Raw genomic sequence first — 72,089 nt, forward strand, 5'->3', positions numbered from 1 at the left:
GTCTTTTCATTTCTCCCTTCAGGTCCAACTTTTGGCATCAAAATTTTGTTTTTAATTTAAAAATTATAAATTTTAATGAAATATGGCTATTAACAATTGATTAAATTCCAACTTGAAGAAATTCCATCCAATAATAAAAAAGTTGTTGCAATTTGAATAATTTTAGTCGTATACTTTCAGGTCTTTTCAGGTCTTTTCAGGTCCACTTTCAGGTCTTTAGTGTAACCCGCGGCCTAGTAACAATCTAACGAGAACTATAAAGGATTAGAGATTATTTTCAAGATGTCTGCGCCCATGTTGAGTTTTACGGCAAGAATTTGTTCAAATTGGATAACAAGACCGTTAATAAGACGACATGGCTGGTTGTATCAATTGGACAGAAACAAAACTACAATTGAAAAAGGGATATCGAAATCAAAAGAAAATCATGGTTAATTAATTTCTGTATAATGTGTATCTCTTCTCTTTTTGACCTCTCCACAGGTTGGGGACAACATATCAAATGTCATGTTATAGTGCTATTTTTTTGTTATCTGAGTCATTTTAACCATGGAAGGAATAGATTGAAAGGAATAACATTGTCGTCACTTCAAGTTTTCATCTGGGTTTGCGCCCATTTTTCAATAACTCGTTAATTGGTTTTTGTCTCACCTTGACGGAGTCAAAAAGCCAGACATAGATATGTTGTTTCCGGCGACGGCGTCAACAATGTATTAGTTTGTGATTAGCTCAGTTTTATGGGAAACCGCTAGTGGTAGATAAGATAACTTTATTAGCACTAGCACATTGACAATAAATTGTTATGGCAACAAATTAAAGACTATGTCAATGATAATTGGTATGCAGATGTATTACCATTGCCACATCTCATTGCCATGGAGATTATTTGGCTCCGCCCCCTCAGTCATGGTCTATTGACTTTGAATGGTTTGCTTACTTTACATGTATTAGTTTGTGATTAGGTCAGTTTATGGAGATCCACTTGTGGTACGTCAATGATAATTGGTATGCAGATGTATTACCATTGCCACATCTCATTGCCGTGGAGATTATTTGGCTCCGCCCCCTCAGTCATGGTCTATTGACTTTGAATGGTTTGCTTACTTTACATGTATTAGTTTATGATTACAGTACAAATGCAGTACTCTTCAAAAATATCGATTCGATAACTTTTTTCTCCGATTTCCGTGTTTCTCGGAATCACACCGAGTACCACGGATTTCACTCCTAAAATCCTCCAAAGATTCTCTCCCAACACCGCGTGGCTGTTAATTGGTTTATTGCCCATCGGATGTACTTCAAATTAATGACGCGTGACAACAGAATTGAATTACCCAGATAATTTACCTTTGAACATTTAATCGATCTTGGTTGCACAAGTGTGCTTTAAAATCACGTTATTATAAATTGAACAAATGTTTTCCTTTCTTTGACAGATAAAGATGTGACAATATCATTTAGAATAAGATAATTATTATCTTTTATATTCGTGTCTTATGCCGTTATCTTTAAAATAGAACGTACATACGAAAAAGTATGAAGAAAATTGTTATTTTGTGTTTCTATTACAGTCCGGTCAGGTCATACATTGTGTTCTTTCAGCAAGGACGATTTTGCCACAATTAGTTTCTTTTAAAACTTATTCAATAAGCAATATCAGCGCATTAATTGTTCATTATTAAAAAATCAACTGGCTAATAAAATCATGTTTTTTTTCGGTAACCCGATTCATCGGATCATCAAGTAAACTTAATTTATTGAGCTATGTAAAATATGATGTTTCACCACCTCGGTACATTTATATAGACTTGAATAATTCAAATTACGAACAGAAACTGTTAAATGACAACTCTGTTGACAAAGGAAATAATTTCAAGTGATATTGATAGTGCTCGTCATTTTCGCATTTTACGGAACGGTTTTCAAATTGACGAAAGCATTTATATCAATTTCGTCATTTGAATTTGGAAAGTGAAAAATATTTTCACATTAATTATATTATAAATGTACTATAATTCTACCTGTGTTTGACAAGTTTATGATGCTCAATCATTTTAAGTTTACAAAAGATGTTAAAAGTTGTGATGATAAGTAATCCGCTTATCGCTATCCGATAGGTCACTAATCCTTTAATTATTAATAAAATTTATCAAACCTCATAATTGCCCTTCATAATATTCTATTCCAGTTAAATCAGTCTTCATTTTATTTTCAAAATTTCCCAACCGCCTACAATTGGCATTTCTTTATCGTATTATCATGATTATTGTCATTTGAATACAATCAGTCACCCCGGACAATTACCATCATAATTTCAATTAATACATCACCAACTGTAAATCTATATTATTAACCATGGACATATAACTAATGTACTTTCTTTTTTGAAAGATAAAACATTAAAATTCAAATAGTTAAAAATGTGTTCACGTTTATTCGGATAAGAATTATATTTTCCCGATAAATCAATTGTAAAAGGACCTTCTGGAGCCTCAATACGATTGCACAAAAATGTTGTTCTGCAACTTTAGAAACCTTGAATATACCTGAGTTTACTAGTACGCGATATTTTTTCCCGCCCTTTAAAAAACTCGTGCTGTGGATAACATTGATGTTAATTTTTTTTAGCATTTAACATTGTTAAGTAAGTCAAGTTCAAGTTCAACCCAAACTGTTGATAACTGAGATGTGTATCGTGGAATTGTCTTCGCACGGCAAATAATTGTTTTTAAAACCTTTTGTTGAAAATACACAAATTTACATTCATTGTGCGAAAGTTAATATTAAACAAAGACGAATTAATGCAGCTGGAAGTATTCCTGTTGTTACGGAAATGTATTATTATTCTGCTGTACTGCCAACAAATCGTAAAACGAAAATGCCGTAATTGTTAAGCATAACGAATGGTGAATAATATTTTCCTTTTTACTTGAATATACAAAACTTTCAAACACGTAATTTTATTTAACTGCTCAGATTAATTTAGCGAAAGTTTCCGGTTATTTTTACACAAGTATGCTCATTTCGTAAATAAAATATTACATTAATTTACTGGTGAAGACATCGAGGTCAAAATTAAGTAGTTTTCATTTTTTATAAAACTTAAATACAATTGAAAGAATTATTAACAACAACATTTTGCTTTTAAATCTTTTATTCATTCCAGCAATTAGATAATCGTAAAAAGAAAATGCCGTAGATTTACACAATTAATACGGGGCAATCATTTTGTCTAATGAATGGTGAATAAATTTTCCTTTTTACTTGCATATATAAAACTTTTAGACTTATAATTTTTAAATAAAGACTTTAACTTTGAAGTAGAATATTTGTTTTTCACATATTCCGCTATATTTTATAATCGTTTTTTTTTTAAAGCAAGTACAGTACATTAAGGTTAAGATATTTTTAGATGGGCTAACAAAAAATACGAAAATATTTTGACTTTAGTTTTTATTACCACAAATGAAATTTAATTAGTATAAAAGACATTTAAAATTATACACCTGTTTGACACTTAAACTGGTACAGTAGACCGGAAATATAACTCTTTATTACTTCAACCTTTACCTGTCAGGTAATCCAATTACCCATTCAGTCTTGTGCCGGTATAGATCAAAGTAGGATAAGGGCAATTAATTCCTCGGTGTAGAGAGTGAGCTCGTTATCACAATAAACATTTACCTGATTTTGGGAGAGATTACTCCCAAATTCCTCCCAACATTTTGGGAGGAATATCGGAGTTTGTCGGAGTGGCTCCGACATTTTCCTCGGTGTAGGGTGTGGGAGAGTTGGTACTCTTGAACTGTACTGTAGGTCAGTTTATGGAGATCCACTTGTGGTACGTCAATGATAATTGGTATGCAGATGTATTAGCATTGTCACATCTCATTGCCATGGAGATAATTTGGCTCCGCCCCCTCAGTCATGGTCTATTAACTTGTGTAAGATGTTAAGGTATTGCTATTTTGATTTCAACATTTTCATAATCAAAATTACAAAAACGCAAGACATATTTCTTTGATAACAGTTTATTAAAATATCTGACATGTTTTAAATAATAATATCTATGTTTTCTTTATGACAGATCCAGCTACTTTTGTGAATGATTCACTCCCAGATGGAGGTAAAACAGAAAGTATCAACAGTTTACAGAAGGATGAAAGATCCAAAACTGTCCCTCAGGGTGCATGTTCTACTGGTATTATAAATTAAGAAACTAATGTGTTTTTCAAGCTCTCAACTCACACAGCAGGTGCCCCCCTCCCTCCCCCTTTATGAAAAGTTATGGATCCGTCACTGCAAATGTATTTCAAATGTCTTTGTATGTGTAATTTAACATAACATGGATATGTACACATAAGTAATGCACATTTGTTATTTGACTCTCTTTGACATATTCCCCATTTCCATTCTCAATTTTATTAACTGCTTCACCTATCATCCTATCACATGTGGCAAATAAAGATAAATTGTTAATTAGTTTTTATGCCCCACCTACGATAGTAGAGGGGCATTATGTCTTCTGGTCTGTGGCTCCGTTTCCTCCGTCCGTTTGTTCCTCTGTTCTATTGTCCCGCTTCAGGTTAAAGTTTTTGGTCAAGGTAGTTTTTGAAGAAGCTGAAATCCTATCAAATTGAAATTTAGTACACTTGTTGCTTATGATATGATCTTTCTAATTTTAAAGCCAAATTATACTTTTGACCCCAATTTCACTGTCCACTTATATAATTAACATAGAAAATGAAAGTGGGAGTTTCAGGTTAAAGTTTTTTGGTCAAGATAGTTTTTAACAGACTATTATTTGAACTTGGAATTATTTTTAATTATGCAATTTGCATAATTTTTTGTGTCTGAATTCTTTTAATAGATTTCATGTTTATTTGGTATCATTATGTTTTGAGCGTTTCATAACACTTTCCATTCAATGTATTTTGTATAGATTGTGTTGTGCGCGGCACAGTACAGTCTGTTGAAAATTTACTACTTTCTTTGTAATAGAAAGTGTTGTGCACAGCACAGAACAGTAAATTACAGATTAAAAATTGAATTTATTAAAAGTTTCAACATGTTCAAGCACAAGAAATAATGCAAATTCCGTAATTAAAAATAATTCCAAGTTCAAATAATTGCTTGTTTTTTGATGAAATTGAAGTCAAATCAACTTGAAACTTAGTACAAATGTTCTCTATAGTACTGTATAATATTTTAAATTTTAATGCCAAATTAGATTTATACCTTATTTCACGGTCCATGGAACACGGAAAAAGATTGAGTGGGGCATCCGTGTACTTTGAACTCATTCTTGTTAATTCCTTTTTTTAAATATTTTTTGAATGATAAAAAAAACAGACTTTTTTTGTCTGATGAGTTTTTCCGTTTGAACATGTTGAATATAATATAACATTAACCTCTGTCAATTTGATTTAGGATCTGTAAGACTTAAAGTTGGACAATGTTGGATATTCAAATGAAAATTATAATTTTTCTATATTTAAAAATGGTAAAACCAAAATATTTTTAAGTATGGTCATGGGAGCCATTTATGGTTCTCATGAAAATTCCTATAGCATTTGAAGAGATGCATTCTGGTCTTTGGTGGTGTTGTTGTCTCTTTGATACATTCCCCATTTCCATTCTCAATTTGATTGATACATTCCCCATTTCCATTCTCAATTTGATTGATACATTCCTAATTTTCATTCTCAATTTGATTGATACATTCCCCATTTCCATTCTTAATTTGATTGGTAATCAGTATCTGTAAACCTAACGAGTTGTATAGGACATGGATGGTAGATTCAATTTTGAGTCGGATTAAGACTTTTTCAAGCAAAAAAATGCAAAGAAAAAAAGATGAAAAAAAACCTATTACATCAAGAATATTGCTGGGTACCACCTTAATCTTAGAAATAAGGCACAGATACATGTATAAAACTAAGAGATACTTACCATGCTATCATAGATACTGAAAACAAGCTCTGTTGCTATAACAATATCTTAGTACACACTTTGTACATGATGCTTTGTACTTTTAGTTATTATTTATTATTAAAGTTATTGAAAGTACATTTTTTGTTTGCTTTCCCCATGAATGTTTTTCCCATTATCATGATTGTACTGAATTTACTAATATGCATTGAATTCATTTTTTTTAACAGGCACAGCTGAGGTTCAAAAAGTTCTACACATTTGGAGAGTTTTAAATAATGTTTCAAAAGAAAAATTGATGAAGATATTCCCTAGTGCAGCTGATATACATTTTCAGCCATTAGATGTGGAAGGGAAGATGTAAGCAATTGTTTTATGGATTTTAATCAGTCTCTTAATGGAAATATGAATATGATAATGGTGTCAATCTTTTAGCATTTTGAAATTCGGCCTTTAATTTATCATGTTTGATTACTATTATCAAGTAATCAGCTACATGTATGTGACACTTCAATGAAATTCATGTAGAATATTTTCATAACAAAGTTTTTTTTCTAATTTGATACTGTGAAAAACAGCTAGCTTTTTTAATAACAGCTAGGATTGCTTTCAGTCATAATCGTGATTTTCAATTACAATAGTATGTACTTTTTAGAGAACAGGAGGTCATAGACTAGATATCCCAGTATCCCATTTGGTCAAGCATAAGACTTGAAAATTGTTACATTTGTGTATTTATTGCTTCTTTTGTAAGTTTGCGGCATTTAGTTAGTGGAAAAACTGATGTGCTTGGAGTCTGTATTATCGTGTTCAGGTAAAATTGATGTGTCTTTCTGGAGACTGCTACCTTGCACATACAAAAATCTAGCTTCCATTTAGTTTTGTACAAAGCAGGGTTCATATATTTATGCACATCACATTAACTTATTCTTGTCCTGATGTTCATGTAATATTTGCTACTGAAAGTTTAACAACAATATGCATATAATTCATTGAACAAAAATCTTGATCCCAATATTTCTTCGTATTTGTAGGTTAAAAACTGCTTTTGTAAAGTTTGACACAGAATCACAATTACAAGAAGCTCAGAAGATACAAAAAAGACATGGTAAAATCATTATTGATGGTTTTCGATCCAATATAAAAGTTTTAGACTTAAGCCAGCACCAAACAGAATCTCTGATGCAAGCAGGTAGTGTATCTATTGATAATCCTGGATATGTATAGACTTAAAATGTGTAGACTTAATATGTGTAGACTTAAAATGTGTAGACTTAATATGTGTAGACTTAATATGTGTAGACTTAATATGTACTTTTTCATCTGCTTTGTTATTTATAGGAACTAGAAATATTGTTATTGATCGCTAGCAATAGATTGGTGTCAAGTTTTTGCATTATCATATTATAAGACATAAAAAGCCCAGACAATGATAAAATGCAAAACAATTAAAACGAGAAAACCAACAGTTTGATTAATGTACAAAACAGTAAATTTAAATGAAAAACAAATATGATAGCCATAAATAGCAACCACTGACAGCCTCACTTGGTACAAGCAAGGTTTTAGCATTATTCATAATATTATTATGACAAATTCTTTTTATAATAAGATATTTATGGTCCTTGTAGCTTCTTACCAACTATGCAAGGGCTGCTTAACCAGTCAAGGTCGTTAAAAACTTCCATATATGAAGCTTCTTGTTGAATATATTCTGTCTATTGTTATTAATTTATCCACATATTTTCAGTGCAATTAGAGAAGGAAAAGTCAAAGAGAATTGGTGTTGAGAAAACAAATACCAGAAAAGGGAATTTATCAAAGTTTGAACAAATCCAGAAATCCCGGTCTGAAGAAGCTAGTCGTTCGGTTTTGATCAAGGTCAAAGGGAAATCTGATGTCTCTTACCTGTTAGAGGAGTTCAAGGTCAAGAATATTCCAGTCAAGTGTGCATGTTACTCAGTACCAGTAAGTCAAGTGTGCATGTTACTCAGTACCAGTAAGTCAAGTGTGCATGTTACTCAGTACCAGTAAGATTTTAATTTCCTCTATATCATTGTATATATTAAGGTGCTACCTAACACATCAGGGAGATAACTCTGTAAAGTCAGATGAACATTTGAATTATGTTGTGTTGTAAAGGGAATATTAAGCTTCTCAATGATCAAAATTGGTAAGAACACACAAAAGGAAATGAAACATGAAGGAAATAAATACTGCCAATGAAAATCTGGCAACCATTTTACAAATTACTTTCTGAAACATACATCAAACTGCTATATATAACCAGTATAATTTTTCTGATAAAATGGTTAGTTCAAAATTTTTGAAATTTTAATATCGGACATTTTGTTTGAATAATCCAATGATAGTGGTTTAAAGCAAAAAAGAAATTTTATATATTTATGACTTGCTAATACTAGATAGGCGACACAAACCATAATTATGTTTAAGTCAATAAGACTGCCAAACTTCTGTTTGTTGAAGTAAGAACGCACAAAAGGAAATTAAAACATGGATGAAATAAATACTGTCAATGAAAGTCTGACAACCATTTTGCAAATTACTTTCTGAAACATACATTTAATGAATAAATAAAGAGATGGTTAGGTGTATCAATTCGTAAGACACACAAATCACTGCACACACATTAAAAAGATATAACCATGGGAACAGAGATTGCCATTCTTCATCTCAAAATCACAGTGGAGTATATAAATCTCTCACCTCATTGTAATATAATTTTATATTTGTAATATGAAGCAGGCATTACCTGTAAAAGGGGACAAAGTCTGTATGATTTTTTTTTTTTAATTCAAACATATTTTAATTTCAAAATCTGTCAAAAAAGGAACGGAAATTCCGTAACGTTTCTGATTTTGGTTCTGTAACTAGTGATTTTAGTTGTGACGTTATTTCAGTTATGACGTCATATTTAATGTATTATAATATAAAACAAAAAAATGTTCTCATCAGATAACCTTTTTTTCATATCAAAGAGTTATTAAAAGAATGAAATTGGTATTGAGTTCCTTCCTATATTTTACTAGACTGATAAATATATATTTTACTCAAAGTCTCATGCAAACGAGACAGTAAAATGGAAGTTGATTCCTGCAAAAATGCAGGAAACTCAAAAAGTCTGAAAATAAAAAAGTTAACGACTTTGAGTTCATTAGCAGATTGTAAATTTCCTGATTTTTTTCCTGATTTAAAATTTTTTTTTTCCTGATTTTTCTTCCATAATTGGGGTCAATCAATATCTTTGAAATGTTATAAAAACCAATGCTATAGGTGAAAGTTTATAATTTGCCTTGTGATTTTCATTGTTTCATTATTTAATAATAAAACAAATCTTTATTTACGCTCATTTAAGGATCATTTACTAGTAGAATTTAAAGACAGAGATTGCATAGAAAAGTTATTTAGAAATGTTGGACATTTCCGTGGCAATGCATTCAGTAAAATTCCAGTTAGAGTTCGAACAAGATATTTATTCAAAGAAGAACATGGAAAAACTACATTGATGGAAGAAAACAGATTAGACAGTCAATCAGTGAACATTTTTAAACCAAACAAATTTGATTTGGGAGCATTAAAACAAAATACACAGGTGAGAAATGTAATTTGTTGTGATTACTTCATACTTGTGGTGTTTTCTCACAAAAGTTGGGATAACTTTATAATATTAATATATTGTTGTTTTTCAAATTTGAACAGCTTTCTTAGAGGGACTTACAGTGATTCTTAATGAAAAGAAACAGAAAAAAAAGTAAAAAAAGTAAAGTAATACTCATGTTGAGAATCAAGAAAGTTATATAAATGTGTATCCAACTGACTGAGTCTAGTCTAAAGAGTTTTGCTGAAACTTTTATTGAATGAAAGTAAATTGGTCCAAATGTGTTTGCACATGTGCTAAGCAATATAAATTTCTTTCACATTAATTTTCACATTTAAAAAAAATGAGATTGTCAAATACCCTGAATATTTTTTGATTCCCACGCAATACACCTTATCGCTATTTATCCGCCATTGCTGGATTTCACACAGGTTCCCGTAAAATGTTGACGTCATAAAACAAAATATCTGACGCCACAATGGAAAAGTGATTGTTGTTGACGTCAAAAGTTCAAGCGGCAGGGTCAGCCGGGAATAGCGATAAGGTGTATAAAAGTCATGAAATAAATATATAAATCTGTAAAGTTATTGAATAGAGGGAAATATTCATTATGAGTGTATTGTTTGCATAATTACCAATAAAAATAAAACTGTAAAAATATTTCCATTGTCTAAATTTGATTATTTTGGAAAATAGTCAAGAGTAAAAAAACCACCAAAAAAACAAAACAAGGGATTTTACCTGAGAAATCAAACAATTTTATAAATGCCAAGAAATAATGGCAACACTCCTTTTGCGCCAATTACTGTTTTTAAGGGATTTCATTTGCGCCAAATTTTATTTTCCAAATGTATCAACTGCGCCAATATTTGGAACTAATTTGCGCCAATTTACCTGTACACGTATCTTTCATAAATAGTAATGATTTAAAATATATTTATTCTTTTTGGCTTAAAAAAATTTCAATGCATTTGTTCGAAGATATTTCACAATGAAGATTAGCATCTGGAGAGAAATGACTTCAAATTCATTAGACAGTCAATGTACAGAGAGAGGATAAAACTTATTGCTTTGCACATATATTTAATAAAGATATATCAATAGAGAAGAAGAAATGAGCTTTAGCTGGATATGTTATAGCCATATATGTTGATGACACAGTGCTTTGTTCCCACCATTCGTATGGCCTATATTATTATTAGGAATTATTATGAACTGTTTCATGCACTTCAACCTTCAATGTTTGTGTTTTTGGTCAATTGAGTTGAGTTACAAGCTACAGTGTACTACATACATTTCAAAATTGGGAGTACCCATGCAGCAGCAGTAAGAAGAAGATATGTTTTTCAGAAAAGGAAACATTTGACGTGTAAACTGCTGGTTCCAAGTCCAAATAAAGGATAATAGGAAAGTCATTTTCTTCTGTTTGGCGCAATCATTTGTTTAATTTTTGGGGCAAATGATACCATCTAATTTTAAAACATGTGGCGCAAATGTAGCATTTGAGAAAAAAAGTTGTGGCGCAAAAGGACATATTTTTGGCGCAAACGGATTTCTCCTGAAATAATGTACTTTATAGTAATAATTTATTATACATGTTATAAGTAATAAGCTATCTTGTATATTTCCATTGCAGCTATCAGAAGGAATAAATTTATTATGGAATAATGTGAAATTAACAGAATATGATATTAGACTCCAATACTTCATAGCATCTACTTTAAAAGAAATGTTGTCCAATATGTTTCCACATTGTAATGCTTCCTTATTTGGATCTTGTGTAAATGGTTTCGGAAATACAGGCTGTGATTTAGATATTAATTTAGACTTGAAACAGAAGTCAGCTGACAATGTAAGTAAACAACTAATAATATAAATCAACTTATTTTTTGTGTATTCTTTATTTCACGGCTAGCCCTTTCTAGCCCATTTCCCAGCAGTTTAATATTTGGATTCAAAGATTTACTACATTTATTTGAAAAAGGGAAGATAAAAATTACATACTTGCGTTAATTTTCCACTTGTAATAATTATTTTTTTCACCTTCAGTTATTTTTTTTAGAGAATCGAGAGGCTATTTGCATCAATTTTTGGTAGATATTTTCAGAATTTGCCCCTGCCAAAGCAGACTCTCTTCATTAAGAATGTTTTGACACAATCATACATTGTTCATAACATATAAAAGGAATTTGTGTACCCTGTTTGTTAAACTGAGAGGATGTTTACAGAAAATGTAACAACAATGTCTTTTTCATGATCAAATATGGAAAAACACAACTGCTTTGCCAGTGTTAGTGGTTTTCATGTTTACCTCAATACCAATTCACGCAAGCACTAAACTATGGTTGGGAAATCCTCATCAATTGTCATACAGAAAAACTATAGAAGTTAGAACTTAAGAAAAGTGTTTATAATAAAATTGAGAATGGAAATGGGGAATGGGACAAAGAGACGACAACCTGACCAAAGTCAAAGAGCAAATAATAGCCATACATGTTTGGTTTAATTTTTTTATATACATATGTTTACTTTATTGTAACACTGTGAACCCTGTTTGTAACAGCCTTTTATACTTACTTTCCAAAATCCAATAATAAAAATATATTAAGGAATGAGCATATATACATAATAATTGTATCTATTTATATGGGCAATTAATTACTAAGTAAGTTATAAGCTGCCTACCAAAATTATTATCAACAACACATTTACGTAACATTACATGTACCTGTATATCATGTATATGTGAAGTACATGTAAAATAATTCCTGTGGTAATGGATTTTATAGATATGGTATTCACTAAAATCAAGAAATTTTAAATGAAGCATATTTCATTATTGCACTAGTTCTTTATATCATACAGTCTGAAATCCACACATACATGATTTTTCTAGATATGACACAAATGCCATTTATTTTTGATTGTTGTAATTTCAGGAAGAAGCTCATCTATTAAAATTTTTAACTAACCAGCGATTTAACAGTGAACGGGAATGGCAGCAACATCTCCTAGATATAATTGGTAATATGGTATGGGTATTCATACCAAGTAGTGGAAAAATTAATAAAATTCTGAATGCAAGGGTTCCTATTGTAAAATTTCAACATAATAACACCAGCAGAGAATGTGACATCTCACTTAATGGAATGTAAGTATATACAATGAAACGTGTCAAAGTCAATCCTTACTACAATGTACCTACCCTCTAGATCTTATAACTGAAAAAAAAGTCCTAAATTTTAGTTGATGGGGCAATAAGTTTGACCCTTGGCTGTCTGTTAGACACATTTACGTACATTCGGGAATTGGTTTTCGTTAATAAACTTTTAGTTTGCCTCAACTTATACACAATGCCATTTCCACTTGTATTTTTGTCCATCTGATGAGTTGAGCCTTTTTCAACTGATTCTTATAGTTCTTTCTTATTTTGTACTGTTATACCACCGACCCAGGTGGGGGGTGGGTTGGGATCCAGCTAACATCTTTAACCCCGCCACATTCTGTATGTATGTGTCTGTCCCTAGTATTAAGCTTATAATTCAGTGGTTGTCTTATGTTTATGTGTTACATATTTGTTTTTCGTTCATTTTTTGTACATAAATTAGGAGGTTAGTTTTCTCTTTGAATTGTTTTACATTGTCATTTCCAGGCCTTTTATAGCTGACTTGGCAATATGGGCTTTGCTCATTGTTGAAGGCTATGCAGTGACATGTAGTTTTTAATTTCTGTGTCATTTTGGTCTTTTGTGGAGAGTTGTCTCATCAGCAATCATACCACATATTTTTTTATATTATAATCAAAGAACACAGATCAAGTTTCAATTTTTAATGCATCACTTTTACCATTCTAGAGTTATGCCCCTTTACAAATAGAAAAATTCCAGGAATATTTACTTCTGTTCTCTAACGTTAGTTTGCCTTAACCAATTGTTATGAAAAACTCAGATCAAGTATAAATTTGGGTGGCATCACTTTACTGGTATACAGTTCTTGAGTTATATCACTTTAAATTTTTAAAATGTAAATTATGTTATATGCAAGTAGGTTCATCTGTGTCCCATGTACACATTCCCCATTTATTTTTTAATGTATGATGGTTTCATACTCAATAAGATGATTTATGAATATAACATGCTAGGGAAAAATGATAAATCATAGAAATGCCTCGTTCTTCATCTTGAAAACAAAGATATGCAGACGAAACCATTTTCAATTCACAATGCCAAAAAATACAAATGAATACATCTTTAACTTCGTACTTTGTATTGGTCCTTTTTAACTTTTGTAGATTCAAGCGTCTCTGATGAGTTTCTTGTAGACAAAACGAGCATCTAAAGCAAATACAAAATATCAATCATGGTATATATGATGAGTTTATCTACTTATAGGAAAGTAACACATTTTCCCTGAAATAAACTTTTATTCTATTTATAGGAAAGTAATACATTTTCCCTGAAATAAACTTTTATTCTATTTATAGGAAAGTAACACATTTTCCCTGAAATAAACTTTTATTCTATTTATAGGTCTGGTGTAAAAATGGCTGAATTGATGTTCACTTTTGGAGAATTATGTCCAGAAATTCGACAGTTAGTAACAGTGATTAAACAATGGGCCAGTGCAAAGGGTGTAACAAAAGAGTCTCAGCCTGGCCCATGGATGTCAAACTTTATGCTCATCATGATAACAGCGTTTTATCTGCAGAACAGAAAACTGTTACCATCTTTTAAACAGATGCAAGAAGTAGCAGGTTTGTTCTTCAATTCTTGACAAAAGATAAAAGATTACAAGTTTTAAGTGATATATGCTTTTATGTTAGTGTCAAAGTGTCAAGTTTTTATTTTTTTTCAAAGTTGATATTTGCAAAACCTTTTGATATTTTCTCGTTCTGTTTGCAGTGATAAAGTATTTTACTTTTAATCGAGTCTTTTCAAGTTATCATGGTTATTGAAGAGACATAAAGGCACAAAAGGAAATTAAAAAAAAAGTATATTTTGAAGAAAACACTACATTGAATACAAATGATAGAACAAGAGGATGGGAGGAGAAATGAGATACTGTGGATTCTTTTATTTTTCGTGGGTACCAATTTATGAGATTGTCGAAATCATATCACTTGACAACTGTATCAAATGTAAAATTAACCTCTTTTAAACTATATGTTTTAAGGAATTATTGCGATAAATATTAATGCATCCAGTTTAATACATCTTTTATCAGATCTTTACACGTGAAACTTGTGCATTTTTGTCTCACCTTGACAGAGTCAAAAAGCGAGACATAGGTATGCTGTTTCCGGCATCAGCGACGGCTTCAACAATGTATTAGTTTGTGATTAGCTCAGTTTTATGGGGAACCACTAGTGGTATGTCAATGATAATTGGTATGCAGATGTATTACCATTGCAACATCTCATTGCCATGGAGATTATTTGGCTCTGCCCCCTCAGTCATGGTCTATTGACTTTGAAAGGTTTGCTTACTTTACATGTATTAGTTTGTGATTAGGTCAGTTTAGGGAGATCCACTTGTGGTACGTCAATGATAATTGGTATGCAGATGTATTACCATTGCCACATCTCATTGCCATGGAGATTTTTTGGCTCCGTCCCCACAGTCATGGTCCATTGACTTTAAATGGTTTGCTTACTTTACATGTATTACTTTGTGATTAGGTCAGTTTATGGAGATCCACTTGTGGTACATCAATGACAATTGGTATGCAGATGTATTAGCATTGTCACATCTCATTGCCATGGAGATTATTTGGCTCCGCCCCCTCAGTCATGGTCTATTGACTTTGATTTCAACATTTTCATAATCAAAATTACAAAGAGGTGAGACATATCTCTGTGATAACAGTTTATTAAATAAAGAAGACTTTTGCAGACCAGAATTGCATCAAAAACAAAATAAATTTGTATTTTCATTTTATTTTATATTGCAGTTGAGACAGAACGATACATAGAAGATGGACATGATTATTCCTTTTCTACAAATGTTGATCTTTTAAAAAAGAAATACCTATCCCATTTAAGTGTATGTCAAACAAACCTGGAAGGATCTGTTCCCGATGTTGGTAAGCTTTATAAATATTTTGATATGAGCGTCACTGATGAGTCTTATGTAGACGAAACTCGCGTCTGGCGCACTAAATTATAATCCTGGTACCTTTGATAACTTTTATCTAATAACAGACCTGTATCTCATCTAATGTTACATTTTCAAAAACTATATCATAAAACAACTACATCTGTTTGCAAATAATTTGTTCATAGATTTATATACTATAGGCCATACAATGTGTATGGTTATGTATTTGTGCAGTTCCATTGTATCACTATGCGTATTCTGGTGTCCTTCAAGATTTTTTCAGGCTCAATTTTGCATGCTCTTACAGATTTTTTGAAGTTTCCAAAATAAGCACATGAAATGCTTTTATACATTACATTTAAAAATAAAGAGGGATACACGTAAATCAAAGTTAAAAAGTAATAAAAAAAAACATGAATGCTATGAACCAGAAAATAATTTTTATTCACCTATTTAACAATTACAACACAAATGTCATCTTTTTATTGTTCTGATAATTATGATAAGCTACAATGAACTTTTAAGAATAATTTGAGCTAGAAACATAACCAACTTACTTTATTTTTATGCTTAACAACCAAATTCGGGAAAGCAAATACAGTACATAAAACATTGCACAGCAGTAAAGCCTGGAAGGCACTAAACAAAACAACCTTAGGAAAACTTTTTTAAGGGAATTGTATTTAGTAAACCAACAACACAAAAAAACAAACTAAAAGACATCTTGAGATCACCTTAACTCTTTATCTACCACTGACGGATATATACGCGGTAATTAACACCGTTTAGTTCGAAGTGACTGATAAATCTGCTTGCCTGGTCACCTGTGTATTCGCAGTGACTGAGCTATCTGCTGTAAACAATGCATGCGCAGTCGCGTTGACGGATATTCCCATAAAATATACCACTGTTAAAACTCTTTAGATTGGACAATACCTAGGGGGAATCCCGAAATGAACCAATCAAATTCGGTTTTACAAATGAGTAAGCTTTCAATTCGTATATTCCTTTTCATTGAAAGGTAATATGTTTACATTAAAATACATTGTTTTTAACTTGTGTTTTCGTTTGAGAATTGCGATTGAAACAATGGCCGATCATTGGGCTTCATTCTTCGAATTGGAGGAAGAAGATGAAGGTTTTAGTGTTTTAAGCAGTCTGATATAGACGAAAGTGAAGTTTGAAGTGTCGGCAGTGATATCAGTTATCTGAAAATAGCGAAAACGAGGAACTGGAGTTAGATAACGGCATTGGACAAATAATTTGTTTTTCAACATATTTTATTGAATTAATTAGTGAACATAATTGGATCAAAATCAGAAATATAAAAATTCAAACAATTGAGAATTAAATACGTTTTTTTATTTTTTATTTCTATACAGTAATTGCTTAATAATTTCATATTTAATTGCACCCCCGTAAAAAATATCACACTGCAAATTATCTGTGGTAGTTAACCTACAAATCAGCTGCAGTAGCTAACTAATAAGATGTGTGTAGTAGTGAACTGTATGATCGCCTGTGGTAGATAAGAAGTTAAGGTGTCTATTAAAAAAGAAAAGTAAACAATATATAATGAGAAAACGACAAGAATTAAACCAACATTTTATATTATAATTTTGTATTGTATCTTTCAGGTACTTTACTTCAAGATTTCTTCAAATTCTATTCTGATTTTGACTTTGAGAAATATTCTATATCAGTTGTGGAAGGAGTTCCTGTGGAGAAGAAAACTTTCAATGCATTAGTCATAGAAAATCCTCTGGATGTTGAACATAACGTTAGCAGGAATGTAAATGTTCAAAGTGTCAATAAACTTGTTCAAGAAATACAAGAAGCACATGAAATCATTGGTGGTAGCTCACCGATGCTGTATGATTTGTTGGAAAGGAAAATAAAACATGTCAAATCAAATTCATTTAGCATTTCATCACTTTTTAAAGACAGTGACGTTACACAAGAAATAGTAAATCAGGATGATGTGGAAGGGATTGACGTTACACAAGTAACAGTAAATCAGGATGATCTGGAAGGGATTATAGACAATATGCCATCAACAAAGGTGACTTTGCCAACAGAAGCAAGTAGTAAAGATGGACAGTCTAAGGAAGACAAAGATTTATTAAGCTAGCATTCATAATTAAAATCATGTGTTATAATGAATAAGTGTGGACTTTTAATTATTCTATAAAGGATACTACCCATCAAAAACAAACAAAATAAAAAGCAAATAACACAGAAAAAACCTATCAAGATACTTTTATTACATGATCCAAAATGACTTTGAAACGGTCAGTGTAATAAGAATTTCATAGGTAAAAACATATTTCAAAATGTCTTTTTTTTACAAAATAAAAAAATGATGAGATGCAATTGAGTACATCTATATTGAATATAGTTATGGCAGGATAAAACAGGATTTTACTTTTCTCAATATGAAGATATATTTATTTAAGTTTCTATCTCAAGCATAGATTACCTTAGCTGTATTTGGCAAAACTTTTAGGAATTTTGGTCCTCAATGCTCTTCAACCTCGTACTTTATTTGGCCTTTTTAACTTTTTTGGATTCCAGTGTCACTGATGAGTCTTTTGTACACGAAACACATGTCTGGTGTATATACTAAATTTAGTCCTGGTATGGTATCTATGATGAGTTTATTTACAGAAGTATATAGAACAACAGAAGTAAGACAGTAACTCAACTCTATTCACAGGTAAACTTTCATAGAGACATTTGCGCAAGGTGTTGTTGAACTGTTTTTTTATTTAAATGCAAATGTACAGTTGTATCCTATTAAACTGTATAACCATGTTGTTGTGACTTTCAGTCCATCTGGATTTAGATGATGTTTGTCGTAGTTAAACATTAGGTTTGTGTACATGTTCAGATATTGAGTTCATATCATGTTGCACGTATATTTGTTTAAATAGTTTATCATTGTATTTTTGGACACACTGTGGCTGTTTTCAAAGCCCTTTTTTGCAAGTAAAGATGATGAAAGGTATAAATCAGAACTCTTAATCCAGATAAAGTGTTGGTTCAAGCAAGGATGTCGAAAGCTACATTAATTATAACATTATGCTGCATTGTCAGGTGTAGTCGGCTAATAGTTTATCCAGAGACATGTTTTCAGATGATCCGCGGCTTGCATATAATGGTATATAGGAACAACACTGAAGGGTAACAGACTTGAAGAAAAGAGAATATTCAGGTACATGTAGACTTTACAAGCTTTAGAGCAAATCTGTCTGGTAAGAATTATCAGATCAAATTCTATATTCTGCAGAAACCTATTTCGTCATAATTGTAAATAAACTGATAACCAAACTTTGAGTTTTTGAAATATAGAGGCTTTTCTACCTTAGGTATAGATAACCTTAGCTGTGTGTATTTGGCAACACTTTTAGGAATGTTTGGTCCTGAATGCTCTTCAACTTTGTACTATATTTGACCTTTTCAAATTTTTTTTATTCGAGCTTTTCTGATGAGACTTTTGTAGACGAAACTTGCATCTGGCAAAAATAAAATTTTTCTATCCTGGTATATATGATGAGTTTATTTGAATTTAGCTGTCTCACTATTCATACGGGACCTTAGGTTTGCACTCTGTCTTTCTGTTTATCTTTCTGTCCATCCGGCAATCACTTTTCCACACTTTTTCTTTATGCTTGATATTTGGTAATTTGTTTTATCATGCTGTATTTTGTTCTGGTTCGATGATTTTGTGCAGAGTTATGGTCTTTTGATTTACAAAATTTTTACATGCTGCTTTTCGTCATGCTTGAAGATTTGGAAAATTTGAAAATTGGTATATAGTCATGACAAGTTTCAGATTCAGTTCATATTTTGTTCCGTTCTGATGATTTTGTGCAGATTTATGGTCCTTGGGCTTGGAAAATTAATTTAAATAATCAAGTTTTCAACACTTCGCCACACTTTAAGATATTGACTTGACAGTTATTATATAGTTTGCATCATGACAAGTTATGGGCCGCAAGTTATAGATCGAGTTAATATACAGATTGAGATAAGATGTGGCACGGTACTTGTCTATCCCAAATTCATGTGTTTGGTTTTCATGTTACATTTGTTATTCTCGTGGTGTTTTGTCTGATGATTGGTCTGTTTCTGTGTGTGTTGCTTTTCGGTGTTGTGTCGTTGTTCTCCTCTTATATTTAATGCGTTTCGCTCGGTTTTGGTTTGTTACCCCGATTTTGTTTTTTGTCCATGGATTTATGAGTTTTGAACAGCGGTATACTACTGTTGCCTTTATTAGACACAATGAATTTTGAAACAGTTGGGGTCTATGTTTTGCCATGCAATACTCAGTTTTGTTTTTGCAAAAAAGTATAATTGGTACAGATAAATTGTAAAAAAGCAGAGGTGTTCATCGAAAAAAGCACTACAAATCCTTGCATGAATTGTCAATTTTCTGCGTTTTGAATGTCAAAGGTTCGAACATCTTCACTAGGAAAGGGTTTCGATCCAGTCCGCCCTCTTTACCATTGACTAGTAAAGATAATGTTAAAAAAAGAGCAAAATGGTGTAAATACTTAGCATTCTGCATCAAAGTACAAAATGACTTCAAACTTTTTCAGTCAGTTCTTAGTAGAGACATGTGATACAATAGTATAATTTGTATTATATGTCTCTTTCTAATTCATAAAATTTTGAATATCAGAAAGGCCCTCTATTGTTCACCTTTGTCTCTATTGGAAACTGGTAACACAAAAAATAACAACCATAGAAGTTAAAGAAAAAAATGCAAACAAAACCCTACGATACTGACTTGATAAATATATCCTCCAAGGTACATCACAATGTGATATACACACAGTATTGTGCGTTTATCTTAACATTCTATACATCCTATCCATGAACATTTCCAAAAGTTCATTAATGAAATATATGGTCAGATATTTATGTTACAAAATGATTTTATACATGACAATACTTTTAAACAATATGCAGAAATCTAATATGAATAACAAAATTACTGAACTGCGCATAAAATTCCATTATAGAAATTAAAGGTGAAACGGTCAAAAATAGGGGTACAGCAATTGATGGAGGCAACAACTCAAACACAGTAACTTTTTCGTATTTTAGTAAATCGTTCAAATTGAAAATAAAATCAACCGTAAATGAAAGAAACACATTGTAAGTATTGTGCTCAGTAAACGCTTTCTGATCATAGAACCTTCATAAAACCAAACAAATAACGATAAGGGGATATGTAAATGATACTTGTGGAGCTATTTGCTCTAACTTAACATACAGTGAATAAGACTTAATAAGTTTAAAAAATCTTAGTTTCCCAAAAAATTCTATCATTGTGGAAAGTCAACTGCAATTGCGCAAAAACGAATCCGACTGACGAGCTAGCTTGAAATAAATGACAGACGTTATCCAAAATGACTAGTTACTAGTCAATTACTTGTATTGCGATATAATATTTCTTTATTTTCCATTTTTCAAATGTATGGATCAAGCAACATACAAAACACAATTCAACCCAATATGACAAAATAAAGGATAGCATTACAATACATATCAAACTTGTGATAAAACATGATGTTCGATAATATATATAAAAAAAACAGTATTTACATTGTACACTATATAAATAATATGATTTAAGCAATACATTTTCTCCTACAAGCTCATCATCTCACAATTGATCTAATATCATATAACGTTATCATAGTCATTTAAGGCCTAGAATTTTATGTCATAATATAAATACCACAATTAGAAGCAATAGAACTTTACCAATGTTCATTATCAATATAACCGAAAGTGAAAGTAAAAACTTTGCAAGACGATTTTTCTTCTTGTCTGTGTAAAGCTTGTATAAATTCAGCGTGATAACAGTATAAAACAAGTCATTCAGTAAGGATGCACAATTAAAGTACCCACTAGACAATGCTAGAATACCGACTGTTTTTTAAAATGATAATCCACCAACCTCGATCAAAAAGTACACCACTCTATCATATCATAATCGGTGTTAATGTTTGCATCAGTCTGGTTCTTAACAAAGTAATGGTCTTAGCTGTATTTGGCAAAACTTTTAGGAATTTTGGATCTCAATGCTCTTCAGCTTCGTACTTTATTTGGCCTTTTTAACTTCTTTGGCTTCGAGCGTCACTGATGGGTCTTTTGTGGACGTAACGTGCGTCTGGCGTGTATACTAAATTTGGTCCTGCTATCAATGATAAGTTTATTTTCATGGTTTTAAACAAGGAAAATGTGTATATGATTCCCATTTGTTGTAGATAACGCTTTGTTTGATGATATGATGATATCTGCAAGACTGCAAGAATGCGTTCAAATATTTAGACTCAACAATAAGAACCCGGTAATTTACTGTTTACAAATTTTTGATTTTTTTGAAATACTAAGGCTTTTCTTCCTTAGGCATAGATAAACTTAGCTGTATTTGGCAAAACATTTAGTTATTTTGGTCCCAAATGCTCTTCAACTTCGTACTTTATTTGGCTTTTTTTTTTTTTTTTTTTTTTTTTTTTTTTTTTAACTTTTTTGGATTCGAGCGTCACTGATGAGTCTTTTTGTATATACTAAATTTAGTTCTGGTATCTATGATGATTTTATTTTTATATCGTTCTTCATATGGATTTTTATGAAATTTAAGTGTAAGTAATTGATTTTTTTCATTGTCTTTTATAATGATATAGCATGGTTAACGTTATTAGAACTTTCTTTATAATGCTTGCTTACAGAAACATATATATATATCTGGTATCAAATCTTATTTTTGGAAGCATCAATATCTACAGGGTCATTAACACAACAGTAAAACAATACATGGTACTGATGAGTCTTTTGTAGACGAAACGCGCGTTTGGCGCAAATACAAAATTTCAATCCTGGTATGTATGATGAATTTATTTATAATTATAAGGAATGGAGAACTAGGATGAATAAAACAAAAATAAATAGTATATAACTTATACCGATGTGGATGACACTTAGTTCTAGAATAAAATAAATTATGTACGCTCGAGTAAGAAATATTTGGAAGCCCAATACAAACATGACTGGAGCAATAAATCCATTTTTTGTGAGCAGTATCACCAAAACCTTTTATAAACAACTTTGTCTGACAAAAGATCCAAAGGGATAATCAAAACTATAAGTGTGTGCAACATCATGGCTACAATCGAAAAACAACTAATTACACATAAAGTTATATAGGATGATGACGGAGCAACACGACCCCTGTTTAAAAAGAAAAATGTGACCTAGGGTGCTCTAAAACGATAAACAGACCCTATGGCACATTCAAGTTGATCATGGCAAGTAAAAGTCGGTGTAACATTTGTTTAGTACAATGAAAAAAAAATTGGTTAAATATAACTTGCGAATTTCTCTCTTCGATTACTACTACACACATAAAAAAGTTAATTTTTCATAGGATTGCTATTACTATTTACAAAATGTAAAATAAATGACAAACAATTTTTCTAAAGCATTATTTTCTACATTTATGCTTCGCACTTATACAGTTATCATGTGGACACTTAGTATCACGGATATTTACGACTGTTTGTTCGCTTCAATAATAAGTAACACAACACAACCATATTACAATCCATGTTTCAGAAATAACCAAAAATATGAAAAATACTCGACAATAAGCAAGTTATAAAGACGCATGTCAAACTGGGAACTAGTCCATTTACTCCAGCTCTTATTTCAGATAAGGTTGGATCTATAACTACTTGTCCACCTGAAAAAGGAAAATGTATCATCAGTTTAGAAAGAGGCATATGGATTACAGTGCAGAGATGCACTAAAAACTATATCAACTGTTGGGAAATCTTTTTGTCAGAACAAAAATGACGATACTAAGAGGACAACTAATTTTGTTTTACTATTCTGTGGATTCACATATTTTCCTGAGTAGCAATTTTTCGTGGATTTACATATTCTTGGATATTTGATTACATGGTATTGCCTATATTAGTTGTAGGATCGACTTGTTTCATTGATTATATTGTCCTGAATCAATATGAATAACTTAAATTATATACTAGCTCGAGCGAACTTCAACTTTGTATTTATTTGGCTTTATAAATATTTTTATTATGAGCGTCACTGATGAGTCTTATGTAGACGAAACGCTCGTCTGGCGTACTTAATTATAATCATTGCACCTTTGATAACTATTCGTACTTTGTTCAGACTTTTGAAGTATTTGGCTTCGAGTGTTACTGTAATATATTAACCTTGAATTGATACGACAGAATTAAAGTGCAGTTCACTAAAATAATAGCTAGTTTCCCAGAATATAAGAAGGCATATCAAAGGCTTGGATATTCAAAACAATATATAATAATGTGTGACATTTATCGACATTTCTTGTCTTCTATCATTATGAACTTTATGATTATTAGATGTTGCGAACTGTTTTTTTTTCAAGTTCAAAAGCTTTATTTATAGGTGAAATAAATATACAGGAAAAAACTCTTTTGCGCTTTTATATCGTCTTATTTCTCTATTATTTGAATGGAATATCTGCAGGTAAAAACATGAAGGACAAATAAAAACTACCTAGTGTAAAATGCACAGTATTTCCGAAATTTCCGTCACCGCCACGATTTCTAGCAGCTAGTCGTAACTGGTAAAGTTCACCTTTACCGATACCATATATTACAGCATGTGTTTCCATGTCTGTCTTTAACTCCTTGGCTTGCGTTACGTCATCTCCTTGTAACCAATATCTCACCTTAAAAGAAAAGGGGGCAATAAAAACATGTGTAAAAGGAGGTAAGAAAATATCAAGAAAAGATGATAAAAATGAAAATAATACGTAATACAAGTTTCTGCTCTTAAAGCGGCTACCTTGGTGTTTCACTAGAAATAAACGAAAACGTTTAAAGTTAATTAGATTTGACAGTGTATATTTATGATGAGTTTATTTATAGGTATACGAACAACCGTAACGGGAAGGATCAATTAACAAATTGGAACGAATGGGAAAAAATAACATCGCTCTTTCAATTCCCTTTTTTTGTCACGTGGACACGATTCTGTGTTTATGGTTTATCGATGCACAATCAGGCAACACCCTAGAAAGAAAATTAATTTGCGATCATCAATCACCGAATGAAAGATTATTTGTAGATACTACGTTACTGATTCATTACAAATGTAGCAGAACGTGCATAGAGATAAAATTAGGATTTGAAATGGAGAACAGCCTGACCACCAATGAGTCTTCAAAAAGCGAGAGAATCCCGCACCTGAAGGCGGACTTTAGCTTGCCCCTAAACAAAAATGTGTACTAGTTCAGTCAAAATGGACTTCATATTAAGCATATAAAAAACTAAAATGAAAAAAACAACTAACAAAGGTCAGAGACTTCCGACTTAGAGAACTCAGTTTAGTTATGCATATGCATACATTCGTTCAATAATGTTTAATATCATTATTATTATAAGAGACTTACATATAGGAAGATGTGGTGTGAGTGCCAATGAGACATCTCTCCATCCAAATAACAATTTAAAAAGTAAACCATTATAGGTTAAAGTACGGCCTTCAACACGGAGCCTTGGCTCACACCGAACAACAAGCTATAAAGGGCCCCAAATTTACTAGTGTAAAACCATTCAAACGGGAAAACCAACGGTCTTATCTATATAAACAAAACGAGAAACGAGAAACACGTATATAATACATAAACAAACGACAACTACTGTACATCAGATTCCTGACTTAGGACAGGTGCAAACATTTGCAGCGGGATTAAACGTTTTAATGGATCCAAACCTTCTCCCTTTTTCTGAAACAATAGCATAACATCACAACATAGAAAAACATACGATAAAATATCAATTGGCAGACTTAACTCAATCAAAAAACGTATGATTACACAATGAACGAATAAATTTGATCTGCGATATCTGAATACAAATGCACAAGTAATAAAATATTAGAAACAAACATTCATGACCAAAAAGCTAACAAACAAATTCAAACACACTGAGAAATATTTAACCAATCAATGTTTACTTTAGAAAAAAACCGTTTTTTTATAATCTTGAAGTTTATACAAATGTTGTAAGAATAAGTGAAAAATTGAAGATATTACAAATAATCAAAGCTGGTGTACAGACAAGATCCATATAAATAAAAAATAACAAAAAAGCATATGATTTTGATACATTATAAACCTAATTGTATGTCCCAGGGGTTATAGTGCTAGTATAAATGCATAATTATAAGAATTGGTTTTTGTCGAGCCTGCAACTTTTGTTGCAGAAAGCTCGACATAGGGATAGTGATCCGGCGGCGGCGGTGTTAGCTCACTTCTTAAAAGCTTTATATTTTAGAAGTTAGAAGACCTGGATGCTTCATACTTTGTATATAGATGCCTCATGTTACGAACTTTCCGTCAGTCACATGTCCAATGTCCTTGACCTAATTTTCATGATTCAGTGACTACTTGAAAAAAAAGTTCAGATTTTTTGTAATGTTAAATTCTCTCTTATTATAAGTAATTGGATAACTATATTTGGTATGTGTGTACCTTGCAAGGTCCTAATGCCTGTCAGGCTGTTTTCACTTGACCTCGACCTCATTTCATGGATCAGTGAACAAGGTTAAGTTTTCGTGGTCAAGTCCATATCTCAGATACTATAAGCAATAGGTCTAGTATATTCGGTGTATGGAAGGACTGTCAGGTGTACATGTCCAACTGGCAGGTGTCATGTGACCTTGACCTCATTTTCATGCTTCTGTGGTTATAGTTAAGTTTTTGTGTTTTGGTCTGTTTTTTTTATAAATACTATATGCAATAGGTCTACTATAATTGGTGTATGGAATGATTGTAAGGTGTACATGATTAGTTGACAGGTATTATATGACCTTGACCTCATTTTCATGGTTCAGTGGTCAAAGTTAAGTTTTTTACTTTTGGTCTATTTTTCTAATACTTTATGCATTAGGTCAACTATATTTGGTGTATGGAAATATTTTATGATCTATATGTCGGTTACGCAGGTTTTATTTGACCATGACCTCATTTTCACGGTCCATTGCTTAGTTTTAAGTGTTTGTGTTTTGGTCTGTTTTTCTTTATTTTTAAGCAATAAGTATATAACTATATTTGTTGTATTGAAGAATTGTTAGCTGTACATGTCTGCCTGGCATGGTTCATCTGACCTTGACCTCATTTTCATGGTTCATTGATCAATGTTTCATTTTATTGGTTAATGTTGAGTTTATGTGACAGTTGTAATAAAGCTTTATATTTAGGTCTATGAAGATAGTATCAAGGATTAGTAAAGAAGGCGAGACATTTCAGTGTGTGCACTCTTGTTATACTTTTATGATGTTTGACATTATATGGTGCTACCCAACCCTATTATAGTATTTGTGTTCACAGAACCCTCAGAAGAAAATTTAGTTGTAAACCAGTCAGCAATGTTAAAGCATATTTGTTCTTTAATAAGAAATTATCCTATTGATTAAGCAACTTACTATGTATCCTGTGAGAGATTCTTCTGCGGGTCCAGTCAGAATACCTCTCCATGATACAGACACACTATCAGATCCATGTGAAGTAACGGCTACTTCTGTCGGGTATGATAACGGGGCTATAAAAGTAAAGTTAATGACTGTTTATTTATAATTTTAAAAAATGAAACCTGTGTACATGTTTCAGTGTTTTGCAAAGCACGCTGTTTGTGGACTACATATATCAGTCATAGTTAATTTTGTTTTTTCAATGGCTAGTTTTTAGAAATCATTTTATGACGGTCAGTGTGTTTCTCTTTTGAATTGTTTTGCAATTTTTTATGTCTTTTTATGACTTATTAAACAGCATTAGTTTTGCGCATTGTTAAAGACAGTATGGTAAGCTTTATATGTTTAATCTTCGTTCCTTGGTACCTATTGGATAGTAGTCTCATTGGCAACCATACCACATCTCAGTGTTATTACATTATTTCAACTCTTTGGCCATATTGTTCCATACTGCCTTACTTTTTTAGTATATATACCAAAACTTTCTCAGCTTTATTGTACGTTTATAAAGTATTAAAGTTCTGTTGGGGTTTTTAAGGGTTATCTTTTACTATTGAAAGAACATGGACGGTTTCACATATGTGATGCGATCTCCTAACATTTTCAAAAAATTAATAAAATTCAAAAAATGTTCACCGTTCAGTGTTGTTCTTTGAAAGTATACTTCTCCTCTTGAATTAAGCCCTGCTGTATTGAAAACTTGTACATCGTACTCATACCATGTGTTTGGTAATAGTCCAATACAAAGTCCAAACGTGTCTAGTGTTCTCCAACTTATAGAATTAACAATTGGATCAGGATCGCTTCGTTCCCAATAATTTACCTGAAGAACACCAAAGATTTGTGTTGCTTTACTATCAGTGTTATATATTTTTCTAATGTAACAATACTTGTTATTGTTGATATGAAAGTGAAAGATTATGTGTTCATCGAATGCAATTCAAGTACAATCCGTCCCTTTAGTAGTTTAGCATCAAACCATCATAAAATATATGAGAAGAACATAACCCGTTGTATACGGGTGTAGATGTGAAATACCTTAACGAATGAGATATATGCATGTTGATTTATATTTACGAATGATTCCCTTGTATCGATGATAAAAAAATGTTTTGACTTGTTTGTAATATCGAAAAACCTGGTTTTATAATTTGTCAGTTATACAGAGATTTCTTTCGATACAATAAAATACGATGTCACATGCACAAACTAACCAAACAAGTTGATATATATACACACCATAGGATGATGATGGAACAGCGCCATCTTTAAATGGACAATTAACATTAACAGAATGAAAAAACTATCTGTTTGATCATAAATTTTGGTATTTAGCCTCCCGTTAGAGACATCGATATCAAGATCAGAAAAGGGCAGTGTTTTTTATTTGAAATAGTTCGATATATTTATGTGAATGTAATATTTTAATTTTCTCTTGTATTTATTATGTTTGCTTCATGGTTAATTGCTCCAGTATAATTTTTGACGTCCTATCCTAATTTCTCTCAATCGGACGACAATTTAGGTTTAACACGAAAACACCCATTAACGCAGTATACTTACTTGATATCCCATGATTTCTCCTTTCATTACCTCTCGGGTGTTATCAATTGATTCCCATGTTACCAAAATTGCAGTTGCATTATATCTATAAGCGTTGATACCTGTTACTGTTACGATAGGCACTGTGAAGACAAAATATTGCTTATTCACCAATTAGACGCCTGCCGTTATGCTTTTCAGATATATATCATATTTCTTATGTTTTAGCTTAGTGGGGAAAACAATCAATAGACTCTGAGGGTGTCTTCATTCACAAATATTACACTCAAGGCACTACAAATATGTTCATTTTAATTTTTGACAAACACAGTGTACAAATAACATTCAAATGAAATTATATGGTATTACAATATTTACCTTGTATTATTTGACTTAATATGTAGCATTACGTCGGCTTTCTTCGTTTAAGATGAAGGAACGGGCGTTTGTTTTTCTCATCTGTAGTGTTTTAAAGAGTATTTTCCGCAAATTACATATAAAAAAAACCATCCCTCCAACAACGTGACGTTTATAGTTGTCTAAAACGTTTTAATTAACCATTTTTAGAATAATTTGCCAGATAATCAATCTTTCACGAAAATGAATGTTATTATATTTTGATACTAGAAATTAAACGCTATGAAATATTATCGCTTTTGAATACTATAAAAAGGTATAAATATATATGAAAAATGATGTACAGAATAAGAACATGTAAATCAACTAGTTGTGTGAAACAAGTACAGTGGTTTAGTGTAAAACTGTAAATTGAATGCTATTCTTCGGAAAATTTATACGAATTAAAAGTACTTCTTGGACAAATCATTCGCCTTCAAGTCATTAGTTGATAGCATTAGTATGAAGATAACATGTACTGTTAATTTATACATGTACAATGCATGCATATTGAGGACCATAATTTAAAATGTAAAATATTTACAATCTTCTGCAGAGTAAATAGTAGATATAGTTGAATTTGGTCCTGCTCCTAGATTGTTGAATGCTTGAACCTTCACTTCAAACTGTAAATAATAGTTGTTCACACCAATTTGTGTAACGAACACTCCCTCATTCGCATTTACTTGCCCCTAAAAAAAGTAATTGAACTGAAAAAATTGACATCGACTGCGCCTCATTGAAAAACAACAATCAACCTCAGTTTCCTTATAGAATATGACTTTATCTGCTTGAATGATTTTTTTTTATCTGAACTCTTTTATTCAGCTTATCGAAATAAAGAAAACTGGTGTTGTCTTTCAGCTGAATAAACAATTGTGAAATGAAGCATCTTGACATGATATTGTTACTGTTTTTGTAATGGTTCTGGATAATTTGACATTTGCAATAGGATGGGTCTTCGGAATAGGGTGATCAATATAAAATAGAAAATGCTTATTTTGTCGACGCAATTGGACTTTCTTCAACTCGATCACAATATGATTATTACTCTCATCATTCTCTGTTATAGGTAAACTCGCTAATGACCAAAAAGAGGTAACATTTACTTAAAGTTAAGTACATTCTGTTGAGACAAAACAGTAATATGCATTAACAAATCAGGATCTGCTAACCCTTCCTGGGTACCGGATATTAGCCCCGGTTTTTGGTGGAGTTCGTGTAGCTCAGACTTTAGTTTTTACATGTTTTGATTGTTTACTGTTGTTTGTTTTTGTCATTTTTGCCATCGCGTTTTCAATTTGTTTTCGACTTATGAGTTTGCATGTCCCTTTGGCATCTTTCTATTTGAGATAGGTAGTAAAAAACGTTTCTTTTTTAGTTATAAAAACTTACCTTTGACCATGTGTCTCCACCTTTCATTCTCCAGTAAACATGATAACCAATGCCTGGTGCACCCTGATGCAAAGGCGGAAGTGTATCCCAGCTTATCTTCAAGTCAGCTACCATCCCACCACCACCTCCGACATTGTCAGGTGCTTTTGGTGGGGGTGCCATCAGAGTTTGATAAATAACTAACAATAATATAAAACTTTTTGTTTTATTTTATGCAGGTACAGATGAAAAAAATCTAGTAATAATAACTGGCGAGGGAAATTGATGACAGAGGTATCATCATAGTTTCTTAGATAAATATAACCGACCATAATTTTACACACATTCATCTAAAAAAGTCATAACTGCATGACCGCTTCTAAATTCTAAATTCATGAAAAATTATAAAAACCAACTCCTCAGATATTTCACATAATAATTTGCATACTGGAAATCTGTAGAAACAATCAACCAAACAATGGTTTAATTTTTAAATTGTTATTTGGATGGAGAGTTGTCTCATTGGCACTCACACCACATCTTCCTATATCTATCTAAGAACATATTGATATTAAGCGGAAACTCGATTGTAATGAAGAATCTTTAAACATTTGGTTAAGATCCATTGATTATTTCAAATTAAATCGTTTATAAAGTTTATAACATATCCTAAAAAAGTTAATAGTTTATCCGATAACTCATATAATTACAAGATATATCATACCAATTTCTTTATAAAAGACTTTATATGAAATATCTTATATAGTTTATATGATGTCTCATATACTTTTCTTCACAGAATATCATATAAACTTTAGAACTATATCTGGTATAAAAACATATTTATAATTGATCTTATAAAGTTCATAAGGTGTCAGGGAAAAAAACTAGTTGATATATGAGGTATCTTATGTATATTTAATGAGAGTATCTTATATATTATACGAGATATCTAGCAATTGGAATAAATAGTAAAACTGTCTGCCATTTTCACTCGTCACATTTCGTCTAAGTTTCTTAGAAAAATGTGACGAACATGTTTGTTGTACGAACAAACGGACAAGGTGGACATGGTGGGTGCAAAAAACCTTATACTTCAAGTATCTAGGTATCATTTTTTAAAATATGTTAAACAAAACAGCACACACAAACATATAGTGCGATTCAAATGTTAGTCAAACATACTTGATGGTCTACCAATAGGTCCGATACCGAAAGCATTAGCAGCTCTAACTCTAAATTTATAGGGAACTCCGGGATTGAGTCCAGACACTTGGTAAATTCTTTTGTTGTTATCTTCTGTTGGAATGATGACATCAGCTTCTGGTAGATCTTAAAGAACATATATGTTTTGAACTTTAATCCTATGACAAACATGTATAGTTTTATATGGAGGTGCGTGTCTTGACGTGTTAATAAAGACACTAAATGTGAAACGTGTACGTTCAGATTGATGTTTTTGGTTGAAAGAAGGATTAGCAGTGTTTATGTATATATCATCAGGGTTATCTGGACACACCAAATCTGCCCAAACATAGTTATTATGAAGGACGACTAAAATGACATAACATAAGTCTTATTATCACCATTGACAGATATGATGTGTCAGTGTCTAACCTCCAAGGCAACACATTTTCGTGGATCTTTTAAAAGTATAATTGTTTGATCTGCAATTTTACTGATCATGTCCTATTCCTGATTCTGAAATTTTGATTGAGTATGGATGCGTTAGTCAGATGATGCATAGCAAGATAACCTTATCATGATCACATTTCTTTTAAGGCTCATGCAATTCACTCGTTTGAAGGTTTTTTCCTTGATTTGTGAAATTTGAATATCGATAAACTATTGTTGCCTTGATAGACCACAATTCTTTATCATTAAATTGAAATGATTCAAATGATGAGATTATTTTGTTTTTGCATTTCATAATCAAAATAATGATTGAAAATAGAATATTACAACAATCTCAAAACCTATTTAAAGTTTGCTTTTTTTTTTTATTGAAAGAGAATTTAGAAAAGTGGTTCGATTCGGACGCATTACATTTACAAAGTCTAAATTTCGTATTTATTAATACAGCAATTGTATTACATTTATTTATTGCAATTACATTTTTAGAATACTTCAAAATGAAGATTTTAGATTCTGAAATTTCAATAACACTTGCAGTGCTTACTTGATATCAAAACTGTCCAGTTTGTATAAGGTTCATTCGAATTCTCAACTGTGTAAAACAATACTGGATTCTGGTATCGATATCCTAAAACCCAACCAAGGCGTGCAGAAGTAGCTGTTATCGTACCAGTTTCAACATACACGTATGCAATTTCTCCAGGTGGACCTTAAATACGTACACAGTCATATTTTTTTGTATAATTGTTTTTTCTTTTTCGACATTTAAGATTATTTTTGGACAAACAACTGCTCATAATCGAAATGAACATTTTTAACGTTAATCCTTACAGAAAATGAACCCTTGTTTGATAGATACAGTTATTTATATACAAATAATATTCATTTGATCACACATAATGGAAAGATAAAAACAAAGACATACAAAATAATATAATTTTAACTTCCCCATTTGAAACTCTTGGTTTAATAGCTTCTTTGTGAGCAGCAATCCTCTATCGAGGAAATCATGATAGGAGATACAAGCCCGGAAATATCGTATCAATTGGGGTTATATGATCCGTATGCAGACGCTACTGGAATGTTGCTACATAGAAATGGAAAGTTCACAATTGTGTTGCTGAATTTATTTCTTTTGTCTTTTTTAACCGACCCTTGTTGTCAATTTCTAGATGGTAGTCAAGATTTGAGGCAGATCTAATTGTATCTGCTGAATCCTTTATCTCAAGTTCGATGGGATAGGTGTGTTCAGCATATTCACCAAATTATCATGACCGAGTATTTAAGTATTAAGTTTCAGATCTTTTGACATCCCTGTTATTTATTAATGTCTAAATTGAAACACACAAAAGGTCTTACCAATGACAGTCAACGTTGTGCCTGCAATGTCTGTGTCCATTGGAGTTTTAGCAACACATTCATAGTATCCAGCATGCTTGTGCTGGGCCATTCTTACAAATAAACCTGACAGCAAAGATGATGTGCCCTGTTGAAATTTTCACTTTTTAAAACTTAGAATATACATTAATTACTTTGTGATCTTAATTTTCAAATATTAAACTTGGCTATATATCTTAAACTAAACTAAAAAACAACAACGAAGAGGATTTGAATCTTGTAATGAAAATTTGCTTTCTTTGACCTCTACGCCCCTCTTGCCATATCCTATGTCGTGTTCATTTCACACAAAAAGTGAAGGTTTGCTAAAATATGAAATTTAACTTTAATGAGAGCCGTGGTGTAGTGGTTAGTGCATCGGACTACTAACACAAAGGTTCCTGGTTCGATTCCCGTTCGGGATGAAAATTTCAGGAACTCAATTTTCGGCTCTCCCTTGACACCATTTGCGAGTGTGGTCTTAAGGATCGACGATAGTCCGTCTGAAGAGGACGATAAATTGCTGACCCGTGTTAAGAGAGATCTATATCTTTTTCACGTTAAAGACATCATTGTAGGTTTCGAAAAAGAGCAAGCTAATGCCGCTACAAGGCAGCACTCGCACCGCAAAGTGGAAAGGGATTAATATAAGTTGCAAAACTTGTTTCCCAATGGATATATATATTCTTTTTTCTCTAAATATTCCGTTTATTTACGATTTAACAGCTCTTAAAATATCGACTTTGATTTGACTATACATCTAATTTGATGTATGCACAACTCTTATGTAGACAGACCACAAATAGTGTACCATATTATAAAACTGGTGTCGTTGATGAATGTTTATTTCCCTATTCAAGTCAATGGTTATCTTGTTGGTATCTGCTCTGTGCAGGTGTTTCGACATATGATATAGGGAGGTAAGTGGTATTTGTGCGCACGAATATATGTTAACATAATGTTATTTGTTGTGTTGTATTCCATTGTTTGTACATCTATTTTTTAGGGAGTCGGAATATTGGTGGTTTACGTTGTTGGTTGTACTGTTTGGCACTTTGTGAGATATGCTTCCTGTTTCATTTTTTTTAAATGAATTATTGAATCCTAATGTACCTACAAAAATATGAGTTCTGTTCAAAATAATAAAAAACCTGCTTCCTAGTATATTATTACCATGTAAATGTATAGTTGTAGTTTTGAATATTACTTTAGTACATACTTTATGTTTGTAAACACACAAAATAGAAAATGAATGTTTTTATCATAAAATTGCTGCAACCAAAAAGTAGACATTTTCCAATTTTCATGTCTGATTTCATCAGAAATTCCTCAAAAAAATGGCTGCATGTTTCCATAGCAACCGTTCAACAAAATTTAAAAAAAAAGCTTGCAAACTTTATTTCAATCTTAGCTGCCTATTATATAAAAGAATAAAGCAGTTCTGAGACATGACATGAATCACCCCCTGCCTGGATCTTACAAATAGCTGTACTTAACTAGTCAAGGCGAATTTTATGTAAAATGTGTCTACAGTACTACATACTAATGTGAAGTGAATGTCGTTTTCTACATCAATTTGATGACCATTAAATTTCCAACTATAAACCAGATCTATATTTGGATCAACTGTTGCCTGACACCTGATAAAAGCTGTTTCATTTAGAGAGGCTGTTACGGGTTGAGGTTTTACGCTAATCACTGTTCTGCCTGCATAATAAAAGAAAACGTTTTTCAAAAAGTAATTAGCATTAATTCAATCAAAAGTATTACAAAAATCGACCTAGGAAGTTATAAAGACAACAACTTCCTCCAAAACTAGTTTTCGTACAAACCCTAAGTCAAAAACAAAATACGAACAAGTTATATTCAGATTTTATTCTTCGTCGTTGGATATGCAAATTCATATATGCTCCTTATAAATAAGTGACAAAAATGAGTATACGCATAAAGATTTAGAAATATTTGGTACTCAATGCTCTTCAACTTCGTACTATATTTGGACCTATTAACATATTTGGGATTCGAGCGACACTGGTGAGTCTTTTGTTAACGAAACGTACGTTTCAATCCTGGTATTTGTGATGAGTTTATTTAAAAGGTACAAAAAAAAAATATTTATTTAGAACTCATGTATATTTAGTTGGGGGAAGATCTTCTAACCCTTTCAGAGCAATTGCGATCATCGTATTTATCTTATCGTCGATTTTCGTGACCTTTTTATTAATAATTGTGTTTTCAGTTTTTCTTCATCTTATGAGTTATAAGCCTTGTACCTTTGATAACTTTTTTGTAAAGTAAATACTAATGAAATACGAAAATCAAAGGTATTATTTTAAGAAATGGACTTACTTGTAATTACTAATTGTCCAGCGTTGTTGGCTATTCCAAAACTATTTTCAACAACGCATGTATAGTAACCTGCATCAATAGTGTTTACGTCAGTTATCAACAGGTTTCCATTAGTTAGCATCATTATTCTGGAGGATGTGTCTCCCGGAACTAAATTTATTTCAGCTCCATTTTTCAACCACTTGAATGACGGAAACGGAGCAGCCTCAGGTTGACATGTAAACGAAGCATTCCCACCAAGAGCACCATATACTACTTCTTCTACTGGGCGTTTTTTGAAAGTGGGTTTAAAACCTGTGGTTGGTAGAAATATTTTTTTTGATTGAACCCAAAATAATCACATATTATAAACGTTTAGTATATATCAAAGATGAATCATTTCTATATAGTAATTTGGATTTCTAATCATTAACTGTATATTTAAACTTTATATCAAGTCTTTACAGATGACGCGAACAGAAAAACAAGGAAAAGGAAAATAACTGGAGAGGATGACAACAATTACAATCAAAGTAATTGTCCATATTTCTGTTTTGACAATTAACAGATTTGAAATCTTGATAGCTAGAAATAGAATGCAAACGTAATACGACCAACTCATTATACATTGTATATTAAAGATAACTTAAACAATCATCAAAGATACCTTGGTTACAATTCAATGAAAATCTCAATCAATCACACAAAATTGAAGTATCAAAACCAAAAGCAGTGAATGCATACTGGGTGGTGGCAAATCTTAATGTTTCGAATTTTTTGAACAATTTATGAACAATTCACCAAAGACTACCACATCAACGGATTTTATAGAATGAATTAGCATTCTTTGTATTCTATGAGTGAACACATTTAGAGCATAATTTGTAAGTAACGCTTAGAGTCAAAATTTAAACCATTTATTTGAAAAGTTAAATAATCAAAAGAGGCATAAGTTTATTGCCTTATTAGTTTTATTCAATTTTAATTATTATATTATCCATACTTACATCATAATCTTATTTTTTTCAGGTAAGAAAAAATTCGTACCTCAAAAATAAAAGTAAAATTGTATATAAAGTCTTTATTACCTAGAACACGTAATTGACCCTCTGTGTGACTTATTCCATGTTTATTCTCTGCACCACATTGATACATTCCATTATGACGGACAGGATCAGCATTGTGAACAACAAGAACATTATTACTAACAGTTATGTCCCCATCAATTGTAAACAGTCTGACGCCATTTTTCAGCCAGAAGTATGTTGGAGCAGGTATACCACGTGCAGCACAATGCCATGTTAGTTGGCTTCCCTGGTCGATGTGTTGGTCCTTGAGAGGAAACAGGAAAAACGGTTCAGCTACAAAGTTAAACAAGGCAGTTTAGTATTGCTACAGTTATCACATATCAAAAATATAAACAATAAAGCCTTCACCTCAAAAGCTAACCCATTCTTTAAACATACTTATTCTAAAGTTATATAGTTACGACACTGATGTCAGATCATTCAGGATAAGCATATGTTGGTATAAATATTGATTCCCTCTTAGTGTCTTTGCATCGAAAATACACAAATTTATTCTAAAACCAGTTGTTGGCATGATACGGGTATGTTCTTCTCATATATTTTATGATGGTATGATACTAAACTCTAACTAGAGGGATTGTACTTGATTTTCATAATAAAGATTTTGAGCTGGCATGTCAGTAACTGCTAGTGGTCCATTGTTAATTTATGTATCATTGTCATTTATCTTATTCTCTTTTGTTACCTATTCTGACATCGAACTCGAGTAGTTTTACGGTGTCTATTTATATGTGTTTCTTAATTCAACATTAGCTAGGGGTAAAGGGGAGGGTTGATATCTCACAAAACATGTTTAACCCCATTGCAAGTATGCGCCTGTCCTAAGTCAGAAGTCTCTGGCCTTTGTTAGTCTTGTATGCTTTTCTTATTATAGTTCATTTATATGTTGTGGAGTTGATTATGATGTCCATTAACACTGAACTGTTCGGCTGTTGTCTACTCTTTGGTCGGGTTGTTATCTCATTGACACACTGTTATTCCCCATTTCTATTCTCAACTTTATCTAGTTCAGAAGTTGTGCACCTTGTTTCCTGCTAAAATTTTATTTAAACATTTTGACAAGTCTTAAATTAAAGTTATTTAGTTTGTATTCACCTTCGATAGAGAGATAAAAATGCTTGAAATCACCAAGTACATTCTGTCTTGTCACGTGGCATGTATAATTCCCACTATCCTCTACTTTAGCTATTGGTATAACTAACACCCTGTTGTGATCCTCCATGTAGGCATCTGGTGGCATAGGTAGCCCATTGCGTGTCCAGAAGTAGGATAGCGGCATTCTTGAGAGAGAAAATAAAATGTGATGGTTATCTCGTGAAGAAAAAGATATGCCATAGTGAAAGTTTTAAGATATTCCATAAGGTTACAGGTATAATGATATACTTAGTGTGCGTTCCTTTCTTTTTGCACACGTTACACTTTACGGAATATCTTTATAACACATGGCTACGGGCATGCCACAGTTCGCTAGCAATTCTCGTGCTATATTCTGAGTAATACGACTGGACCAATCTTGTTTTCTTTTTGAAAACATATTATTTAGCTTTAATTAGCGAGTTCCATGTTGTTCAGTTATCTGTGTAACATTTTGTGATTTTTTTTTTGAGATGATCATACTGCTCATTTTATTTGTCTTATGATATTTGATTTTCTCTTCATTTTTATTTTAAACATCTATATTTCATATAAAACCATGTGTGACCATTGTTTTCGTCCTAAAAAAATGTATGGTAACCTATTTGTTGAATTCCTAGAGATTTAAAATGTTTTTTTCTGCAAAATGCAAAAACCTTACAAATCGAATTGCATACTAGAAAATATTAAGTTAAGTTTATACATACGATCCGTAAGCTAAACACTCCAGATGAACATTCTGACCACGCTTTGGGGTAGTTGGGAACACCGCAGGAAAATCATTTGCAATTTCTGGTCCCCATACAGATGCAGCTAAAAAATATATAGTCATGTTGATTAATTGCCAATGAGACAATATTACAAAAAGCAATAACAGGCTTTATACAATGGAGAAAAAAATCTGGTTAGTAAAAAGCTACGGGGTTATAAATAAAGGCGACAGAAGTATGCACTTGTTCAATCAATCGATCAAGAGAAAACAAATCCTAGTTATAACTAAAACCGAAGGAAACACATCAAATATTAGAGGAAAACAAAGGAATAACAGAAACACCAAAAGCAACAAAATCAAACGCTAAAATACAAAGAAACAAACTTTTTGACAACAACCGCCATATTTCTGACTTGGTACAGGACATTGAAAGAAAAACAAAAAAGAAGAGAAATTCAACGGTCTGATAAAACATTTTACAAAATAACATTGACAGGCTATACCAAACTATAACCACTAGATTATATGATTTTGGATTATGTAATAAATGCGCACATAAATGATGAGCGATTAAACATGTTTATTTCCAACAGCCCTTTCAAGTGAGTTTGACAGGGTTTTTTTAATGTTTTATTGATACATCATATGTCTATAGGTTGCTTGCCTCCTAGTCTAAGCCTGGTATTTAGTTGTTGTTGTATGTTGCTGTTTGGCATATTTGGAGTTCGTTAATTTTTTTGATTTAAATCATTCATACCACATCTCCGGCCCTTATTTACTATAGAACGATACCACCAACTAACGAGATAAATAACCCAACAGACATTCGCACGAATGAACACACTGATGAATGCCAGGTGTGTTTTCAATAGGATAAACTAGGAAAATCGACCATAAAGCCTTAGAAACTCAATTGAAAACCATTGAAACAAATGTCAAGAGTACTTATCGTAAATAAGGTCTAATAGAATCCCAAAATTAAAAAACATGACTTTTGTAATTTTGCATTGGAAATTTTTAATATGAATTCTTAGTTGTGAATCTTAAAGTACTTATATACCTGCATTGATAATTCGAAGCTGTATTGGCAGACTTATCCTGCTCGGAGGCTGATTTGTTCCAATAGCCGCTCCGTTATTAGATGATAGCTTCACAATGCATCGGTATGCTCCGGCGTCGTTGGTTGACACAACAGAAAAATATAATTTACCATTTCTTGAAATAAACATGTACGCATGAAGATCTGGTCGAATAAAATGATAATTTCCCTTGTACCACTGAAAAATGACGGCTGGAAAATAGAATAAAAAACAAATTGTCCCATATCTATATCAAATGAAAGACTCTTTATGTTTAAAGACATTTTATTGTTTAAAAATGACAAATGGATTGGACCCAAGTTTTTCAACTTAGTAACGTCTTCTCCAAAATCACACGAAAGACTCTGATCACGCTTCTATTTATACGTGAATGTATCATACACTACCAAAAATTTAACCACGTTTTTTGTACATGTCTATCCTCTTATATATCAGTATTATTCGGCAAGACTTATAATTTGTAATGTTATACATTCTATTAATTCAGCACTTTTTTTTTATTATACGTCAAATACTGTACACTTACTAATTCTATAAATTCAGTACTGTTTCTTTACTGATTTTGTCTGTTCTGTTTCAGTACTGATTTCGTCAGTAATGTTACATTACTGATTTCTTCAATACTGTTTCACTATAAACAAAATAACAAACCAAGAGAGAGTCATATCTCTTGCACGTTAAAGACACCCTTGTAGATTTCGAAAAAGAGCAGGCTAATGCCGCTACAAGGCAGCACTTGCACCCGCAAAGTGTAAAGGGATTAATATAAGTTGCAAAACTTGTTTTCCAATCCACTATAAATAGATATGTTTAAACTAAACTAACCAGGCCTATAGTTGGTAGGTGTACAGTCTCTCTATGTAAATAAAGTAACAAACCGGGCCTATAGTTGGGAGGTGTACATTCTATCTATGTAAACAAAGTAACAAACCGGGCCTATAGTTAGGAGGTGTACATTCTCTCTATGTAAACAAAGTAACAAACCGGGCCTATAGTTGGGAGGTGTACATTCTATCTATGTAAACAAAGTAACAAACCGGGCCTATAGTTGGGAGGTGTACATTCTCTCTATGTAAACAAAGTAACAAACCGGGCCTATAGTTGGGAGGTGTACATTCTATCTATGTAAACAAAGTAACAAACCGGGCCTATAGTTGGGAGGTGTACAGTCTCTCTATGTAAACAAAGTAACTAACCGGGCCTATATTTGGGAGGTGAACATTTTATCTATGTAAGCAAAGTAACTAACCAGGCCTATAGTTGGGAGGTGTACAGTCTACCTATGTAAATAAAGTATCAAACTGGGCCTATAGTTGGGAGGTGTACAGTCTACCTATGTAAAAAAAGTAACAAACCGGGCCTATAGTTGGGAGGTGTACAGTCTCTCTATGTAAATAAAGTAACAAACCGGGCCTATAGTTGGGAGGTGTACAGTCTACCTATGTAAACACAGTAACTAACCGGGCCTAAAGTTGGGAGGTGTACATTATATGTATGTAAACAAAGTAACAATATAGTTGGAAGGTGAACAGTCAATCTATGTAAGCAAAGTAACAAACCTGGCCTATAGTTGGGAGGTGTACTTTCAATCTATTTAAACAAAGTATCAAACCGGGCCTATAGTTGGGAGGTATACAGTCTACCTATGTAAACAAAGTAACAAACCGGGCCTATATTTGGGAGTTGAACATTCTATCTTTGTAAGCAAAGTAACAAACCGGGCCTATAGTTGGGAGGTGTACAGTCTATCTATATAAACAAATTATCAAACCGGGCCTTCAGTTGGGAGGTGTTCAGTCTACCTATGTAAACAAAGTAACAAACCGGGCCTATAGTTGGGAGGTGTACATTCTATCTATGTAAACAAAATATCAATCCGGGCCTATAGTTGGGAGGTGTACAGTCTACCTATGTAAACAAAGTAACAAACCGGGCCTATAGTTGGGAGGTGTACATTCTATCTATGCAAACAAAGTTACAAACCGGGTCTATAGTTGGGAAGTGTACATTCTATCTATGTAAACAAAATATCAAACCGGGCCTATAGTTGGGAGGTGTACAGTCTACCTATGTAAACAAAGTAACAAACCTGGCCTATAGTTGTGAGGTGTACATTCTACCTATGTAAACAAAGTAACAAACTGGGCCTATAGTTGGGAGGTGTACAGTCTATCTATGTAAACAAAGTAACAAACCGGGCCTATAGTTGGGAGGTGTACATTCTACCTATGTAAATAAAGTAACAAACCGGGCCTATAGTTGGGAGGTGTACAGTCTACCTATGTAAACAAAGTAACAAACCGGGCCTATAGTTGGGAGGTGTACAGTCTATCTATGTAAACAAAGTAACAAACCGGGCCTATAGTTGGGAGGTGTACAGTCTACCTATGTAAATAAAGTAACAAACCGGGCCTATAGTTGGGAGGTGTACAGTCTACCTATGTAAACAAAGTAACAAACCTGGCCTATAGTTGGGAGGTGTACAGTCTACCTATGTAAACAAAGTAACAAACCTGGCCTATAGTTTGGAGGTGTACATTCTATCTATGTGAACAAAGTCACAAACAGGGCCTGCAGTTGGGAGGTGTAGTCTCTCTATGTAAATAAAGTAACAAACCGGGCCTATAGTTGGGAGGTGTACAGTCTACCTATGTAAACAAAGTAACAAACCGGGCCTATAGTTGGGAGGTGTACAGTCTATCTATGTAAACAAAGTAACAAACCGGGCCTATAGTTGGGAGGTGTACATTTTATCTATGTAAATAAAGTAACAAACCGGGCCTATAGTTTGGAGGTGTACAAACTATCTATGTAAACAAAGTAACAAACCTGGCCTATAGTTGGGAGGTGAACAGTGTATCTATGTAAGCAAAATAACAAACCTGGCCTATAGTTGGGAGGTGTACATTCTATGTATGTAAACAAAGTAACAATATAGTTGGAAGGTGAACAGTCTATCTATGTAAGCAAAGTAACAAACCTGGCCTATAGTTGGGAGGTGTACAAACTATCTATGTAAACAAAGTCACAAACCGGGCCTATAGTTGGAAGGTGTACATTCTATCTATGTAAACAAAGTAACAATATAGTTGGGAGGTGAACAGTCTATCTATGTCAGCAAAATAACAAACCTGGCCTATAGTTTGGAGGTGTACAGTCTATCTATGTAAGCAAAATAACAAACCTGGCCTATAGTTGGGAGGTGTACAGTCTATCTATGTGAGCAAAATAACAAACCTGGCCTATAGTTGGGAGGTGTACAGTCTATCTATGTAAACAAAGTAACAATATAGTTGGGAGGTGAACAGTCTATCTATGTAAGCAAAATAACAAACCTGGCCTATAGTTGGGAGGTGTACAGTCTATCGCTGCTCTGTCGTCGTTAAAGGCATCTACTGGTGATGGCTCAACATTACTGAACTCTGATAAAACTATATGATGGAAAAAGAAGCCAATTATATCTCAGTAGTTGTAGATAGTAATTGAATTGCTATTTTAAATTCATCAAGTGCTTTTGTGAAATCGGACAATGAACATTCGTTGAAACTTTTAACTAATTTAAAATTGTCTTCAGCATTTAAACTCCCGATATCATAGCATTCGAAAACATCTTTTGCAGTAACACTTTTTTAACAGTATTTTTTTTTACTTTCAACTATATGATCCAGACCTGTTGAATTTTCAAATATGCAATTGTGTATGTTTGATATGTTTTTGTTGTTTTTTCATTGGCATATGATTTTATTATATATCAGCTTTTGTTTCATTGTTATAAACCGTTACCCCACATATTTTTATTGGAATATAAATTTAATAGAAATAGCAAACGCCAAATGTAAAAACCAAATATATAATATATATCAGAAGTGTACGCTCAAATTTTTCATCTATGAGTTATGAGATTATTTTCTGAAGATTTCAAAGATGCATAGTTACATGTTGGTAACATTGCAGCTCATATTTACCGTTTTTATCAAAATAAGTACATTTTAGTATGTGCAAAATATAGATGCTTCTTCAATTAATCTAAGATAATTCAGACCCCACAAAAAAAGAAAAAAACTAACAACATATGATGATAGCAATAACATTATATACAGGAGAAGATGGAAGAGATGAAGAAAATTGATATGTTTTTCGTAAATGAAATCTTACATCCGAAGGAGAGCTGCATTGGATTTGAGACAACAAGACCAAACTCATTCTGTGCACTGCAGTAATAAGTCCCTGAATCCAAAGCTTCGTTAGGGCTCTGTATAGACAGCTTCCCATTAGTAATAGTGTATCGAGAATCAACCTGTGTACTCATGTCTGTAACATTGCCCTCGTCGTCAGTTTGAATGATTTTGTAATTTGGTTGAGGTAACCCAGTGGCTATATATTCTATTGCAGCAGATAGTGTACTATCAGTTCGAACAACAATGACACTTTGTTGATGGAGAACAAACTTTGGACCTTTAGGGGCAAACAGTGGATCAGAGAAATTGGACCCAAAATCTGCAAAAAATGTTAAAAGATTTGATAATTCGTTATACTTTTATAGAATTTTTTATTTTATTTTACTGACATTTATTTAAACGTAATTGATAATAAGGTTCTATTTAGTTTCAGAACTTATCATTAACTGACATTTCTATCAAACATTCTGATATTTTACGAAATATTATTTTTTCAAAGAGGCAACAAATGATATAATAAAAATTGTTTTCCTTACTTATGTGTTGAATATCATTTAATTTGACTTGATTTGCATTCAGTGTGTTTTATTTCTTCAATATTGCCAAATTAGCTTACCAAAATCTCTGTCTTCTTTGACTATTTTGTAGGCTTCAGTCTGGCTTATTTCGCATATATACGGCAAAGATATCAATGAATACTCTCTACTCCAAAGATATTCATACACTAAAACAAGAAGATGAATTACATATTATGTTTTGAAATGTTGCAAGGGTAAAGAGTTGAAATGTTTTTAAAGTTTTTTACGTGGTGACCTTTTTTTCTAAACAATTTGCTGAAAAAAGTTAAATTAGATCACTGTAATCAACACTTACCGCTATAAGTATAGGCGATGTAATCGCTGCAATCAACACTTACCGCCATAAGTATAGGCGGTGTAATCACTGTAATCAGCACTTACCGCCATAAGTATAGATATATAGGTGGTGTAATCACTGCAATCAACACTTACCGCCATAAGTATAGACGATATGATCACCAGATTTATCTTTGTGGGCGTTATTTAACCAATATTGCAAACCAGGTTCAATATCCATACCATCTCCCTCCCATCTCATTTTTAGTGTTTCTTCATCAATAACACCACTAGTGTACCAAGTGTTTCTACAAAATGTATCAATAACATTGATAATGTGGTGTATTTCTTAATTTTAGCTCCTGTAACAACTGAAACCGACTGAATTGAAATATACCAAGTGTTTCTTGAATGTGTCATATTGGTAATTTTACAAGTATTTTTAAATGTATCTTGTGTACCGCGGATGTGTCATTTGTTCCTACAATATATCAGTTTCATCGTTAATATACATATTTTCTTTAATTGTATCAATTATGCCGCTAATGCAGCAAGCGTTTCTATAATATGTCAATAACATAATTGTTTCTGTATTTTTATTGATGATCTAGTTGTTCCCATGTCAGGAATATGACAGTTGTTATCCATTCGTTTGATGTGTTTGGACTTTTGATTTTGCCTTTTGATTTTTGATTTTCCTTTTTGAATTTTCCTCGGAGTTTAGTATTTTTGTGTTTTTACTTTTACTAATTAATTACGAACAACAAAAAAGAAGTAAACCATGCACAAATAAACAACAATGCAGAACTCAAAGAAAAAAAGATGAAAAATACAACACAATGCAAGATATAAAGTAGCAAAAAAAAAAAAACGAATACAGGAGCAATCAAATACTTACATTGCAGGGTCATTTGCCATTAACCACTGGCTCACAAACTGATGTTCAACTAAAGTGTTTACACTTACTAATGCAGAACCATCCATCTGTAGATAGAACACAGTACACATCTATGAATCAATTCCTTGCGTATCCTGATGTTTTACATGTTTAGGAATTTTAAAATTCGAAGCTGTTGTAACAAGAAAAAAGCCAACAGAATTTTGTTTCTTTATGGTCATTTGCCCCTTTTAAATCTTATCCCCTTGATAGTTTTTCATATGGTTTCATACATTATGTATTTCATCAGTATGAAATATGCAAATACATAAGAATCTTTGCAACTTACGATTTCAGTTTTGCATACAAACCTAACAATTGCTATAACTTAAAATAAAGTATTGAAAATTCAAAACGCATGTATCATTCTTTTGTGGTCCATAAATTTTTGAAGATATGAAACTTCAAATGTATACTTTACTTACTAATTGAAAATTCTCACTAAGCGTCAAATGAACGAGAATCGAAATCAACCTTAACGCTGCTATTAATTAACGATAACATCACAGTATTTATGTACTTACCATACAAGTCATTTTAGCTTGTGGATAATAGTTTGTTGGGTAAAAGACAAAGTTGTAACAACTGCCTCCAAAAGTAACCCATGGATCAGGGCAATCTGAAACAAAATGGTATAAGCATTGAATTGACCCAAAGTTGATTAAGTAAACGCGGACCTCGAAGAGGACTCCCATTGACATGCCTGTTCGAAGCAATATCAAATATAAATAGGAACGTTATTTAATCATAATGACCGCTCATAGTTTCTAACAACACTTCTTCGAACGCAAGTTATCTCATGAATATTATTGACGGCTCATGAATATTATTGAAGGTTCATGAATATTATTGAAGGCTGGCCTCATGAATATTAACGCCGGCTGCTATCGACGGCTAGCTTCACACTAGTATTGAATTTGATATGTCATTCTTTTTATGTTTTATGCTCTTGGTATTATTTTAAAAGTAAAACATGGGCCCCTCTTTTTCCAAATTGACATTTGGCTTAATTGTGTATGGTGATTTGAATAAAATTGAGAATCGAAATGGGAAATGTGTCAAAGAGAAAACAACCTGACTGTAGAGCAGACGACAGCCGAAGTCAACCTATGGGTCTGCAATGTAGAGAGAAACTCCCGCACATGTAGGAGACCTTCAGCTGACACCTTAACAAATATGTAACTTATACTAGTTCAGTGATAAATTATGGAAGTCATACTCAACTCCGAATTGTACAAAACAAACTAAAATTAAAAACCATACAAGACTAATAAAGGCCAGAAGCTCCTCACTTGGGACAGGCGCAAAAAAGCGGCAGGATTAAACATGTTTTTGTGATCTCAACCCTCTCCCTATACCTCTAGCCAATGTAAAAAAAAAACCATACAACAATACGAACAGTAAAACTCAGTTCAATGTGTCATGCCAACGACGGGTTTTAGAATTAATATGTTTAATTCCTATGAAGATATTGTGTACTAACTTTGATTAACAAATCACCGATTTTTTTAAATACGAAAAATGACACTTTTCCTTACATCATAAAATTTAATACAAGCGAACTACTCTTAAAGAATTGTGCATAGTTGTGTAAAAAATATATTTCAAATGTTTTTACAAAATCCCTTGCTTTTATCTTTAGAAACAAAAATGTAAGGTAGAGATCTGAAAACCGAAATTTTTACAAAATTATAAATCTAAAATTTCAACCCAATTTAGCTCTGAAACTGGCACATGAAGGTATATTTTACCACGCATGTGCATTGACTATGTAAAAATCAACATGGGACTGTATCGTATGACCTTATAAAACATTACAATATGTATTCATGCTCCATCGCCGCATGCACATTAGCATATCTATAAAATTTTGTACACACTTTTGGAATAAAGAAGGAAAATTCACACCTCAAAAAGTTAAAAGATGAGCCAGAATACAAAATTCTGACTTACAAATGTACCGAAAATTGAAACGTACTTAGACTTTATCTTATACTTAATAGAAAAATGAAAGAAAGAAATGGGGTCACTGTTCTTTAACGCTCACAATCTGCCTTCGAAAGAAGCATACATTTTTGTAAATGTCCTTTCTTCTGTTGAACTAATAGGAGAAATAGCGGTAACATCGAAATAAAAAAAAGAATAAATTACAGAAATCGCTTAAATTTTACAATTATTTAGTTCATGTACAGCTTATTCGAAATCAACAATAAAAAATATAGGTCAATGATGAGTTAAAAAAGATATTCTAATTTAAATGCCAAAAAAATGGCATTTTTGCACCAAAGGGAGATAATTTTGAGCTTTTTCAATGATATCTTCATTTTAAAAGTCACCTGGGGCCAACACAAATTAATTTTTGGAATGATTTTTGTACCATATGACAAAGAAACAACCAATTAAATAAAGGTAATAAATAAAATTTGTAATACGTGACGGAGTGACAGGGGCATATGTATTGAAAAAGCAGACATTTGTATTAAAGACCTCACAAGAACATTGCCACGCTTTTCGATATATTGAAATATACGCGGATTACCTAACGTCCGTTATTCCATTGGAATCAACTTTTTTTATTATTAGGAAAATTTCCTGATATTTCTTGGGTGGTGATCAGCAATAATAATGTTGATTGATTGAACCAGTGTTTAATTTTCAGGTGTAAATTTTACTTGCATTTCGTGACAAAGTCATGTTGATTAAATATTAATACGAACCCTTCTTTGTGCTTGACCGAATCACTGAGACAGTATTCGACGTAAACTCCTCTAACTCCTTGTCCAAATTTGAAAATTCGTGTGTTATACGGGAAGTGAAGCAACATCAGAAGGTTTCAAGTGTCGGCTGAGGGGTCGGTCTGGAACATTTTCATAGTTACAAAGAGGTTTCTGAATTTGTTTTTTTTTACAACGAGAAGACGACATGGTAAATCTGTACTAATCTCTAGAGCAGCAATTAGATATAGGAAGATGTGGTGTGAGTGCCAATGAGACAACTCTTCATTCAATGTTTGATTTCTTTTTCATGCAATGTCATAGTATCTTTGTGCAACAAAATAAAAAATGAACATGATTGAATCGTGTCTTATCTTATTTCATACTTACTATATGTTTGCTCTTTTGTGAATGATATAAAACCATGAAGCATGAAGACCTGTAAAAACCTGGAAATAAGATACGAAATTTCATTATAGTTTTATCAAATTTATTTTAAACAGAAAGGCAAAAGTAAGATTTCATTATGTTTCGAGATTGTTATGGGCAGCATACACTGCAGATTGAGATGCGAAAGATCGGCGTACAGTGAAGTATAAAGGAATGGATATATGGCTATACGAGGATATTTTATTACCTCTTCACCCGACACGACTTTTTTTGTATATTTTCAAAGATTAAATTGTTTCACATTGTGTAACAGATGTAAAACACATGAATAAGCCACTTTTCTTTACAACAAATTAACATTTTAGAAAATCATCTCGGTGAACGGCAAAATGTTCGTAGTTTTGAGACTGTCGGACAAAAACAGTCAGCATAATATTAAGCCGTGTTATTCTCACTGCTTACCATTGGTTTTGAATTTTTTAACACTCTGAATTTGTATGCCCAGTCATACCAATACCTCAATCCTATGCCCCCTTTTTATGTTATAACACTTAATCTTACGAAAAAAATGTACTATTTTAGCTATTAAAAAAACGTTACTTATCTTGAAAAATGAGAAATAAATTTTTGAGAATTGAAAAACCGAGCACGTTGCATATGATAATCATATGATCACTCCATTATTTTTTTTATGATATCACAAATACAAAGTGTTGGCGGTATCGTCCATTTTAGTCATAAACGCGAGTATGTCTAATCACAATAAACATCTTATCAATATATGAAGAGAAATTATTGAAATACCAAAATATGATCATTACATGTACTTACCGAAGGGAAAACATTGTTATCGAGGCACTGATAATCTATATTAATTCCAGTTTGTATTAATTAAAATCAATTCAAAATCTACCATGATATCATCAGAAATACGGAAATATGCGTCATTTTTGTCATTCAATTTTTACAACTGAATTGCAGTAATAAATTAAATCAAAGTATGAGAATTTTCATTTTTATGGCTTCTTGTATTATTGGGAGATTTTATAGTTCAGTTATATATTAGGCGAAGTTAGGATAATTTTCAATAACTAATGATTGTTTTATTATTCCCCATTTATGGGCATTATGTTTTCTGGTTTGTGCCGATCCTTCTGTCCGTCCGTCCGTTCGTCCCGCTTCTGGTTAAAGTTTTTTGTCGAGGTAGTTTTTGATGAAGTTGAAGTCCAATCAATTTGAAACTTAGTAAACAATGTTCCCTATGATATGATATTTCTAATTTAAATGCCAAATTAGAGATTTTATCCCATTTTCATGAGCCACTGAACAGAGATAATGATAGTGCAGATGGGGCATCCGTGTACTTGGGACACATTATTGTTTTTTTTTAATTCAAACCGGCATATCGAACATAAGGTTTTTGTTGTGCATCTTAATGAGTGTAAATTAAACTTGACTAACCTCTCAATTATCAGAGTGAGACTATACAAATTGTCAAGATATTTTTATCCTTTGTTTTTATTGTCACTTTCAGAAGTTATTATTAATAAGTATAATTCAATTATTGTTTTCATGTGGAATTTTGTTTCATACTGCTTTAATGTCAGCAAACATTTTTACCAAAATGTTGTATTCAAAATTTAATTTTAATTTAAAATGTTTATAACATATTTATTTTTTTTTTTTATTTCGTAGATGAGTTAATATAAGTAATGAATTTTGTTTTCGATTTTTAATTTTGGGTGCAAAGCCAGTCGAAAGCTGACATATTTCAATATTTAGAAGATAGAATGAGTTTTTACAACAAATAGGGTCTTGGCAATACAAGAAATGTCTTGGCAATACAAGAAATGCATCTGGAGAAAAGTTTTGTATCTTTTCTTATGACCACTTCGCTTCTTGCTTCCATCAAAATATGTATAACAGAAAAAAACAAAGGTTATGAAGTATTCATCCATGACAAACACTTGGTGCATTCACAGAAAAAACATACAAAAGAAACAGCGCTTTTATTGCAGTTTTTTCTCTCAAAGTTAGTGTGGTCTTCAAGACGGAACTCTCAAACTTTTACTTCACTGCAAGTAGAAGACGGCCCCCATCACCACAATTGTTTGCAAAATGATTCGTATTGAATTTTAGATGCAACACCATATAATAGGATCAGATCAAAAAAGAAAATACAGGTGAGTTAACAAAATAGTTCCTACGCATCGGTGTAAACATCAAACTATGAAGATGTTTTAACTAAGGTATCAAATGAAAGGTGAAGGACTTGTGTCTATCCTCCAAACTTTTTATAGTAGCGAAAGACATCGGATGGCAAGTGATGACAATACCTTAAGTGTACAAGACTAAAATATCTCTATGAACTTGAAATATACTTACGGACTTTTTTTTTTATTGTTAATCAGAAATTCTAATATAAGTAAATATTAATTATGGTGTGACAGATTTATACATTGAAGAACGGACACGACAGATGTTGACTCTCAGACGACTTTTGCGTGAAATCATGTCCACCTACGTTTATCCGTTGATCTAAAAAAAAAAAAGTGGTGTGGTCGAATTACCAATGAGGCAAAAGACAAAGGTACAAGATTGTATACAACTACAGATCCATGGCCTGACCTTCAACAATGACAGTAAATCTATTATAAAAGGTTAAAACAAAGTGAGAAATTCAAAAGAAATCTTACTGTCACAAGTGTCTGAGCAGAAAGTTGGTGTCAAAGAATGTCTCGTCCTTTTTCTAAAAACAAGTTCATCGGAAGGTACCAAGACCTTGTTGATAAATATTCCGTATCAACTTCACAAATAATACATGATGGTCTTGATGTATAGATTCTGCGTACTGACTTTATTTGTCATCTTAACAACGTGTTATACTGTTCTTTCCTTTGTCTTTGTTCTCAGATTATTGCTATTACTTTTACTGTTTGATCTGTTTTTAAACATCCCGTCAATGTGTTAATTTTTGCTCGTGTGTTTGTATGTGCGATTTTTTGTGTTTCTCTGATTCATATGACGGTACTCTGTACTTTTAAAGATCCCGCTAATGTGTTATTGTTCTATTATATGACATTATGTTTTTTTTCTATTATAAAGTTGAAAAATACTTTGAACCACAAAATTATTTTACTCGCGTAGGTGTATAAACAATATGTAGAATCTTAAAGATTCTAAAGAATTTCTGGATAATTTTAAATATCGGTCTGTTTCTGAAATTAGTTTTAACGTACTTTTGATTTTTTTAACCCTGTATATCACCATTCTTCTTGTAAAATATTTTTTTTTTTTTAAATTGAACGGCAAAATTATTTTATATTTCTTCCCATGTTATGCATGTGACGTTTACATTTTATGACGCCAAACACGCACAGCAATGCATGTGGTTTTTAAATTTGATAGATGCTTTTTGTGCTTTTTTGTTAAATATTTGTTTGTTTTGAGATTGTGACACAGGGATGACTGCTGTACCAATATTTTGACTTTTATTTATTATGTCTGTTTTGTCACGTATCGTTGTAAACATAATGAAATTTGATGCGACTGTCATACAGGTGAGAGGTCTAGCGATATGAAACCAGGTTCAATCCACCATTTTCTACATTTGAAAATGCATGTACCAAGTCAGGAATATGACAGTAGTTGTCCATTCGTTTGATGCGTTTTATCATTTGATTTTGCCATTTGATTAGGGACTTACCGTTTGAATTTTCCTCGGAATTCAGTATTTTTGTGATTTTACTTTTCACTACTAGTATCATGATTTATACAAAACAAGCTATTGCGTATTTTTTTTTTAACGCAGGAGCGTTCTTTGTATTTTACGGAACACTACTTTTCAACCAGATCTACCACATGTAAAATTAAAATCACTTTTCAAAACAAACATTGCCATTCAAAAATTTGGCCATTGCCTAATTGGACTACTTCTCAGAAAATGTTGTTGTGCTTTTACCATTAACAAAACATCCAGTAATTGAGTCTAGTGACCCTAGTATATTACTCGACTTAGCACACTTGACATAGACACAGATTAATTGACGAGTAATACTATATATAGATAATGCTTATAATAAAAAATAAGATAAAAATACAAATGCTTAAAGAATTGCTTCATCAATTGTTTTTGCACAAAGCGTTGCACATTACCACACGGGGTATCGGGGTCGAATTTCGCTGTCTACATTGTAACTCAGACCGGACTATGTATTTATTCGTCCCCAATCTCGGCATACCTAGGATTTTCTGATTTTTTTGGCGACAAGTCAAAGTCGTCATACAAATATATAGCGCAACTCGACAGGGAAACACGCTCTGAAAGGTATTTGTGTAACGTATACGTCTTTCTATCAATATTTTAATTGAATTATTTTTCATTCTGTTCACAGTGTCTTTAAAAACGAATTTGTTTATTGTTGATGGTCGTACTGTTGTCTGTAGTTTTTTGCGTTCTAGTTCTTTGATTTTTGGTAGAACATGTCGTTGCCTCATCGGCAATCAAATATCATCTCTTTATTTTTCTATATCGATGAACAACAGATTGTTTTTTTTAGTTTCTCATACACATTTTTTTAAGGGTAGTCCTTTTCATATTTACTGAAAACGCCGATATTTTTTCTGATAGATTAAACATAATGTTATTCAAACAATAATTGTTTCTCTATTTTCTGAACTCAAAAATTACAAAATACTAAAAAGCACACACACATAGGCAAAAGTGTGTCTGGGTGAGTCAATATTCTAGATACATAGTTTCAATAGGATTATAAACTCAATATATATTTTAAAAAACTACATTGACCAAAAACTTAAACCTGAAGCGGGACAGACGGACGGACGCACAGACGGACGGACGAACGGATGCACAGACTAGAAAACATAATGCCCCTCTACTATCGTATGTGGGGCATAAAAAAAACACTGTACAATAAGATAAAAATGTTTATTAAAAAAAGGTACAATTAAAAAGTAACAAAATTCGAATCCTAAATTGTTTCTGACGATATCGGTAACATTAACAGTTACTGCCATTTATTTGTATTTTGAATTCATTTATCAAAGTCAAAGTCCTGAAATTGTTTTTTCATAGTTTACACAGACTTGTTTGTGCGAAGTACGGATTTAATTTCCTAGTAGAAATTAATAATACAGTAAATGTAAGTTCAAAGACTTAAATCTGTTGTAAACATTATAATAAACTTCAAACATATCATTTCTTTGTCTTAATAAATAGTATACAAAATTATCTACACAAATGAACAAAAGTGTTCAATAATTGACAAGTTCTGCAACAGAATTATGCACGTTCACATTAACTTCTGACGTTTTGTACTGTTATTAAAGTTGGTCACTGAAAAGAGAGAAAAAATATCGTATAAATTATGTGTTGATTTTTTAATTTCTCCATTTTTTTAATCTATTGATTGTCAGATTACATATGAACACTGTAGCCTGGGTTTTATTACAGATTGACCTTGTAACAACTGTGAAAATATCACAAATGACGGTTGTACCAAAAAAGGCACCCTTTAAACATTGTCATTTAAATTAACAGAAATCTTTTTTACGACAGAGTGTATGATATGTGTTGAAAGCATCCCATTGAGGAAGTTTTTTTTTCAGCCATAAAGAAACACAAAAAGTCTTTACTAAAAACAAATATTGGTGAAGTTCATTCAAACAACAAGTGTCATGCGCTGTAATATCAATATCAAAAGCAGCGACTATTTGATTGTGACGTGAGGGGGGTCGGCAGGCAATTGTGGTGGGGTCAAATATGTTACATTTGTACTCTCTTTTTATAGCAAAAGATTTATTTCAAAATTTAAGGGCGATAATATCTATTTTCAAAAACTGCCAGACACCCTCCCTAGAACTAAATTGTCGTCACACCCATTGCATTCGTGTCTTGCATTGATTAAGCAATACATGATAATGGAAATTAAACCTCATTTTAAACTTTTTAAAGCATTACTGTTTAATAATCTGCTTCAACCAACATAACTGGTTGCCCCATAAATGGATTGGTTCTACGTCCTGTTGCTGACTGGTAACTGGGTGGTGGAGATCTCAGGAGGTCTAACTCTCGGTTGAACTGTCTCCATGCGGAGGGTTGTAGTGTGTGTGGCTGTGTTGACATCACAGGTTCCATTTCAATCGGTGCTGCGTCAACACTTTGAACAATCAAAGGAGATAACGGAAGAACGCTGTGACGAGGGATCATTGGTGAATTACCTATTCCGGGGGAATCCATTACATTCATTTCGAACTCAACAGGTGTGAGTCGTGAGCTTTCACTTGCACTAGGTGAAGGCTGGTGATTGGTTGTGAGCAACTGGTTATTAACAACATAAATTGCATTTCCCATCGTGATAGAGTCTGGACGTTTAGAATTTTGGACCATTGTTGATTGTCTCGAAACATTGTCTGGTGTATGCTGAGTTGCTACAGACAAAGCTTGTTGTTGACTTTGTCTAGACGTTTTGTCATTATATACAATTGCAGCTCCTACGGCTTTTTCTGTATGATTGTCTTTTGATTGTATATCTTCGCTTTCTGCTGTATTTGGAGTTACTGATTCGTTTAACTTTGTTGTTTTGTTGGCGATATTGACAAACGCAAAATTTGTGTAGGCAGACGAGGCATCTTGTTTGTCAGGAAAAGCTACTTTTTTGGACGAATACGTAAACTCGTGACGTAAAGGAGCATGACCAACTACAATTAGGTTGTCTTTCTTAAACATATCATCCATTACATCATCCACTTCTGGCATGGGCAAAGGTCTCTTTTCTTCTTTTAAACTGAAAACAAATATTTCGTTTTTAAAAAAAAATCAATACAAACAAAATATAGATAGCCATATAATTACATATATTTTTATTTTTATTTTTTATTTATTTTTTCTGTATTATTATTGTTTTATTTTTCTTCAATCTTCAATTTTCCGTCTTTTGATCCATATTTATATATATATTTACTAAATTAGATATACCATTCTTTACATGCATGCTCATACATATATTTTTGTATTATATTGCTATAAATGTTAAATGGAGAAGACTTCATAAGTCTGTTTGACTTGTGTCTTATCCAATTTGTACTTTAACAAATAAAATATGTTTAAACTAAACATATATTCCTGAAGTGCAAGTCCTTGCAGGTTGTCTATCATATTTTTTTTTATATCTCTAAGCATTACATATTTTGATGATATTACTTGATAAATTTAAAATGACAAATAATGTAAAATTTGTTAAATGTTGAAGTTAAATACGATGCATATGTATTCCTTTATAGTAGGATCATCTTATTCATTGGTTTTCGATATTCAAGTTTAAATACTAACGAAATTTCCTAAATAAGCTCAAGCACCCCTTACTAGTTTTTCCCCGTAAAGGCTATTTACCAAACAAAAGGTACGTGTTCTTTTTAGAATTGTTTTGAAAATTTCATATCAAGAGAAGCGACAAACACACATGCAATTTGCAATACATATTCACGGCTTTTACTTTTATCATATAAATCAGTTTTAAATGTGTACACTCTCAGTGTAGCTCTCATCTTGCTTACAAAATATAAAGTTTGACTGATAACTTATCCTAAGTAGATTTAAAATTTAAAAATAGAATTGTGTTTTTTTATAATTGGAAACTTACTCATCCTTCTTTGACCATCTACATTTCCAACAGATAAGAAGAGTAACGATAACAGCCACTATAACTTCAGCACATATAATAATAAGTACGTATTCCCATCTAGGTAGATCAGCCATTATTCATACTACTGTGGTTTCTGTATAATATCTATAAAAAAAATGATTAAAAAAAAAATATATATAAAAATAACAAAAAATTACGATAAAAAAATGAAAACAGTAATGATAATAAATGATAGTAAAAATTAATAATAAATAAGCACGACTGATACTTTACTGTTTAACTGTCTTTATCAAGTGAGGAGATGTGTATCGCCCTTAGCTTCAGTCTTCATTTTGTATTCTCACCCTTATCCCCGATTTCCCATTAAATCAAAATTTTCGATTTCATTTAAGAATTGAATGCTTCTTTTTGTAAATTTATTCGGGTGTAAAAGCGTTGACCGAAGTACATTTTGTATGAAGCACAGAAGCGCTTTATTCCAAAAATGTGGCCACGGTCAATATAATAATGACTTCACGGTTCAGCGAACAAGCAAGCTATCCAAGCTTTACCCACACACCCAAATGCAATTGGCTGTGAAACAGTTAAACGTTTAATTCTCCAAGAGCATAATAGAACAGTCCTTGAAAAGCCTACTTCGACTAAAGTTCCAGCTATAAATTTCTTTGAAGAATCATTTAAATTAGTAACGAAACAATGACTATTGGTCGTTGAAAGGGAACTTGGCTCGTTCAGCCGTTAAATACTTTATTCTGTTTGCTGTTTCATATTAAAACATTCATTTATTTTGGCTACCAAATTATTTATCCATTATATAGTTTTGCTTTCAAATGTTTATATTTTCTAAGAGGAGAATAATTTGATTAAATGCACAATTTATTAAACATTTCAAATTCGCAAATAATTTTGACATATTAGGACTGACACTCTTTAATATACCATTAAGAACACTAGTCGATACCAATTGAACTATTGGTTTAAGAAGTTTGAATTGTTGCTTCTTACGAAATAACACAACACTATTAATTGATGTTTCTTCATGTTTCTTGCAGTTTAACGAAACGTTATAAAACATCATTACACGGATCTAACGAGCAAGGCAGACGATATCTACTATTGTATATATTCTACATGCATTTAAAAAATTATAAAAAAACAAATTGAAAAGTATATGGTTTCCACATATAATTTAGATTGGTCTTACTTTTTTATATCCAGGTCCTTATATTGACAATTGTTACATGCAACAGTTAACCTTTTGCCTTTTCTTGAAGTTTTTGAGTTCTAAATTTTTTTACATATTATTAATTTGCCTTGAAAATCTTACTGCAATATATTTGAGAAATATTTATCAAATTTGATAAGTTCAATAAAACAAATCTAATAAAAAATCCAGCCAAAACATTTATAACAAAAATCCTGCGACTTCATGACACTCATGCAGGGTATCATTCAATTTGCAAGGCGTCATTTGGATTTGTTTAAATGCAGTTGTGCAAAAAGATACAATTTAACACGTCAAGTATTTAATGACAACAAAAAATAAATTTGTCAAAGCGACAAGAGTTTTACAAATATACACAATGTACAGAGAAAGGCCGTGAAATGTGTAGTGTATCCTAGCATTGGTGTTATTTATACTTGTCAATTTCATATTTCCGATCGCTTTACATTTTAAAGCAGTACGAGTTGAAACGGAAACGTTATTGCAGAAAAGCATGAAGCAGACGACATCCGTTTTATTTTCATGTTTGAAAAGGTTTTTTTCTTTCTTCGTTGCATTTTAAATTAGAATTTAGGAGTGTTTTTAGGGGGCGCAAGCTGGTTTCTTTTTGCAATTTAAGTCTATTTCTAGATTCTTTGTGGAGATAGGTGACAGTTCAATAAACTCAGTACGTCGAATCCCACCTCTCGGGTTTATAATGTTTGTTTCTGAACGGTGTTGATGAATTTGATGAATTCATGATTCGATCACCATTTAAATTCCTGTTGAACGAGGCAAAACAAAACATATTATTTTGACCAGAATTGTTAAAAATTAAAAATCAGAAAGCGTTTTATTTTGTCAAACATGATACATGTAATGTGTGGTTTTCATAATATCGAGTTTTAATCACTAAGAGATGTATCATTTATCTACGTAAGTAATTGGACCTCGGAGTAATCTATTAGTTCCAGATTAGACTTACTGACAAAACCTCCGGTATCCGCATACCGACCTTTGAAATTCAACGGCGTTGATATAGATGTATATATACGTTTGTTTAACAGTTTGCGCGTGTTTATGCATGAAACACTAAACAAAAGCCAGATAGTGCATCGGAATACCAAAAATGACATGCAAGTTGTGGAAGAACAATTGACAATCTATAGGCATGAAGTATAAAATGGAATCTAATGCATTTAGTATGTTGAGCCATAGTAATTGGGAAAAATTACAATTTAAACGCTTAAACTACAAATACTGTTTTTTTTTCTCTCTGATCATGTGTTACGGGCATTCTATTCTAGTAGTTTGAGGGTTGGAATGATTGGAAAACACATTATTTAGTCTGATCAGAAAGCTTCCTTTTCTTCTCATAGATTTAAAAATTATCAATTTAACGAGTAACCTCCCTTATCGATTCCTTATCACAGGCGTACACTTCAACGTATTCAATAAAACTATAGTAGTGATAATTTCGATAGAGTCTAGTTTAATCTTATGGTACGCAAATTAGAATGGTTGATGTATTATGTCGTGCTTCAAATGGATTTGGTGTGGTTTAGACTTTGCTTTTATAAATTCTTGTGTAAACTATAAATAACAATAAGGAGATGTGGTATGATTGCCAATGAGAAAACCTCCCATCAGAAAGACTATTAATTTTCGGTAATCATTCAAGGATGTAAAAATACTTATTATTCCTAAAAAAATCAAATGCCTCAGTAATGCCAGAACTTTAAAAAGGAAATGGTAATGATAGTATGTTTTTCCCCAATGTATACATGGTATATGAGAGAACAAATAAAATCACAAAGTAATGTTCCATTGGACGTACCAATGCATGGTTGAAAAAGAAAGACACGATGAGGGGAGTAAGAATGATACATGTATCATGCCGTTTTAAGTTCTATATTTTGATCAAATAATTGTTCAAACGGAATGACAATTTGTGTTGGTGTAGTAACCGTCACAACATTTTCTCAGTATTATATAACTAAAGTGTTACCTATGCTAATTAAGATGAGAATAAACTCGAATTGTAATATTTATAAACTTTTGACAGTTATTATCTCACAAGGTGTTAGACATGTTTGTTTAAGCCTAGGATGTTGTCGAAAATTCAATTATCAAACGAGAAATCGTCTTTGAAAGCTTCAAATACCCTTGACTTATGTTTGACTCTGAATTTAAATTTAAAAGACCTTTTTTTCATTTTTTTTTTAAATATCTTAATTTATATGTTTGGATATAAAGGTACTATTAAAACGATTGTGAATCAAGTAATCAGTGGAATTCTTGTTATGGATATATCTTTATTCATTTGTATCTATTAAAAGCACGCGTTGTTATAGCAACCCTAGACAACTCTGTTTAATATAACATATGTTTAAATGCGTCCGAATGGGTTTAAATTTCGGAAGGTCATAGGGCAAGTCGTGTGGAATACGTGCGAGTTTATGCAAAACGTTTTGAGTACGAACTAAGTTTGTTACAGCAATTGTGAACGACAGCAACTCACGACAAAAACAGTAAACAGTCTTTTGGATATGGACGTAGTAATTGGGACAGCAAGTAGCATAGTATAGGGTCCGTAGAAATTCCGAAAATGACCTGCTAAATATAATATGTTTGAGTAATTGAAATAAACGAAAATTGGTGTGAAATTTATTAGACAAGTGGAATAAAATTTAGTTGGTACGACTGAGTTCCTAGGGCCTGGTTTTCGAAAGTATCATAAGATATATATTAGGACATATTTTATGATCATCTTATGACTATCATATGATATGTCATAGGGTGTAATTCAAAGCTGTCTTAAGAGAGCCATAGCTATGATGCTCTTATGACTGTCATAAGTGAACAGTTGTTTCTATTATTTAGAATAATGATTAAAAAGGAATAAATATTAAAATGAAAATGAAAAGTATGAACATATTAATTATTACCATTCTTAATATTTACGAATATTTTATTTTTTTCGTTATAATGAACATGAAATTTTATACAAAAAGGAATTGAAATATGAGTGGATAACTTGTTTAAATTTAGTTTGTAATATATAATAAATCTTGAACTTCGCTTTTGTGTATTACCATACATGCATTGTTATTTAACTGTAAATACTTTTAAGATTCGGTACATCGAGTACCCGCTTAACGAAATGGCCGTGCACATCACTAATATAGTACTATTAAATATACAAGGAACGAAAAGTATATTTATTATACAAAACCATGAGTAAGAAAAGAATTTAATATTGTATGTCGCAGGCAGGAGATTCAAATTTAAATTTACGTAGTTGACTGAGAAAAATCAAATCTTTACTGATTAGCTAACTGAGAAACACAACTTATATTTTTTTTATTGCAATTAACATGAAATTATACATGAAAAGTACTTAAATCTTAGTTGACAATCACAAGACCATCATAAGTCATGTTGCGAGGGGTCTCAAGTTTACGACATAAGTTATGACAAATCGTAACTTGGGACACTTAAAAAAACATATCTTACGACTATGACATGTCCTAAGACCATCATAAGACATGTCTTAGTCATAAGATACTTTCGAAAACCAGTGATATTTAACCACCCAATTGATATCTTTGAGCTTTTTCCGATCATTGTTTAAATCCTTTATAACGTAGAATTTGGTAACTGATTTGGTCCGTATTCGAGTAACATAATAATTAATTAACGAATGAAAATAAATTGATACAAATCCATCACTTCGATTGATATATTTTCAAAAAGTTTTCATAACATTTTGAAAAGAGCAATTTTCTTGTACACAACTAATGCAAGTATCATTTGAATAAAACATTGATGTCAATATTTAGTTGAGTTCAAGTAAAACACTTTCAGATACTGTATATATCAAAACTAACTGCATATACTGAGTAATTGTAAATACTCGTCATGAAATCTGAAGGATCTGCATGTTCAATAAACAAATAATTGAAGCAAAGGTAGACAAACAGTACGGACCTGTCTACGGACGTTTGACGTTTTAGAAAGCGTTATTTTCCCAAGTTACAGTTTTTCTTGACATTTATTTTTTAAGTATGAACTCATAGTTTATATGTCTAGATTTTCCATTTTCTCGTTTCTCGTCTATTAACAACTGATTGAAATAAAGACCTGCATTCATTCAAACAGTTCAGGAGACGGATAATGTACATAATTTTGAATAAATCAGTGTGGTCCGCTTTGCTCATTGTTGAAGGCCGAACGTTCCTATTATTGTTGTGTAATTTGGTCTCTTGCGAAGATTTTTCTCATTGGCAATCATACATGGTACCACATCTTCTTTTTTTTTTTATATTTTCTGAAGCGCAATTCATTAAATTAATTCCGCATGGAAATTCTAAAAACGGATTGAGGGATGAAATGATTAGATGATTCGATCAAACCCTGGTCATTAAATTATAGAGATACATATATCAAGCAAGTGGTGTGTTTCTTCAGAGTATTATCATCGCTATACATGTACATGTACATGCAACAAGTCAAAAAGATAATGGACTTAACAGAAATATTGATAAAAAGAAATGATAAAAAATAATAACGTGTTAAAATATATTTGTTAGTTCGATCATATTTAAGTAGCCTGTAAGGGGTCTGCAAGCCAGTGAGTTGTTGTCGTGTGGTTGCCGTCAACTATGATAATTGTTGTTTGAATTGTTTATTTTGTTTTGCCAGAGACATATATACACACGTGTCTCACGTATATATGTCTCTGGTTTTGCACATTAAATCAATTCGTTAGTTTAAGAATTTGAATGGTTTCACATGTTCCATGTCTGTGGCTTTTATAATTTAATACACATTTTGGGTTTTCTCATTGTTAATGCTGTGCTATTGCCTTTAATCACGGTTTGCATCCCCGTACCAAGTGTATAACTAATAGTCTCATTCGCAATCGTATCAAACTTCTCAATTTTTACTTAGCGTATTTGAAGATCATGAATACGATACATTGATACGGAAAAGCCTCCGAATGTTAAATTTTGATAGCATGACAAGTCGATATTTTGCGATGATCAGCTGGTTTCATGATACTACATCCCCCTTTACTCGGCGTAAACAAAACAATAATCGGTGTATTGTCGTCACTTGTTTGTTTATATTTGCTTCATTATTATATTTTTTGTTAATATTTTCATTTTGAATGTTTAGTGGATTACCAGCGATACAAACAACCTCTCGATGATTTGAATATAAAACACAAAATTAAAAAAAAAAACGTGCCTTCCATTGCATACAACCAAATTAATAAAAAAGGTAATTAAAAAAATAAAGAAATAATAATTAAAAAACACATAATAATTATGAGATAAATTAGGCAAAGTCGAAGGAAATCAAGAGATGTCTTTTCATTCACAATGATATTATCCGTGTTTACAAGTAATACGCATATGTTCATGTTAAGAGATAGATTATATAGCTAAATTATTTATTTTATGTATCATACACGTTAAATATCTTACTAATTAATTACCTTATATAAGCGTAAACTTTTAAAACAATGGAACTTACTTTTCTTCTTGAATACTTTTCACCAAATTTTGTTTAAAGTGAAATTTGTTTGAGCTGGATTGTCTCCGCCCATTTATTTGACATTTACATTTCACCTGCTGTTATCAGTTCTTAGTATTTACTGATTCACAAAATACTTCAATTTATAAGTAAAAACAAACAGATTAAAATAGAAAACTTCCTAGTCACCAATCAATTAAAAGGTGTGTGAATGAATACGTTATCAGAAGCATCGGATAAAACCTACGTTCTTTCGTACTTTCAAATCTCTAAGACTTTAATTTTTGAAAAGTCAAAATACCAAAATTAAGTCATTAAACTTGCATTAAATGATTGCAATGTGTATTTTGATATAAATACGGATACAAATAACTCAAACATTTAGAGATCCAAAATGCACAACTGTGTGACTCCAAAGTTTGATAAAAATGATAAAAATAAAATATAACTTTATCGCAAAGGAATTCTCAACGTTATCCACATTTTTACAAAATCTTGCAATTTTTTCCGCTAAACTAAAAAAGCTTGCTTTATCTTTATAACTATTGTTGAAATAACGGAAAGTGCATAAGTATGAATGACGTTCACGGCTGTCCGTTTTGGTATTTTTATTGAAACACATTATAATAATGAATTTTTAATTTAAATGACAAAAATTTAATGTTTAAATTCCAATATTGATACTTTTTTTGTTGTTAAAATTTTTTATTGCTAGCCCTGGTTCGGTGCCATTGCTAGCAGACTGCAAGTTCAGTTAAGTTTTCTACTTTTGAACTAGGATGATATTAGTGTGACATTGATATTTTTAGAGTGGACGAATAAATAGTTGTAAAAAAAAAAAAAACTTTTTATTCCCCGATGTATATAATATACACTCTCATCATACCTATAAGAATGAGAGTTGGTAACAACCTCCAAAAGACTCTTCAGTACCGCTTGAAAATTGAAATTGAGCACGAATTTGAAAATTGAATGAGCGAAAACTTTAGAAAATAATTTCTTTTTAAAGTAAATTGCGAGGCGAAAAAGAAACCTTAAGACAATCAATTAAAAGCTTTTAGTTGACGAAAAACGGACAAAACCATGGATAAAAAAAGAAAATCGAATAATAATTAAAAGAAAACACTCAAAAACAGTGAACACAAAACTACAAAGACACTAAACATTGAACATCACAAACCACAATGAGAGTGGGGATAAACTCGGTTAAATTTAAAATAAAGCATGAATACTTTCAATATTTCTTAACAGAATATCTAAATATTCTGATTCATAACCATAACAATTAAATGTGTTACGCTTACCTTTAAACACAATTCCCGTAATTAATTCAGAAATTTAACCCCTCTATAATCGAAATCTGCGAACCTTCTATTTCTTTATTTAATTCGAGATTGTTTTATAAAGGAATAAAGGAATGAAATGAGCATATCATGTTAGTAATAAATTATTGCAACGTCATGCATGATGATTTTGTTGACAGCTCCCAATTCTGTCTGTAAAGTACCTTATATTGGGATCAATCATTACACAATATTGCAATGATAAACATCTAAAGAAAATAAATTTTTGTGATAGTGTTTGCCCTTTTTATAAGTATATTATATATATATATATATAAACGAGTCTAAATTGAAAACTACGTTCAAACCTATGATTGCGTTGGATAAAAACCGCAATTTTTATACGTGTGCATGTTAAACAAATTTCGTTGTAGAAGGGTCTAAAAACAGCACAAACAACATTTTCCAAAATACCAAAAAAGTGAAAAAGTATATTTCAAGTATATATATATATATATACGCTAACGTTTGTTCTTACAATTTAATTTCAGTAAGGAGTACGGTCAATTAAAACCTGAACATACTCCATTCTAGTCCCATTTTCTGAAAGTCTTTGAATCTTTACTTACTTCATAGAATCACAACCCCAAGTGGGTTTCTTAAAATAAAATGGCTTATTTCTTGACAGATCATTGAACTACAAATGACTGAAAATATATCAAATCTGCAGTTTCGGTATTTTGTACATTTCACATATTTGTCAAAAAAATCATAGAGAAGGACACATTTAAACAAAATCAAAATTATGTTGAATACTGTGTTTCAGATATAAACTTATTCCTTTTGGTTAGCGATGTTCTTCGATGGAAAACTTGACAAAAAATATGTAAAATTTGCAATTTTGTACCAATATTCCATTTACAGTAACCCCTATAGCACTGAATAATATTGTGTTTGTAGACTCTTAGATTTGATCCTGAGAGTACTAAAAAATGACGAGAAAAATCGGGCCTTCTCTATTCTGTCTACAGTCTTATCTATAGTTTGACTAACAAATCTTCTGATTACAACCCTTTACAAATTTGAATAAGTAAAGGTTACATCAACCCCTATTTCATAATATTGTCGCAAATATTTACCAAAAAATATAATAAATACTTTCAGAAATAGGTAATTTTACTTTTAAGAAGACTGTAAACACTTGAAATTAAGTCAATCTGACGTTCTCCGGTATTTGTTTTAAATAAATGAAACAATCATTTAGAATTAATTTAGTGTTTTTGATAATGCATAAAAACTTCCAATTATCAGTGTAACAAATACTTGAAATTGTCGTCTTCTGAAATATTGTTGTGCAATTTACTTATATGATTATTTACATAACCTCTAAAAAAATCCGGACTATTTAGTATTACGTCAATCTGACAAATATTGAAGTTGATTAGAAACAATTGTTAAGAATTGAATGCCGAAATTTGTCTCAATTGAAATTAAATTATTTTTATTACAAAGTTTTTACATTATTTGCTACTTTTCTATTATTATTACTTGAAAATAAATTAATTTTATTTCAAATTTCTTTCATGATTTGCTATTTTTTATTGTTAAAAATGATTAAATGTATACTAGTAACTACTATACGTAGTTTTGTATAATCAGGTGCGTGAACAGCAGACATTTCTTTCATGGTATGGACAATAATGTTGTTGCAAGAATTACATGGAATATTCTAGCCTGACATCCCGGCCCAATCTAGCTGTGCTTTGCAAGATTAGCCAGGACCACAGGCTGGGAATATTAGAGAAGATATCTGCAAAATTACCACTATCAAAGTTCCAAAACTCTGAAAATTACTGAATGCATATTTTATTGCAAAAAATCTGAAAATTTGAAAAGCAAAAAAAAAAGCTTACAACGGTATACAATTATACGTTGATTGATATACATATGTTTGAAACTAGAGAATGTGTGCTTCAGGCGAATTATTGTCTCAAATCTGAGGGCAGAAGTCCAATAACTTTGGGAGGACAACCGAATAGTTGTCAAAAACAGTAGGGAGTTTTCATTTACTAGTAAATTGCCGGGAGCATTCAATGGTATTTGTACAACGAATGGACGGATGGAAGAAATGATGGACAGACAATGATATTGCAATGTCACATTTATGACTGAAGTACGAAAATGCTTTGTTTCAAAGATTCTGAAACAAGCATTTCATTTTTTTTTCGCAGAATTTTCCAGAACTTTTCGTTGCAAAAAAAAAGTAAAATCACAAAAATACTGAACTGAAATCAAATAGGAAAGTCCCTAATCACATGGCAAAATCGAATGGACAACAACTGTCATACACAGGCAAAATTTGCTCACATGAATTTCACATGAATCTCACATGAATTTACATGAAAACTTTCACGTGAGATTCACCTCAATCGAGCTTATACATGAAACTCACGTGAAAATTGTCATGTGAATCTCACGTGAATTGAGATTCACATGAATCTGATGTGAAATTTTTCACATGAATTTCACGTGAAATTTATAACATTTTTTTTTTTATATTTTTCATGATTTTGATCAAATTTGAAAATTTATATGTTATTTAAATAACTGTATTTTAAAAATTCATGTGCATTTCACATGAAAATTTTTTACGTGATTTTCATGTGAAATTCACCTGAGTTTCACATGAGAATCACGTGAAACTCACAAAAACTGATTTTGGGCTAAATATTTCAATAAGTTTTATTTGCTAAACGTATTAGGATTTTTTTTAAGTTTTTTTTAAATTCAAAATATGATTCTTATTTACGTTTAATTAGTGATCTTTAGAAGAGTTATTTGTACTATAATTGAAAATTATAATTTTACAATCCCTCATCTTATTCTTAAAATGTACGAGTGTTTGCGTTAAGGGTTTAATGTGGCTTCAATCATATTTTAGGTTTTAACATGCAGGAACGAATATTTCAAAAGTGCAAATCCATTACAAAATGGCGGCCATTTACCATGTAGTGATCAATCATTACATAATATCTGTAATTACTCATGTTGTTTATAATTGTTTAGTGGAGGACGGTGACGTATTCGTGTGAAGTTTTTGCATTTAGCAATCGAAAGATATGAAATGTCATCTTAATTTACAAAACAATGCTTTGTCGTCGAATAACAATTCAAAATGACAAGAATGATGAATAAATTAATATTTCAAAGGATCGTAGTATCATGGTGTAACAGTCTTTTTATCTACGCAGGGGAACTCGCGATGAGCAATTTGTGTTAGCAGACACAACGATATTACTTGAAGTTTTACGAATTTAAAAGTCAAAGATCGGGTAGAGAATAATTTACTTTCAAATGTTCGAGTACTTCATCACGAATTCTCTATTTATTTGCCGAACTGGTTCTTGTTAAGACGGGAATTTGTACACAATTAATTTAGCAGGGACAAATAGTCTACAGAAGGGAATGTATGTTTGTACATTTTCAGAAGACCTTTTGAAAAACATTGAGTTATTAATTTGAAAACATTATTTTATAATAAAAATGGCTTTGTATAGTAAGATTATATTTTGATTACACAATTGACTTATGTTGACCATACTGACCTAAATTTTAACTCGTTCAAAGTTTAATCATTCTAGATAATTAGTGTATGCTTCTAACCGAGAAATACATGATTACAAAATCAAACAGAGAAAGAAAGTAAATTTTTGACATTAAACTAAAAATCGACTTTCCGATGCTGTTTTCATTTGAAAAAAAAACCCAAATGTTTACAACAAAATTTTAAAGGAAAGTATAAGTCTTAAAGATATATTTATAAAGACATTCGAAAAGGAAGAACATTCCTAACCAAAAACAAACACTTGGTTGGAAGTTAATCTGCGTGTTGTCTTTAAAATATGATAAAATTTGTTTTGGTCTAGTAAGGTCTTTCGATGATATTATAACATTATGGATTTTCATATATTTGGATCAAACAGAATAATAACAAGTTTTAATCCAAAATGGTCACAACTGAGCATTTAACAACATGCTTAGTCCAACCTAGTTAACGGTTAAGTTGAAGTTTGCATGATATTGATTTAAATGAGTTGATTAATTGACTTGCTAGCCAATAATACATCATCAATTTTTGGGCTTACTTAACCAAATTGAACCAAAAATCACAATGAATAGCGAATTATTATTTTACACATCAGCTTTAATACATACTTGAAATGAAGTAACAGTCCAACCTTCTTACATCTTCGTTGAAACCGACGGAGGATATTAAAGTGCCACGACAGGACACATTTTAGTGAGAAAAAACGGACCCCCTTTTTTGGCAAGATTTTAACCCATATTAGCAAAAAGTTGAAATATCAATGTCCTTTTATTCGCAAGATTATAAATCTAAACCCCTCTTAAGCAAAAATTGAAATATTGAATGCCCATTTAAGCTGGCGACAAAAATGATAAATAATAAATGATAAATTTTAATAGAATCAGAATAGTTATCATAGGTACCAGGATTATAACTTAGTACGCCAGACGCGCGTTTCGTCTACATAAGACCCATTCATCAGTAACGCTTATATCAAAATATTTATAAAGCCAAACAATTAAAAAGTTGAAGAGCATTGAGAATCCAAAATCCAAAACGGTGTGCCAAATACGGCATAGGTAATCTATGCCTGGGATAAGAAAATCCGTAGCTTTTCTAAAATTTCAAAGTTTTGTAAACAGGACATTTATAAAAAATAACCACATTATTGATATTCATGTCAACACTGAAATGTTGACTACTGGGCTGGTGATATCCTCGGGGACGAAATGTCCACCAGCAGTGGCATCCATCCAGTGGTGTAAATAGTTTCAAAGGTAAAAGGATTATAATTTAGTACGCCAGACGGGTGTTTCATCTACATACGATTAATCAGTGACGCTCATATCAAAGTATTTATAAAGCCAAACAATTAAAAAGTTGAAGAGCATTGACGATCCAAAATTCCCAAACGTTGTGCCATATACGGCTAAGGTAATCTATGCCTGGGATAAGAAAATCCTTAGTTTTTCTAATAATTCAAAGTTTTGTAAACAGGAAATTTATAAAAATGACCACGTAATTGATATTCATGTCAACACCAAAATGTTGACTACTGGGCTGGTGTATCCTCGGGTACGAAACGTCCACCAGCAGTGGCATCGACCCAGTGGTGTAAATAGTTATCAAAGGTACTAGGATTATAATTTAGTACGCCAGACGCGCGTTTCGTCTACATAAGACTCATCAGTGACGCTCATATCAAAATATTTATAAAGTCAAACAATTTAAAAGTTGAAGAGCATTGAGGATTCAAAATTCCCAAACGTTGTGCCAAATACAGTTAAGGTAATCTATGCCTGGAATAAGAAAATCCATAGTTTTTCTAAAAATTCAAAGTTTTGTTAACAGGAAATTTATAAAAATGACTACATTATTGATATTCATGTCAACACCGAAATATCGACTACTGGGCTGGTGATATAGCACAATAAATAAAATACCATGTCCATTGGAATACATCACTAAAAGTCTAGAAGGTTAAACTCAATTATTACAAATTACTCATTATAACTGGATTAGATGAATCAGGACCATTTCTTGTTCGCTTTGAATTACATGTAGCTTTTGCCCAAAGCTTAGTTGGAAACAACAAATAGAAAGAAGCTGGAAATTCATTGTTATACGTTCGGATCTATGATATATTCTACGACCTATTTCGTTTGTGATAATAAATTCATAAGTTGTGTAATGGTCTCTTTTGATTTATGAAGAACGAGTTATAATAAAGTTTTATCTCTGCATGCTACTAATCCATGTGAAAGTTTATAAAGTCAAACACAGTTAGTCAATTACATATCCATAATGTGAACACGCACTTGGTGCATATAAGTACTCATTAATATTGCTTGTCAATTCTCAATATGACAAATAACATAAAAGAACTCTCTGAATTAACTAATGGAATATTGTTGTCTCAAGCACCATTATGTTTTAACCAAAATCGTACCACGACATAAGTAATTTATATCTTGTAATAGTATACTTAAGAAGTAATTTATCTCTTCTTATGATCTATTGAAAATTAGTCCAAATAATTATTTCGCTACTCATCGTTACGCAAAGATAATATTTTTTTATTTTCAAAATACAAGTATGTTTATTGGTCAATTTCAAATGAAAAAAAAAACCATGTTCACATTGTTTACGTTAAGTACTAGATGTTATCAAAATTCTTCTTATCCTTTCCAGATAATAGTTAGTAAATGCAGCAAATTTTTGTACAGAAAAGCCTTTTATATCATTGTTTCTTCAAACCATTAGAATAAAGTCACATTTTAGGTTTCTTTGTGGTGTTTAAAGATTAACGTTTTGCAATTGAGTTACATTTTTGTTCGACATAATTGGTTTTCGGTTGCATCCTTGAGTTTCTTCTTGCATTTTCGCCATTTTCTGTTGTGACTAGGTCTTGTTTTTCAAATTCGTTTTTTTGTACTATTTAAAAGACGTCTTCTAGGCATATATACTTATATATATATTACAAAGATTCAATTTGACATTTTATTTCTGGCTGTTTTATTCCTAGCCTTCATACTGTATATATAAAGTGCAAATATGGAACATCTTTGCGGGTGATGCAATTTGTATCATTTCGTCTCGCCTTTTCTCGCTTTGTTTAAAATTCGAATTATTCTATATGCCTTATCTGCCAGTTTGCACCTGTACTATCAATTAAATATCAACGCAGATTTCTTTCATATTTTATTTAAAAACAATACTATTTAACGTTTTGGATTTGACACAAGAGAAGTTCAGAATGTCAACCATTCAATATCTATAGCATGGTTTAATTAAAAATTAAAGGAGATCATATATATCGAAAATTATCGTTGAAAGTAAAACATGGCATCACCAATTGTGACCTTACATGATATTTGTAAAATATCAAATTTTAGTACTTGATGAATGAACAGACTTTCATCATATTATCAGGTTTAAGAAAATCCCATTTTAAGCCTTTATAAAACCCAAACGATTAGAATGAATTTTGAATTTCTCGTTCAGAATTATCAGTAAATATGACATTCACTTTTTGTTAGTTTGATACACCTCTTCAGCACTTTCCTATAGTCAACGTAAGGATTAGAAGCAATTCAAAATGTCAAACAAAAATTAAGTTTTCACCAAAATGCACTTTTTAGCGAAGGATCGTGCAGTATTATTTGTTTAGAGATTAACTGATTAAATAATAAAATGATGGATAAGACTTTAATAAATCAAAATCTCAGGCTTATTGTATCCAATAAACAAACGTTTTGATATTAAAACCGAGGGTGTAAATAGAATGCAAGTTATGCGAAATGTAGAAAAATCCTTAAACATATATGTGTATGTAGCGCCCTGTGGTCC

General features: G+C 31.7%; 3 protein-coding genes and 1 long non-coding RNA gene across 7 annotated transcripts; 1 reads left to right on the forward strand and 3 right to left on the reverse strand.

The window, feature by feature from the left end:
• The first annotated feature begins 244 nt into the window (after positions 1-244).
• On the forward strand, positions 245-17,810 carry LOC134708407 (poly(A) RNA polymerase, mitochondrial-like). Of its 2 annotated transcripts, none has more exons than XM_063568907.1 (11): positions 245-430; positions 4,088-4,186; positions 6,162-6,291; positions 6,966-7,123; positions 7,682-7,899; positions 9,308-9,544; positions 11,187-11,402; positions 12,490-12,701; positions 14,079-14,302; positions 15,499-15,630; positions 17,282-17,810. In XM_063568907.1, exons 1-11 carry the CDS (start codon positions 283-285, stop codon positions 17,773-17,775), a joined length of 2,268 nt encoding a protein of 755 aa, XP_063424977.1. In that variant the 5' UTR covers positions 245-282; the 3' UTR covers positions 17,776-17,810. The 2 variants fall into 2 exon arrangements, with proteins under 2 accessions (XP_063424977.1, XP_063424976.1); XM_063568906.1 differs by having other exon boundaries at positions 4,088-4,201; positions 17,282-17,809.
• A 5,066-nt stretch (positions 17,811-22,876) lies between these two features.
• On the reverse strand, positions 22,877-45,929 carry LOC134706107 (contactin-like). The gene is made up of 21 exons (XM_063564816.1): positions 45,820-45,929; positions 45,078-45,229; positions 44,684-44,791; positions 44,045-44,386; positions 43,225-43,320; positions 39,850-40,080; positions 38,785-38,890; positions 38,039-38,223; positions 36,944-37,216; positions 35,877-36,170; positions 35,071-35,234; positions 33,510-33,636; positions 32,695-32,859; positions 31,701-31,847; positions 30,537-30,715; positions 29,686-29,833; positions 28,767-28,888; positions 27,840-28,026; positions 27,159-27,274; positions 24,225-24,399; positions 22,877-23,400 (listed from the first exon to the last, which is right to left on the reverse strand). The coding sequence occupies exons 1-21, from the start codon at positions 45,927-45,929 to the stop codon at positions 23,270-23,272; spliced, it is 3,558 nt and encodes a 1,185-aa protein (XP_063420886.1). The 3' UTR covers positions 22,877-23,269.
• Positions 45,930-46,382: 453 nt separating this feature from the next.
• On the reverse strand, positions 46,383-49,924 carry LOC134705543 (uncharacterized). The gene is made up of 3 exons (XR_010105591.1): positions 49,794-49,924; positions 48,963-49,021; positions 46,383-46,477 (listed from the first exon to the last, which is right to left on the reverse strand). It is a non-coding gene; the product is annotated as an uncharacterized LOC134705543 (long non-coding RNA).
• A 3,972-nt stretch (positions 49,925-53,896) lies between these two features.
• Positions 53,897-64,746, reverse strand: LOC134705544 (uncharacterized). Of its 3 annotated transcripts, none has more exons than XM_063564259.1 (4): positions 64,676-64,746; positions 56,624-56,770; positions 54,943-55,768; positions 53,897-54,318 (listed from the first exon to the last, which is right to left on the reverse strand). In XM_063564259.1, exons 2-3 carry the CDS (start codon positions 56,737-56,739, stop codon positions 54,946-54,948), a joined length of 939 nt encoding a protein of 312 aa, XP_063420329.1. In that variant the 5' UTR covers positions 56,740-56,770; positions 64,676-64,746; the 3' UTR covers positions 53,897-54,318; positions 54,943-54,945. The 3 variants fall into 3 exon arrangements, with proteins under 3 accessions (XP_063420329.1, XP_063420327.1, XP_063420328.1); XM_063564257.1 differs by lacking the exon at positions 64,676-64,746 and adding an exon at positions 63,372-63,485; XM_063564258.1 differs by lacking the exon at positions 64,676-64,746 and adding an exon at positions 63,334-63,485.
• Positions 64,747-72,089: the final 7,343 nt, after the last annotated feature.

Source organism: Mytilus trossulus, chromosome 2 (assembly GCF_036588685.1).
Source record: "Mytilus trossulus isolate FHL-02 chromosome 2, PNRI_Mtr1.1.1.hap1, whole genome shotgun sequence".
NCBI lineage: Eukaryota > Metazoa > Mollusca > Bivalvia > Mytilida > Mytilidae > Mytilus > Mytilus trossulus.

Bases quoted from the DNA above. Each gene is read 5' to 3' on its own strand.
- LOC134706107 (XM_063564816.1), bottom strand. From the start codon at position 45,929: ATGTGTACTGTGTTCTATCTACAGATGGATGGTTCTGCATTAGTAAGT. The intron at 40,081-43,224 runs GTTTGTTATTTT...TCTATTTTCCAG, and splicing joins ACCTCCCAACTATAGGCCAG to CCGTCATTTTTCAGTGGTAC. The intron at 35,235-35,876 runs GTAAGTCCATTT...TTTATTATGCAG, and splicing joins TGGACAATTAGTAATTACAA to GCAGAACAGTGATTAGCGTA.
- LOC134708407 (XM_063568906.1), top strand. From the start codon at position 283: ATGTCTGCGCCCATGTTGAGTTTTACGGCAAGAATTTGTTCAAATTGG. The intron at 7,900-9,307 runs GTAAGTCAAGTG...CGCTCATTTAAG, and splicing joins GTGCATGTTACTCAGTACCA to GATCATTTACTAGTAGAATT. The intron at 15,631-17,281 runs GTAAGCTTTATA...TGTATCTTTCAG, and splicing joins AGGATCTGTTCCCGATGTTG to GTACTTTACTTCAAGATTTC.
- LOC134705544 (XM_063564259.1), bottom strand. From the start codon at position 56,739: ATGGCTGATCTACCTAGATGGGAATACGTACTTATTATTATATGTGCT. The intron at 55,769-56,623 runs GTAAGTTTCCAA...ATTTGTTTTCAG, and splicing joins AGATGGTCAAAGAAGGATGA to TTTAAAAGAAGAAAAGAGAC.